This window comes from Sciurus vulgaris (genome assembly GCF_902686455.1).
Source record: "Sciurus vulgaris genome assembly, chromosome: 17".
Classification (NCBI taxonomy): Eukaryota; Metazoa; Chordata; class Mammalia; order Rodentia; family Sciuridae; genus Sciurus; species Sciurus vulgaris.
The window spans coordinates 7331770-7403858 of NC_136478.1; the positions used below are offsets into that span (position 1 = coordinate 7331770).

General features: G+C 45.5%; 2 long non-coding RNA genes across 3 annotated transcripts; one reads left to right on the forward strand and one right to left on the reverse strand.

Moving 5' to 3' along the window:
* Positions 1-21643: 21643 nt before the first annotated feature.
* LOC306648849 lies at positions 21644-27255 on the reverse strand. Of its 2 annotated transcripts, none has more exons than XR_013760507.1 (3): positions 27149-27255; positions 25098-25348; positions 21644-21888 (listed from the first exon to the last, which is right to left on the reverse strand). It is a non-coding gene; the product is annotated as an uncharacterized lncRNA (long non-coding RNA). The 2 variants fall into 2 exon arrangements; XR_013760508.1 differs by lacking the exon at positions 27149-27255 and adding an exon at positions 25873-26008.
* Positions 24704-33885, forward strand: LOC306648851. The gene is made up of 3 exons (XR_013760511.1): positions 24704-24743; positions 31805-32088; positions 32781-33885. It is a non-coding gene; the product is annotated as an uncharacterized lncRNA (long non-coding RNA).
* The last annotated feature ends 38204 nt before the right edge of the window (positions 33886-72089 follow it).

A 72089-nucleotide genomic window follows, 5' to 3' on the forward strand; every position in this document is an offset into this window, starting at 1 on the left:
GAAATGCACAACCGCGAGTCCCACCTCAGACCTGCTGAATCAGAGTCTGCATTTTAACCAGAACCCGGTGGTCCACTCTCCCACTTCACAGCTGGAGAAGACTGTCCTACCCCTTACCAAAACCCTGGAGACGGGACTTAAATTCTGGGCCTGCACATCTGTCAAATGGGCACGATGTGGCAGCTACTCCTCAGCCTCATTGTGATGATAAAATGTGAACAACAGATGTGAAGTGTTTTGCACAGTGTGCTTGGCAGACGGTAAGGGCTTGACAATGATCAGCAGCTGTTATTATCTGTGTCCCTCCGATTGTCCGTGAGACAAGAAAGAAAGAGCAACCTACTGAAGCTCTTGGCAGACTGTGCCCTGGAGTTTCCTCTCTGCACTAGGAGCTGGTGCTGAGGCCAGCTGGCCTCTGGGCTCCTCCTTCCTGCCTGGGCTCCCTCGGAGGGGCACTGCTTACGTGAGCGGCGTGGCCTTCCTCTCAGCTGTCAGACACCAGCCCGGAGCTTCCTGGATCTGAGGACACCAGCCAGACAGAGAGAACCACCCTTTCCCCGGAGCTGAGTCATATTATCTCTATTCAGACAGGATCAGGGCAGGTGGGCAGCTTAGAGGCCAGAAGAGATGCCCCAGGCGAGGGCTTGGGTGACACACTGGAGCTGAGTCACTCTTATTACATAAGGGCAGATCAAAAGTATTCAAATGCCATACAAGTCCAAATCTGTCCCCACAGACAGAGGGGGTGTCGGGAGGAGACCGGCCTGCAGATACGTCCTGGGGTCTCTGTGCCCGTGGGCCAAATCCTCCTTATCAGCCGTAGCAGCAGCAGTGTTGATGTGGTTATGATGTGAAGCAGACATGAAAATTGCTTTGATAGGGCAAAGGAAAAGCTGTGGGTAATTTACTTTAACAAAGAGATGGACACAAATTAGCACCCCAAAACGGGAGATAGGGAAATGCAGTAACTCTTTCCTAAGAACTTCAGGGAAAAAGTATGGAGTCAGATTAAAAAGCAGTTCAACAGAGGAAAGGCATTTATTTAAAGAATATGGAAATAAAGCTTTTATACTGATTGAGTTAACAAAGTTCCTCTTCTGATGTAAATATTTGGGGATCCTGAACTAGGTAGGGACCAAGACACACAGTCCAACCAGCAGGCAGAGCGGCACTCTGGAGGCAAGCTGGCCCTGGAAAGACTGGTGACATGGGACCTTCTAGGTTTGTGCCAACTGCACTCTGGAACCACAAGTGTATTTATGAAGAGAGCCATAATTGCTGAATTATTACTTGTAAAAGGAAAATATAGAGAACACCTGATAAATTCAACTTGGAGGTTTGGTTTGTAAGTGGTAACTCTACTTGTGGTACACCTATTGAAGATCTAGAAATCCTTGGAGCCACAGAAAATGCTATTGATAAAGTGCTGGGTTAAATTCTAAAGCAGAAGCGAGGTTCCTTTTAAAACTTTAGGGTTGAAGCTGTGTTAACAACAACAAAAGGTACCACCGCTTTGAAAAACTAGCAAACTGTAAGACTTGAATGACACATAAACATATTACCAGTGGTTATTGGAATTCAGTGAAGATTTCCCCCTTGGAGATAAAGTTTTTAAACTTGTCCATGTTAGCATTATTTTTATAATATAAATGTGTAAATATACATAATTTAGTCAATATACGTAATTTAGTACATTTACATAATTTAGTACATATACATATAAACATGTAAATATAAGTCGAATCTGGTGGCATATGCCTATAATCCCAACTATTCGGGAGGCTGAGGCAGGAGAATTGCAAGTTTAAGGCTCGCCTGGGCAGTTTAGTGAAACACTCTCTCAAGATAAAATTTTATAAAGGGTTGAGGTAGCTCAGTGGTACAGTGCCCTGCATTCAATTCCTAGTACCATGCACACACACAAAAAAACATGCACACCACAAATATATATATATATATGTGTGTGTGTGTGTGTGTGTGTATGTGTTAATGTGTATGCGTACACATATATATATATACTGTATATACACCACATATATTGCACATACATGTTATAGAATATATAACATAATATGGATACTCTGATATGTATTAAACTGTGAGATTAAATTTGAAAGAGGAGGACTCCAACTAGTACTTTATATTCATATGTCATATTCTCTTTGTATGTGCAAATGGTGATAAGTAAACAAAGACTAACCAGTTTTCATCTTTAGCCCAGTGAACATTAGGAGAAAAATTATATGGGTGTGGATTATGTGCTATGTCAATCCTCATGGACAGGATATTTCTGTGTGGAGAACTCTGATTTATTTCCTCACTGTTGGCTTAGCCAGGCAACAGCTATCTGTGGTAGTTACAGTTACTTTGGCCTTACAGTGGTTACATCAGGTGGCAACAGAATTGGTACCCACTCCCTTTCATCTTTTCCCCCCACACCTTCAATAAATGTCAGTGAACTGGGTTTTTCTGGGCCATAGAATGCACACATCAGGTCCAAGGAACAAACTCTTTGGCATTCCCAATGCCAACACAATTGTGGAATTCTGAGTCTCCCTGAATGTCAATAGGTCTGTGTTCCTACACCCAAAAGTGTAAAAGGGAGCATCCCTGACCTCTTACACAATGTCCAGAAATCCACATCAGGTAAAATGGTGATTGCAGTTAGAAGAAAACAGGCAGAACCAGATGCCAAAATCCCGATACATCAGCCTGGTTCATCTTCTGATCCCGCCAAGCAGCAGGGGCTTCCGAACACACGCGTGGGTCATGAGGCACAGAGCTCTTTCCAAGCCCTGGTTCACCAGGAGAACAATTGCCACATCTGCCTTACAAAGGCCCATCTCTTCTCCTGGTGTCCCCTAGGCAGGGATCAGGGATCAGCAAACTATTATCTATCTATCTATCATCTGTCATCCATCTATCATCTATTTATTTTTGACAAAAGGGTTGGAAGTACTTATATAAATATGTTAGCTGCCTTTTAATCTCAATTTTGCCCAGAATATTTACTCTCTAGCTCTTTAAGGAAGCATTTCCTGGGGGCTGCATTGTTCCTGCCCCAGCCCTGCTATTTCCTGTCTGTAGCTGGTGTGGTTCTTATTGGTACACCTGTTCCACTCCTTCGTCTCCTCCCCACATTTCTTCCTGTACAAGCATCCAGAATTCAACCCAGAGCACAGATTTCCCTGGGTAGCACCTTCCGCTGGTTGCTCACTGCTCTAATGACACTGAAGCGACCCACTGTGCTCTTCGAGCCCAGAGCCCTGCCTGCCTCTGCCCTCATCACCAGCCCTGGCTCTGTTGAGTCCACGCCCTACCTTTCTCTTCTCTCTCACGTGGAGCCTTCAAAGATGGCCCTAGAATACAAGCCTTGTGAGGGCAGGGACCTGGTCTTGGTGACATTCCCCAGGACGTTGCCTGACACTCGATACTTATTGAATAAAAGTAAATGACCTTGAATTTCCACAGCAAACTTGTGAGGTAGGATTTTTTTTTTTTTTCTGTTGTGCAAATAAATAAAAAAGAGGCTCAGCTGACAGGGAATCCAGGAAGTGGTAGAATCGGACTGGAATGACAGCTCAGAACTGTCTGCTATCTTGCTCCAGTGTGCTCTTTATTTCCAACGATAAATTGTCCCTTTGCTACACCACCCACCACCAGTCACTGGACCTTCAAATGCAGGATCTTCTGCAGAGGGAATATCTTGGTCCTTGTGCCAGGGTAGTCTCTGTGTATCCCAACTGCAAGCTGCCTCGTGGTGATAAATGACGAAGGTCTACCTGCAATCTGCCTGTAATCCCTGAAAGCCTGGGTCTGCTTTGAGCCAGAGAACCTGCTTTCCCGCCGCGACCTTCCCACGTAGGAGGCTTCAGACTCCCCTGGTCCATCGCCTCCTCCCCCAGCTGGGGAGCGCGAGGCCACCCTCCGCAAGTCTGGGGAGACACCTCCTCGGGCTGTACCAGGTTCCTTGGTGCGGGGTTGGAATTGGTGGTTTGGCGGCGGGACTGGACACATCGTTTCAGTCTTCCTGTTCATGTGCACCGTGCTCTTCAGTCCGCATTGTCACTCTCGTCTTCCCTGGGCTTTAGTCTTGCTCTTGCTTCCCGAGAGGTTTCCACTCCATTGGTTCTGCTCCTAAAACTATTATGCAATTAGTGTTTTTCTTTAAGTTATTGTACATTTTTTTGCCTTGTTATACAACAGTCTGTGGACACCAGGCCAGACCCTTGGCAGTGCTTAGGGGGTCCACCCCTGGGCCTGGCCTGCGTCTGAGCCCACTCTCACCACCCTCCACATCTCAGGAGGCTGTGGCCCATGGTGAGCTCGGCCTGCTGTGTGTCCTGGGCTGTGCCCACCTCGATTTAATGATCCTTCCCAAGGAGCATGCCCAGAATGAGGAAGCCGCCCCTCTGAGGAGCGAGACAGCCAGTCAGGTGGCTCCTGTGTGAGCCTTCTCCAGGGACAACGCCCTCATCTGAAATGGCCTTCCTCCCTCCAGGTCACCATCCTTCAGCTTCCAGTCCAGGAGGCTGGAGGACACAAACCTTTTGCTCCTTTTCCAAAACACTCAACAAATGGCTTGCACCGGGAGGACCCTATCCATGCCTGTTCCCTGGGTCCGGGAGTCCCATGCCGAAAGTACTATTGTGTTGGCCAGAGGAGAAAAACATTTTAGAAAATGTATTTTTTCACATAGAGACTAAGAGTAGGGAGACATCGGTGTACCTCCAAATCAACAACAGATAAAAGGGCCTGCTTCTTTACTTTTCTAACGTGGTGCAAACTCCGCTTTGTCTGACAACACGGTTGCTTCGCTCCTTTTATTTCCCCCTGGAGGACGTCTCCCCAGGCCACAGAATGAAAAGCCAGCAAGCAGTGAGCCATCGGTAAGCCAGCCTGCCATTCACTACCTCTTCTTATACAACAGCTATTTGTAAACTAATCAATAAACTCTTCTTGTTTTGTTTGCTCCTTTAGAACTCTTAGCAGCTGCCTGCTGAACCATGAAGAAACTTAAAATAGCGATGATCCCCTTCCAGGCTGCCGCCTCTTTCCCCCATAGAACCTGCAAGCCCATTTGTGGTGTTTATACTCAAGGCCCTGTGAAGCTAATCTGTATGGAAATAAAGGATAGAAATATTCAGATTGAGTTTTACTAAGTGAACCTGAGGTTTTTCTGTTCAGCAAAATAGGCCAGGTAAATGCGTTTCTGATACAGAATAAATCACAGGTTGGAAGACCTACATTTCCCTCTCGCCATTTTCTTGGAAGGAAAGAATTCACAGCCTTCTGCAAGGACTGTGGAAAGTGCCAGTCCCTCCCACCCCAAGGTAGTTTCTGTTAGCACCTGAGAAATCTGCTGCCCTGGTAGGGGGCTGGAGCTGGAGGTGCTGTGGTCTTCACAGAGGAAGCAGGGATGTTTGTACACCTTACGAGTCAGGCCCTGAGTCCTCACTCCATGATAGGACCCAGGGCCGCAGAGTAATGTCACAGCACTCTACATGCAAAGATTGACAGGTACAGTTGCGCCAAAGAGACTTTAGGAGACTTTGCAGCAAGGTGGTTCCAGCCTGCCTTCCTGAAGCACTTGGCTCTGGGTTGGGTCTTTTCTTCTGGTTGGTCATTAGGTCAACTGAGAGCTGTGGAAGGCTGTGTCTGTGAGGGGCACGGCAGTGAGCAGGACAGAGGGACTTCTCCTCACACCAAGCATTGGATTTCGGTGGATCTTAAAGCACGGCTGGGCCTTGAGAAGAGGGAAGGGAAGATGAGGAGAGGCTTCTTGGGTGGAGGAAATGGCACAAAGGACCAAATGGGAGTGAGAAGCAGTTTGGTGTTTTCTCCAAGGACACCGGGATTCTTTATGCATCATTGTGACCACTGAGGCTGAAATTGGGGGAAAGGAGGATGGGGAGGGCAGGTCACTTGTTTGTCACTGCGGGAAGTATTAAAAGAATGTCCTCTTTTGAATGTTATCTCATGTACTCTTCTATTTTTCTCAGGCATAGAAGAAATTAATTTTAGGATTCTTAGAGAAGTCCTTCAATGGTGACTCTTGTTTCTACATGGCCCACGTATTTCGGAATGGCTAGGGCATGACGAACATCAGAAGGCAGAGGCGAGGGAATCAAAGTCTGATTGGGACCTCAGGGCAAACCATTGGCCAAGGCCAGCTGGCTCACAGATTTGAAGACAGAGTTTGGACAAGTGTAATCTGGTACAACTGAGCTCATTTAGAGTATCCAGTTGACAGGGATGTTTCTGGTTTATGAATCCCAGGGAAAAGCAGATGGCAGTCATGAATGATTCTTTCCAAACTATCAGAATTCATGCAGGAGTGAACACCACTCCAATTAACTATTACCTATGTGCGGGGCCATAAGAAACTGCCAGAAGCTGACCACTCTTGCTCTATAAAAATGTCAATTTGTGTGCTTTCCCTAATCCATTAGAGGTCCAGCATGCTTTACCTAACCTGTTGCAGGCCCTTGATGTTTGATATCTCAAAATCTCATGTGAGGTGTATCTGAGGTATACACGATTAGGCTCCTCATTCCATGGCTGAGGAAACCGAGACTCAGCAAGGCAGCATCCATTGCTGAAATCCACACAACCAGAGGACCCAGGGCTCAGACTTACATCAGTTTGAGGTCCAAGTCCGGCTATGGAATTGAGGTGCAGGGACCTCTATTCTCCCAGATAGGAGTCTGTAGAGCCACTGGAAGCCCTCTTGGGGAGGCCCAATCCCTCTATGCTCTGAAGCCAGCCTGATCATGGGGTCCAGGGCCCCTAGTTGGCTGGAACTTCAAGGGACTGGAGGACAAAGCACAGGCACTCAGTTGGAGAATTGAGCTCTGATGAAACAGGAGCCAAGCAGAATTCTGGAAGGGTTTCAAGATGACTCAGCCTCTGAAGGGGTTTGTATGGTGCCCGTTTCATCATTTGCCTCCCCCAATCTCCTCACAGATCCTGCTCTGTCAAGAAGTCTTCCATGACTGAATGTTAATGTTGAAGTTTGCAGAAGTGCCAGACCTTCCTCAGATCCTCAGCCCTAACAGGAGGGTAATAGCAGTCAGAATGGGCAATGTTATGCTGTCAAAACAAATATCCCCAACTCTCAGTGGCTCACCCAGTCTAAGTCTCTCTTTCTCACTCTCCCATTCAGTGTCTCATGCTACAGCTCCATCAAGGGTCAGCAGGGGTTTCTGCTCATCACAGGCACACAAGACCCTCCATTGAGGGAGCTTCCTCTCAGCATATGCTTCTATAATCATTTTAGCAGAGAAAAAAGTCAAATTGAATACTGGTTCTTCAATCTTCCACCAAGAAAGGACTCATATTACATGATCACATTTCATTGGCCAAAGAGAGTCACATGACTGTACCTATCTTCAGAGGGCTCATCGGAGTACATTCCCACAGCTGAGTATGGCTATTGAGACAAGAGGCCAGATCCTAGGGATCAAGAGTTTTCTCCATATTTCTAACTCTTCCTTTGTCTGACCCCAGAGACTGGCTGTATTGAATGATTAATGATCAACCTCATAGTCCTCCCATATAAAAGTCAGTGGTAATCTTATGGGGGAACTTGCCAAAATTCCATCCCAAAATCCCAGATCAACATTCATAAATCTTGCTTTGGACGACTGTTCAGTTTTCAGTCAGTGGGATGAGTTGTACACTATATTAATGGCCCTTAATACTAATGTCAATGAAATTAAAACTATTTACACATAGTTAATGTGCCTGTATGTAATAGAAGGCATAAATGTGCTCTTCCAAACTCTGATGTGTCTGATGTGAGTACCGACAGCTTATAGGCAACAGTAGGTGACTAGAAAAGCAAGCTACTTATTTTGCATGTATTGTGATATGACAGTGCTTTCTCTTCATATATTTAAACACCATCTAAATCTGCAAGAGTTAAAGGTAGTGGATAAACAAATTAAATAAAATGTATATGTTCACACGAGTGGAAGCCCTCCTGTGCTTCCTTTCTTATTGAAGCTAAATGATAACATCTAATATGAATGCAAAAAAATAAGAATACTGAGAACATTCTCATTAATATTATTTTTACCAATAATGTCAGTCATTTACTCATAAAGTACGTGTTCAGTGTGTACAAGGTGCTGTGTGGTGAACAGTTAGCAGGATAGACAAGGTCTGTCTGGTTAGAGACAGAGACAGTGAGTGTGTAGACAAATATAGGTAAGATGGAATTTGGGGTGAGGAAATGTCCTTTAAAGAAGAACAAAGCAAGAAATGAGAATGGTGAGTGACATGTGGCTTGGGAGGGTAGTTAGCGATGCTTCCCTGAAGAGGTAATATTTGGATTAAGAAAGGAACAAAGGGAGTGAGTGGGTGAGTCATTGAAAGTTTAAGAGTGGGGGAGTTTCAGGTGGAGAGAGTGGTAAATACGAGGACCCTGGTGTAGGAACGAATCTGGCATGTGAATGAGCAAGTCGGTGTGGGAGATGAATCCAGCTGGGGTGGAGACAAGACCATGAAAAGTAAAGAATCTGGATCGTACTCTATGCGTGATGCAAAAATACTGAAATTTAATGAAAAGGAACATGACATCATCCAATGATCCAATTTCTATATATGTAAACACACTCACACGTGCGTATGTGTTTTAATTTTTGTTTTGTAACCAGTTCACTGGGCTGTGGAGAGTCCTCTGCAGGGGGACCTGTTAAAAGGCTATTTCAGGGGTCTCACTTAGGAATCACTGTGGCTCTAGTTTTGGTCAAGAGAGTCAAACTTATATATTTTAAGGATAAAGCCAACAGAACTTGCTAATGGACTGGATGTGAGGAAGATGAAATGAAATAAAATAAGGCTAACTTCTTAGTTTTGGGATTGGGTCACTGAGTACATGGAAATGCTATTTGCTGGAAAGGAGAAGCAATCAGTTTAAGGCAGGAAATCATGAATTCTATGTTGCATCTCTAATACCTGAGATACTTGTGAGGTCTCCAGTGAAGACTTAAGGATACAAATGGAAATTGGAGTCCGGAGTTCCAGGGAGAAATCAGATCTAGAAATGAAAAGCATCAATTTGGAAGGACTTGACAAGGTGTATTTGCAGCTAAGGGACCTAGAGAATGGGTTGTGGATGTGAAAGAGAAGAGGACTAAGGTCAAAATCTTTAGGTGAAATGACTTCAAAGATTGAGAAAAGACCTAAGAGTTGTATTAGCCTGTGGAAAGGGAGGGAGACCAGGAAAATTTCATGGCTGAAAAACTAAAGGTAGTGAGAGGTCTCAAGAAATGACCTTAGTACGTCAAGTGACACAGAATTGAAGGACGACGCCGTCCCTGATGTGGGAACCGACTGATGAACAATGTCAGGGAGTTTAACCAGAGTTGTTCGTGTGGAGTGATGGAAAGCAACTTTGAATTGTGCTGAAGGACTGGTAAGGAAATTGGTGAGGTCACGTGGGTTTCCTTATTTATAGATGGCGGGTCTTCTGACGTGTTTGAATGCTGGTGAAGAAGATGCAACAGGCTGTTGATACAAGAAAGAAGAGAAATTGTAGGCGTAAAGTCCTGGGGTTGGTGAGCAAGGGTGAGTTCAGGTAGCAGCAGGGATATCTGAGCCATCCTAATGGAAGAGAAGAGGCCACGTCTATGTGTAGAAGTCAAAAAGAGAAAACGCTCTTCTTATTGCTTTGTTTTCTCCTTTAGTAAGAATCCAGGTCATCTATCGAGAGTGAGTGTGGACTGTCGGACAAGTGGAGAGAAGACGTCAGTTGTCACCTGGGTAAGGAGGAGGAGGTTCTGGCTGGGGACTGTGGTTAGCCTTACAAGTGGTGCTGGAGGCCAGGATCTAAAGCGAGGCCAGGAACTGTGGCTGTGGACTTTTCTCCAGTCACAATGCAATGCTCAGCTACAGGTGTGAAGCAAGAAGAGAGATGAGTTTAAAGGGGTGAGATTTACTGCCGCCATGACTGAGGGAAAGGAGCGGGGGCAGAAGGAGTGTTCTTGTAAGGACGGACCATGGAACCCAAACTGGAGAAGGACGGGTGATGGTGCGGAAGGCTGGGGATGTAAGCACTTCTGTTGGGGTTCATAGTTCATTGGGGTTCATAGTGGGAGTGATCTTGTTCTGACCTGAAAAATCTGATGTTTGAAAGCCAGAGAGGGGGTGATGCAGCTATTGATAATATGCAGTCTAGGGTGTAACTTAAGAAAAGGGCAGCTAATATGTGCAGGAGGAAAATCACTAGAAAATCATTGTTGGGTGGGAGATATAACAAGAAAATACTGACATATTATTTTTGGACAATGGCTACTGAAAGAAAGGGATATGGGAATTAATTTCTAATTTGAATAACTTCCTTCTGTGGGCCAGTGAGTCCCACCAAATACATCAACCCTCTTTTGAACTGATACTTTTGTTTTCTGAGCAACTTTGAGATCTGATTATGCCATTTGTTGCTAATAGTGAAGTATTAACATTTGACATAATCCTTTTTTTAAAGGAAAACAGATTTGAAGTTAATCATTATAATAATCTCACATGGTCTAGCTCACATTGCTCATTTATTCTTGAATGTGAGAGAGAAGATGGATTTAGAACAGGGTGGAAAATGCTACAGATTCCACAGCTTCTCTTGATGATAATGCAAAATGTAGTGAGTGACCTTGAACTTATGTGCCATTAATAGCTGTGGTACTTGTGAATTTTTGTGGTATTTTGTACTTCTCATGCAATTCAGGGGTGGTGGTGGTGGCTCATGAACATCTGGCTACCCCATGCATACATGTTAGTCATGTGAATGGCATCCACCATGAGTGTTTATGGAAAAATCCTTGAGGAGGATGCTGTGGACTACTACTCTCCTCGACAGAGTGGGAGCCTGTTATAGAACTGACTCGGCGAATCACCCCTCCCTGGGCACATGTGACTTTGCAGTGTGACTTTACCATTCCTTCCACTGATAATAATAAGTGGAACTTATTTCTCCATCCTATATGAGTCTGAGCTGAACTTGCAACTTGCTCATATTACTAAATGTGGTAGAAGTGCCCTAGTGTGACTTCTGAGCCTATACCTCAGGAGATCTTGCACACTTGCTCCTGCTTTTCTGGAATGTGGCTGCCTCCAGGTTGAGGTCCAGGCTGGTTCTGTGGAGATTGGGAGAGATGGAGAGAGAGGGAGAGGATCAGCAGGCAGCCAGCAGGAGCAGCCAGACCTGTGAATGAGGCCCGCTTGGATCAGTCAGTTCCTGTTTAGTCCCTAGCAGACTGCTGCTATATAAATGACCCCACTAGAGACCAGCAGAAGAATCATCCTGCTGAGCTCAGCCGGAACTTCCCACCCTTGGAGTTGTGGGCTAATGAGTGACCATTGTTTCCAGTTGCTCATTTTGGGGGTGATTTGTTACACAACAATAAATATTTAATGCAGTCATTAAGCATTATTAACAACAAAGACAAGGAGAGAAGCGGTGGTTACTGAGTACCTGCTTTGTGTTGAGCAACCCCCAAGAACATTATCTTGATTTTGCTTGGTTACACCTCTCTTAGGAGGTATCATTTTCTTCACTGGAAGAAAACTGGAGGTCAGAGAAGTTCAGTAACTGACTCAGAGTCACTTATCTAGTGAGTAATAGAGTTAACATAAAACTCAGGATCTGTCCACATGCCTGAATTCCACTCTTTATAATTATTATTATTATTATTAGTAGTAGTAGTAGTAGTAGTATTTTGTGGGGGGTAGCCATATCCCTAGCCCTATTTTGTATTGTATTTAGAGACAGGGTCTCACTGAGTTGCTTAGCACCTCGCTTTTGCTGAGGTTGGCTTTGAACTCACAATCCTCTTGCCTCAACCTCCAAGCCGCTGGGATTACAGACATGCACCACTGTGCCCAGCCTGAATTCCACTCTTTAAATATTTGTTTCCTTACTTTAGAACATCTTCATAAGTTTTGGCAGATCTGTATACTAGGTAAGCTATCATTTATTTTATATTATTTTCTTTAAATTGACTCATTGGAATATGTAACTAAGCAAACACATATATTTAAAAAAGAAATATTATATTACTGTGACTAATAACCAAGTTAGATATCTGTTGGATGCTTTCCCCTGAAGTGAGCATCTCCTGATTGCTTTGCATATGAATGAATTACTTTAACACAATATCTCTTTGGGGTTAGAGCAATCATTATCTTTAGATCTATTTTACAGACGAGGAAAGTGAGGCCTAGGAGGTTAATAGTTGCTCAATATCACCAAGAAGTACAAGGTGGGATATAAAATCTGATCCCAACATTTTCACACGTATTACCTCCGCTAAGGGTGGTAACCAGTGGAAGGTTTGCCAAGGGACCTTTAGTAATACCTGGAGACAACTGCTGTTTGTATAACTGGGAATGTGATACTGGTCTGATCTTGTAGGTAGAGACCAGGAATGCTACTGAATACCTTACAATGCACCGAACACCCCCACCACAAATAACGATCCCCAAATGTTGATGCGCCAAGGCTCAGAGACCATGTTCTAGACTATTCTACCCTTCTAAATGGTAAACAGAAGTAAGTAGTACTTGCAAGCACTAGAAATTCAGCAAAAAGCAATGATAAAGGATCTCTCTAGAAATCATTTCTCGGGGACACTATGAGCCTTGGATCTCTTCTTTAGGAAAAATGATCTGCAAACGTTAAAAGGACAGTGAAAACCAACATAGTGTGGAGACTTTCTCCTAAGCGTCATCAGGGGATGACAGTGCTTACGATCAGAATTAAGTTCCCCTGTGTGGTTTTATGTTGTTTACAGTTTGTCTGTGTTCCTACCAGCTTGTCCCACAACCCCCTGGCATTTATTTCACCCTCTGGGAAATGAGGCACTATATCTAAATGAGAAAACTGCTCTTCCTGGGCCAAATCCATTCCACTACCTGTTCTGCAAATAAAGTTTTATTGGCACACAGTCATGCCCCTTTATCAATATACTGTCTACAGCAGTGTGTGCATGACAACCTGAGTTGCATAGTGACAGCAGGGACCTGATGGCCTGAGAAGCCCCAGATACTCACTCTCTGTTCTATATAGAACATCTTGCCAACTTCCACCTAGAACTAGGCTGCACACAGTCGGCACTCAGCAAATATTTGCTGAATGAATAAAGCCTTCAAAAGACACCTCCTCGGGGTGATGCCTTCTTTCTGCCTGTTTTTCCTGAGTTCCCCCGCCCCCACCAGCCCTCTTCCTCTTGCCCCATCTCTCCCCCCAGATTGTTTGTTTGTTGTTTGTTTATACATTTGCACCTGCCTTAACACGAAGTGACAGTTCCCTTCTTAAAGCAACACTTGTCTGCTATGTCGTTGATCATTGTGAGCTGCTCCGTTTTAGGGCTCAGAGATACAAATGGATCTGCTTGAGAGGGGACGGTGATGGATCACCGTCTTCTCGGGAGCCCGAGTTGTTCCTTTCTCCCCGTGGCTGTTGGCATTCGCTGCAGGCTCTCAGCTCCAGCGCTAAGGGATATATAATAGACACGGGAGGGCCCATAAAAGTAACATCTGAAACTGCCGCAGAGCTGGGTATTGATTTATTCATTACTATAAATTTTTTGTCATTACTATGCAATTGCTCTATCTCGGGAAGAATTGATAGATGCGGCAGAAGCTGCAGCCCACTGTGCAAAACTTTTCCCCTTCTATAATTTCCTGCAACTCTTCTAAAGAATCATTATTCCTTATTACATAGCACTGGCATGCCACCTATTTAGATAAATGCATGAACAAGTGTGCAGTAAATATTCGTAGTGGCCCATGTGTCAACGATATATGTCACTAATTAGATAATTTAGTGGTTCAAATAAATAAATAAGAAAATAGAAGCACACCCAGGAAAATAGTGAAATAAAACACAGACTTCCTCCAGGGAGCCTCGGCAGATAGGGCAGTTTTTCAGGCTTCTAGGGTTATCTGGTGTCCGGGCAGCTTATGGCAGGGTTACAGGACAGTTTAAGGGGACAGCTCCCACATGGAAAGACCAGGCCCACAGCACATGACATCTGTTTGCGCCTTCCCAGCAAGCCATACACTGTTGCCTAAGCAAGTCCGCTGAGTGGTCTTAGGGGATTTGAGCCCCCCACCCCCATTTTTTGGTGCTAGGAACTGAACACAGAGGCATTTTACCACTGAGCCACATCCCGGCCCTTCTAAGTTGCTAAGGGCCTTGCTAAATTGCTGAGGCTGGCCTTGAACTTGGGATCCTCCTGCCTCAGCCTCCCAAGTCACTGGGATTACGGTATGCACCACTGCACCTGGCTTGAGGGTCTTTTTAAAAAAACTCCTCTGTCCTCTTTGTTTTGTTGAATCTTCTATTTACATTGTGTCAATGCAAAGAGGGCTGAGTCAGAGTCTGGTGTGATGGGTTCAAGTCCTGACTCTGACATGCAGTGAAAAATTCCTTATCTAACTTAGGCCTCAGTGTTTCTATCTACAGAGTGGGAATGATTATTATTTTGAGGAAATTGGGAAATGAGCAGAAATGAGGCGTAACCTGGAAGCCTTGTAGTTTAGAGTTCTAGACAGACATTGCAAGAGTTTTATTTCAAGTAAATGGAAACTAGGAGCTAGTCATGGAGAGCAGCTCTTCAGAGAACTAAGAAATTAGAAGCTACTATTTGCTGGGTGCCTCCTTTATCTACTAGGTGAGATTTCCTATGCTGGGACCCAGCTAGAGGAAGTAAAGTCTGCTTTTCTCATTTTACAGATAGAGAAACTGAGGACTAGGAATACCCAGGTGACTTGCCCAAGATGGCAGACCTAATAAGAGAGAGGCTGTCTGACTTCACACCTCACCCCACATTTCCTACACACTGTGTTTCCTCTAGGTTTAAACAGAAAGGACTTATTTTGTCTTTTAAGAAATGAAAAGTTTTCCATTTGAGTTTTCCAGATAGCTTGGTGGTATTGATCAGATGCACAGAATGATCCACCCCATTTGACATGGGTTACAAGAACAAATCAGAGTCCTGTCTACACACACGTAGTCAGATGTATTCAGTTTGATTAAGGGTCTCCATGGTGACCTCATCAAGTGTTGTTCCACAAAAATAATTGAATCTCCCAAATCCTGAGATCCAACTGATTAGTTCCTAAAGTATGAATCTGGCTGTGGCCTCCCAGTGGTGTGTTGGAACCTGAGGGAAATAGGTTCCCTTGCCAGATAGTTACAGCTGTGTCTCCACACATGTCTGGTCTAGTCATGGCCCCATATGGGCATGTTAATTTCTCAAATTTAGATGGCATGGATGCTGCACATTGCCATTAAGCAATCACATAAAAGCGAACTCCCTCCTATCAGTCAAATTATCTGATTGAGGCGCTACCTTTCAAGTTCAGGTTTATCAAGTCATAATGAAGAACACTCATTAATTTATTTAGCAAATATTTAATTTACACTTGCTATGTGTCAGTAGCAGAGGAAGATACTCAGAATTCAGGCATGAATCACATTTAAATGATTTTTATCTACCCATGAAATTCTAGTTAAGAGCTCCTACTATAACTGTTGAACGAGGAAAATACAGACAGGTGGAGGGGTGGATAAAATATGAGTGTGTGGGTAGGTGAATTGGTGGATGAATGAATGGATGGATGGATAGATGGATAGATGACTGGAGGGACTTAATCATGTAGCACCTTTCCAAGCTTCCTTCGATCCAAAGGAAGTCCCAGACCTATTAGTTAATATCTTCTATGGCTAAATTTGGTACCTGAATGAATCTCCTTGGGTTTCATATTGATGCAACCCTATTTCAAATTTTGTTCCTTCTTATCGATAGTTGGAGTTCTGAATTAGTCTTGTGCCTGGGTTTTGTACTTTTAGCAAAGTCTTACAACTGGCACTTTGGTTGCTTATTCTACATGGGTACTCTACCCTTAAATCAGGGTCCATGTCCATGTGTCTCTCCCACCCAACCTGGGATCCACCTAGTACTCAACCCAGTGCCCACGGGAGGGGAATTGTACGTGGTGGACAAATGAGTAGATGCTGATTTATGACAGGTTGGCAGGTGGATGGGGAAACGGGTAGCTATGTTGTTTATCCTTGTTCCTCCAACATCAGCAACAGGGCCTGGCTCACCATAGGTGCTTAGAGATCGAGTGGATAGGTGGATGGATGACTGAGTAAGAGAGCAATTAGGTGACAGTGCAGCAATGGTGGGTGACTGAGTCAGTGATGAACGGATGGAAGCATGTAAGGATGGATGAATGGATAAACTACTGGAGTTGATAAGTGGATGAATGATTAAAAGGGAGTTTATGGGTAGATTCCTGCATCAGTAGACAAACGAATGGGTCAATAGATGAACAGATGCACAGGATGGGAGGAGGTGACTACAGGGACATACGGCTGCCTGGGTAAAGCTTGGGAGGACCTAAGGGGGAGTGAACGAAAGAATGGATGTTGGGTCGAATGTCTGGATTCTAGCCCCACAGCCTGTTGGGCATGGGCAGAGGATAGGCTGAGACCTCAACTCTGCCCTGATTACGGCCAAAGTAAACAGCTCTTTGGGTTTAGAGAAACGATGGCTGCTGACTTTGGGAAGTTTAAGGGCATCACACACAGGGGCATGGAAAGTCTGACTGGCTGGCCAGAAACGTGGTAATGACACGTGGTTTCCAAGCACTGTTTATAAAACAATCAAAGAGATAATGAGTGTGTTTCTTGGGTTCCTTGAGGGCACAGCGAGGACTCTAACCTAGCAGGGGCAGCCTTGTACAAAGGCCACAGCACGGAGTCAGGGCACCTGGAGCCGGAAGGCCTGCTAGTGACCTGGTGGACTCGGCTGTTGTTTGCCTCTATTATCTGTCTCTCTCCAACTTTCTCTATCAGTCTTTCTCTCAACTTCTCTCAGTCTCTCTTCTCTCCCTCTCTTCTTTCTTTCCCCATTTTCTTCTCACTACCAGGCAGAGATGACCCACATCCAGAGAGCAGGGCTTCTGGGAACAGACCCACACTGTGCCATGAAATGTGGAACTTGACCTGGGAGGTCAGTTTAGGCCTCCAGTTGAGCTGGCCAGAGGATTCCCCATGCAGGGTCACCTGGCTCAGTGGCCTCTGTGCTCTGGTTAACTCTAAGGCGCTGTGACGTGGCGCAGCGACTGAGGGGCTTGGAGCCAAGCGGACGTTACTGTTGGGTGACCTTGGAAATTCTCTTAGGCTCTCCAAAGTCTGCTTTATCTGCCAACATTGATGGAATTGAGTATGGGAAACTAAAAACACCTGCTCTCCTGGTTACTATGAGAATGAATGGAGATAATGTGAAAACGTCAGTACTCAATCAGCACGTACTAGGCAGCAGGCGCAACAGACGTTCTTTTTTGTTAATTGCTTAATTCTCTTCCGGTCAGGGAATGGTCAACCCATCTGACTGCTGGGCATCCACTGAAGACTATACCCAGGAACTGCAAGACGAGGGCTCTGGAATACCCACACCCATGTGCTTAGACAGCCTGGCTTGGCTGGTTAATGCCACAATGTATGTGAGTCATTCTGTCGCAGGTTGGGAAGGGAGGGACGATCAATATGAGTTAGCTTTCCCGCATGTTTCTAGTGGTGTTCTTATTTTACCATTAACTCCTTTGAGCTCAATGAGATAGGCTAGTTGTTTATTTTCTGTGCCTTAGACCATCTGGGCCCATTGAAGGCTGGGACTTTCTGGGTCTGGATGAGATCACCCTCATCAGATGTGCCCTGAGCTCTTACTCTATAGCACTTTCATGTTGTACAGTTGATTGCTTGTACAGTGTCTCTCTTCCACTAGACCCAGAAAGCCCTGAGGAAACAGGCAGTATCAATTTGATTATTGCTGGATCCTAGCAACACACATATGGTACAACCTCCAAATAAAATGTCTATTAAAAAATGAATAGCTAAACTTTGGTCTTATTTAAAGTATCAAAAGGGCTTTGTTCATCATTGAATCCCCATCTGCTAGTACAACATTTGGAAGAGGAGCAGAATTCAGAGTTCTTTGAATGTAAGCAAGAGACATGAACTCCAGTGAACTCACGCTTCAGATGGGGGTGTGTCCAGGGCTCTTGGGAAGCCTCGGAAGTGTCCGGGAAGTGTCAGGCTGTCAAGAGGTGGGAAGGCTAGGAGCCGAGGATTTCCAACCAGTCTCTTAGGCCAGAGACGTTGGAAATGGTTCAGCTGCCGTCACTTTTTGACTAGGTCCTTCCACTCAAGCTTCAAATTGTCAAGTGAGAGTGATTGGCCTAAACTCTTAATGGGAGGGAAGTGGATTTTAGACAGAAGACAGCAGTGGGCCCCCAGTAATGAGAAAGAGGTCGTGTTGAGCAGGAACATTTACTGTTCCCGGATACTTAGGAGCATTGAATAAGTGCCTGCATCAGACTGGAAGCCACAGAACAGAGTTAGGACTCTTCTGCCTGAAGGTCGCATGGCGTACGTGGAGAACCCGCGCTCCGCCGGAATCCTGTTACAGAACACGAAGCACTAGAGACTCAATTTATGGGTACTCTGAGGACAAAATTTCAGACTTTGCTCTGGCTTTTGTCAGCTTAAGACTCTTAAGGTAGTTTACACAAAGATTTGTGTGTCTGAATTTTCCCCGGCAGGTTCTCATTATGGCCCAGATAAACAAACCCCGAATAGTTGTGGTTAGCAACAATAAGGAATTTCGAAGTTGTCTGACATCTTCTGTCCACATGGATCACCCACCTAGGATCAATATTCAGCCCTGAGACAAAGGAAGAGCGAAGGATGATGGGGGCATCTCCGTGGTTTCTGTGGTGTCTGAGTTCACACTCCTGCTCTGGTGCCTTCTGTCTGTCTGTCTCTCACACACATGCCCCACAGCTTCCTGCTCTCCAAATGAGAGGAAGAAGAGTCGTGCAAAGGAAAATGCTGGTATACCACTTCAAGGCCTCATCACCTGGCAAAGGCATCGCCACCAAAACAAACCAGAACAGCCTGCTGCCTCCAGCCCTGGAGAAGGGGCAGGCGCGTGTGAACGCCAGGGTGCACAGTGCCCTTCCTTCTCTGTTTCCCGGTCACGGGCTGCACCCTTGGCTTCTGGATCTTCCAAAGTTAAGCCGAAGAATGACACCACGCTGGGTAAACAGAAGACTGTTTACATAAAAAAATATAGATTTCCTTTAAGCACTTGGCTTAAGTCTTCCCTGAGTCGTATTTACATTATTATTGTTTATGTTCCCAGAAGCGGGCAGACCGAGCTGCTGTTCCTGCGGTTCCATGATTCACCCTTGATGAGGCAGCGATGGTGCAGGGCGGGTGTGCAGCCGGGAGGAGCCAGAGAAGCACGGGGACGATCCTAGCAGCGCGCTTGTGGAACCCGCAGCCGTCGTGCAAGTGCGGCCAAGGGCCTGAGGATTTCTGAGTCAGGCTCTCAGATTCCCAGACGTGTTTATCAGTTTTGAGTTTCCAAGCTGGCCCACCCAGGGCAAACCCCTCTTGCACCTAATGGCTCGCTCTGGCTGTGTGCTGGGGGTTCTCAGATAGAAACCCCTTCCCCAGCTGTCGGTGTGACAATGCTCAGGGGCTCTGCAGGTTGCAGAGTCCTGAGAATGCGCCCCCCACCTGTCTCCCTCCCCTCCTTCTTCATGCAGTGGCCTGTGTGGAGGTGCCCTGGGCTTGGAAGGCTTTGCTGGGAAAGGGGGGCTGATCCTCGGCACCACGCTTTCCTGGCTTCCAATTTGGCCAGCCATACCCTGCTCGGGATCACATTATACAGTTACGAGCCAGGTTTCAAAGACCCAAAGGGGTCAAATAAGAGGATGCATGTGTTCTCTTTTAAGAGGCCTTGAGACAGAATGGATAAAACCCCACATTTTGGAGACATTCTGAGTTTTTTCAACCTACTTATTTCTTTCTTTCCTTCCTTTTCTTTCTCTCTCTTTCTCCTCCCTCCCTCCCTCCCTCCCTCCCTCCCTCCCTCCCTCCCTCCCTCCCTCCCTCCCTCCCTCCCTCCCTCCCTCCCTCCCTTCCTTCCTTCCTTCCTTCCTTCCTTCCTTCCTTCCTTCCTTCCTTCCTTCCTTCCTTCCTTTTCTTTTCTTTTAAGACAGGTTCTGCTACTTATTAACTCCTGGCTCTGGGCAAATTTCTTAACTGATCTGTGCCTTCATTACACATCTGTAATTGGGAGATACTTTGTATCTCATAAGTTACCGGGAGGATTAAATGAGATAATCAATCTAAAACATTTGGCATTGTACCTGATAAATGATAAGCTCCAAAAACCTGGTAGCAAGACATAAGATATTTTTATCACATAAAGGTAGCAAGCAGGAAATGAGAGGTGTCTAAAGTGGACAGCAAGGCGGGAGTGATGGACTAGGTCATGTTTAGAGGCCCGTGGGGCACTTGCGTGTGTGCTGCTGGTGACTCTGGAGTGGCGCTGGGGTATGTAAAGAAGCCCCAGGTTGCAGATTCCCTTGGAAGTGGTCTGGGGGCTACTTCCTTTAGCGCACAGGTCTATTTAGGGGCTCCTGGTCCTCTGAGACCTTCACAAAACCATTGTCTCTTGATGCTTCTGGGCAGCACCTGCCCTGGACACTTGATCTTTTAACTTATATGCCTTCTTGATAAAAGCTCTGATCAGATAGGCCACTGGCGCGATGGTGTTTGGAACCGTGTCTATTATCAGAGTCTCTCACCTGGACAACCAGTCTTCTGCCTGAAGTCAGCCCGTTAATTCTCACTCCTATCTTCAACAAGTGTTTATTGGGTACCTACTATGTGCCGGCATCTGTCCTCTCTTCTGGGAGTATTACTGTGAGCAAAATACATGAGAATATATTGATATTGAGCATGGAGTAGCAGAGGGACAATCATAAGTTATCATGCAATAACTAAATAGAATAACTTACAAATTATTAGAAGTGCTATGAAGGAAAAGTACAAGTTCCTGTGAGCACATAAAGGAGGCCTTCTGAGAAGCTGAGCCAGGTTTTCAGAAAGGGGGCTAAAGAATAAGAAGGAATTAGGGAAATGAGAGGGGTATGAAAGATGGTGGAATGAGACAGACATCGTCACCCTATGGGCATGTATGATTACACCAATGGTATGAATCTACATGGTACACAACCATAGAAATGAAACGGTGCACCCCGTTTGTGTGCAATGAATCAAAATGCAGTCTGTAAAAAAGTTAAATTAATTAATTTAAAAAGACACAATGGACTGTAGGTAGATAGAGAAGAGTCATAGTGTGTTCTGCTGCTGTGACAAAATATCCCAAAACCCAGAGGCAAAAAACAAATTGATGAAAACATCTCCCAGATCTGAATGACTGCACTCAGCTGGGCCAATTTTGCCTGTAGTTTCAATCTGCTGTTGACCAGACTGGAGACCTGAATCTAGATACTTGAAGGCTTGGCCGGACTGACAACCAAAGTGTCTTTCTCACGTAACTGGAAGTGCTGCTGCTGGTGGGATGGGGGCCAGGTTGGACCTGTTGGGTGTGGAATATTCGTGTGCCATCTCAGAGAAACTTGGACTTCTCATAGTTCAGCAGCTGGCTTCTGAAGGGGAGAATCTCATGAAGGTGTTTCAAGAGTCTCAGGCAGAAGCTGCAAATTTTTGTGACCTAGCCTCAGTAATCCCAGAATGTCACTTCTTCCCCCACGAGATTCCACTTCCTAAGTCTTCCCTCCTTCCAAGAGTACTCTCTGGGGGCCTGAGCCTTTAGCAAGGGGCCTTTGGTTTAGCACCCACACTAGAGCAGTATTTCAAGTTCATTTTTACTTCATGTGGTAGATGACCGCTGGACCATCGGAACTTGCCCAAGTTTCTCCAGTCTAGAACCCGGAGATACTAGGTTCTAAGGTAGTTCTGTTTCTCTTGAGAGCCCACAGATTCTGGGCAATAACCTAAGATGGAAGGAGAAAGAAATCAGGAGGAGTCTAAATGTCCAGACCTAAACTCAGAAGGATGGATTTCCCCGAGGCGTTGAATCAGCTTACGTCGGCCCCCGAGGACCAGAGGGCCGACTCTATTACAAGTCAGAGATCTGATTCCGCCTCAATTCCAACTAATTGACCAGGAGTCAGGGGGCATGAAAGGGCCGAGACAGGCCTGCTGGATGCCAGGGCGGGAGGCAAAGGCAGGCAGGACTGGGGACACTCTCGTCACCCCCGACGGAACCATGAGCACAGGGTGCTGGTGACCGCAGGTGAGGGAGGGGAGTGGTTGGGGGTTGTCAGGATCCACGTGGGTTCTCGTGGAGAGAAAAGGAGGCTGCTCTTCTGAGATTTTTCAAGTCGACCTCACCAAGGTTGCAGCTGCGATCAGGACGCGGGATGCCTCTCCCCAGAGTCCTTCGCCCTCTCCGTGTAACCTAGCACTTAGCCCTTGGTCAACACACTGTGCATACGTCACACTGGGTCTCCTGGCTGTCACGTTCATTCTCCAGTCCTGGGCTCTCTGCCCTCACCTGTGCCAAGCAGGGTGATTTCAACGTCGTTCTGCACCTGAGGGTCTGTGTTGTGAGCTATTTTCCCCTTTACCTTTGTTCCACATGGGGAAAACGTAAATACATTGTTTAAGGAGATGGCTGTAAAAACTTTCCTTAAGTCAGACCATCTGTGTCATGGAAAATTTCGATTTTTGTCTGGAAGTAGAATTTTTTCCCTTTTTATTTTGTTTTGTTTTATTTTCGAGTTCTTCGGAAAATCCAGGGAGCAACAGGACAATAACAAAAATCTCCAAAGAAAAAGAAAAAACAGTGAGAGAAATTAAGATGCCTAACAGATATTTCAGGAAAATGTGAATAATCTGGCATTTCCCTGAAGGAATGTATAAATAAAGAGAACACTCACATTACCAAGGAGTTTGCCCTGGTCCCGGAGAGCCAGGGAGCATGTTGCTCACTTCTTCCCTGACACGTGCGTCTTATGGCCAGAGTCAGTTTCCCAGAAGAAACAATAGACGGGTTTGAAAGTCAAAAACAAAGATGGCGGTGGAAGGCCAGAATTCCTCTTCATGGAAATGGGAGTTCTTCGTCTCTCTTTGAACCTCTTTGTTCACCAAGGTAACTGTGACCTCCACCCACCCTGCACCTCCTGGAAGTTGCTCAGAGCCTTCAACTCCAGTTCCCCCCACCGCCACCCCATTTCCTTCCCTGGCTCATTTCTGCTACCATCTCTGACACCCGGCTTCACGCTACGAATGGCGAATGCGTGAATCAGAAATGAACTGAAGAGGCGACAGGCGTCCCAGCAGCTGGACCAACATGCCAATGGCCCAGGAGACTCCACTGCATGCTCTAGCTTTTTCTTTTTCTTTCTTTCTTTTTTTTATTTTCAGTGCTGAGGCTCAAACCCAGGGCCTTGTGCATGCTAGGCAAGTGCTTTGCCACTGAGCTACATTCCGGCTAATCTCAGTTTAATGCATATTAATTATGCAGAATAACGGATTTCATGGTGGCGTATTCAGAGGTGTTTTTAAAATGCACTTTGGTCCCCCTTCTCCTGCCGCCTCCCCTTCTCTAGAGCTCGTCCTTCTTCCATGGCATCCTTTATTGTTATTTTCTGTCTTCACTTATAAGGGAAAACACACAATATGTGTTCTTCCGAGTCTGATGTTTTTAGCTTAACATGATGCTCTTCCAGTCCACCATTTTCCTGCAGATGACAAGATTGGATTCTTCTTCATGGTTGAATAATAATCCATCATGTGTGTATACCACTTTTTCTTATCCATTCATGCATTGATGGGCACCTCGGCTGATTCCACAACTTGGCTGTTGTGAATTGCACTGTGACAAACATGGGTGTGCAGCTACCTCCATGGTATGCTGACTTTTATCCCTTTGGGGCAGCTCGGTACTCATGGTGATATTATTGTAACCAGGCAAAGGACAGCAGCATTTCCAGTAACGTCACATCAAAACTCCTCTAGTCAAGTAAGGCTTCCTGAAGTGATTTGTAAAAGCACTTGGAAAGCCTCAGTCTTAAGTCAAGGGCAGAAATGAATTTTATCAAGACTGGTGAGAAAGAGACTTTAAAACAGGTGAGGTTGGTGAAAGCTGTCCCCTCCACTTACTTAAGTCTGTTCCTATTTTTGGTCCAGTAAGTGACACCAGCTCAGGAAGCCGAGCCTCCTGATCCTGGAAAGGCTGTCCTTCCACCAGTTTGCTCTGTGACTGGGGGGAGTTGCCTGACTCCCCTGAGCCTGTTTTCTCAGATATAGAGGAAGAGTTCAGTGGTTTTCAAGTGTACCTCTGAGGGGTCCTGGGTTGTAAACTGCTCATCCCGACTCCAGCCAGATCATCTGTTCTTATCTGCTGGAAGCCTGGGTAAGATTTTATTTGTTGAAAGAGTTGTTCTGTTGTTTAGACACGGACAACTTGATGATCTCCAGTTTAGTGACTCTTAAACTCTAATGTGCATAGGAATTCACCCGGGGTCTTACGAAAATGCAGATTGCGATTGAGGAGGCCTGGGGTGCGGCCCGAAGGTGCCCGTTCCTATTGCCCTGTGTGTCAGAGGCCTAGACTGCTAGGCCCGGTCTTTTATGTAAAATGTATTGACCTGGGTTCTGTTTGCAGGGCAAAGTGACCAGAGAGAAGACTCACCCTCGAGAACTGGAGTAGCGAACAGTTCCAGGATCATTTTATTTGGGCGGCAGACTCTTGGGGCCCATGGGGCACAACTGCAAAGCTTTCCTTGGCAGGTGGGATCTGAGGGTGAACTGGCAGCAGCTTCCTCAGGACTCAGGATGGGAAGTGAAGTCAGTGGCACCCCTTCACGTGGGCTCCTGTCCTTTCCCCAGCCAGCCGACAATGGCCGTGGTGGTGACTTCTCCCTGGCTCTGGGGAATGGGATTGAGGTCCAGTTCCAGCAACAGGAAGAAGAACACCCAGGGTGGAATGCAGGAGAACAGGCTGCAGCCACAGCCTGCTCCAGCCTCCGAGGGGCGGCATTCAGTTGACCTGCCTGGGAATCAGAGGCAACAACCAGAGCAATGGTCATGCCATGGAAAGTTCTGGAAAGATTGATATTGAGGAGAAGCCGTGATCCTCCTGACTCAACAGATTCCATCCCCAGTCGGACTCCAGCTGGGAGGTGGGAGAACTTACCAAGTGCTTCCTCCAGTGGCTTTGCTCCTGGGTCTGAGATGAGACTGTTAGAAAGTACAGAAGGGGCGTGGTGGGGAGTCGGGTGTGCCGCTTGATTACTAAACGATCCACCACACTCCGTTCCCAGCTGGCAGCACGCTCGGTTTCATTATGAGACCTTGTCTTGTCACTATTTTAATCCATATCAGCAACTTCAAAATGCAACCTGACTCAGAGAACGGTGGTCCACGGGGCACTTTCTAAAATCCCTGCTAATGAGACAAGATGAGACACCGTCTTTGCTCTGTATCATCAGAAATAAAACTTAAAAGTGACAAATCGTGATCTAAGGGGAATAAGAATAGAGTCAGAGGGAGACAAAATAGAGACACAGAAGGTAGATTGGCCCCCAGAACCAGAGGCCAAAGGAGGAAGGCCAGCGACCAAGAAGCCTCCCCAAAGAAAGAGCGAGCAGGGCCTTCAGCCTCGTGTTTAGCCTCTGGTATGACCTTCTTGTGCAGCCCAATGCTGCCAGATAGGCTGAGGATCAACTTTAAAAAGTGAACTTTAAATGAAAAAGGGCAGGGAGAAATGGCCACAAAGAGTTTGTGAGAAATTAGAGATGCTGGAGGTAATAGGAGAGAAACAGCTCAAATAAAAGAGAAGGTTTTAGCTCTGTATGTGTGTGTGTCTGTGTGTGTGTGTGCGTGTGTGTGTGTGTGCGTGCGTGTGTGTGTGTTTAAAAATGCCAGGAGGGAATTAGGAAACAGGAGAGGAAAGGCTCTCATTTACTTACATTAATTTTCAAGTGCCAGTTTCAACCATGGGCAAGATATGATAAAGCCGCTTCATGGAGGAGACCATCAAGGCTGCAGAAATCACAGCCACGATCTGGGTCACGGGGAGCTCATGACCCACTGGAGACTTGATACACGATCCACAGATTGGCCTCCAGGGCCCTCGTTGGAAACAAAGAGTGCTGCGCCCCACCCCGGGCCACCTGAATTAGAATGTTCCTTGTAGGTGGTCCCAGGCCATTTGGAAGCAGGAGCTGGCCCAGGCGGTGGACGGACTGTGTGCAGAAGCTGAGCCGCCTCAGCTCACTCGGGGAGAGCCAGCAGCTGGAGGAGCCCCGGGGAGGAAGTCCTCAGAGCCGGAAGCACAGAACACTCAGTGGTTTTGCCTCCCTGCCTCTCGCCAGCTGCAGGGCCTCCCCAGCCTCGGTTTCCTTATCTGTAAAGGCGGCTAATACTGCCAGTCCTCACTGCACAAGGTCAGGGATAGCAGTCTCGGTCTGTGAAATACTTAGTAGGGCCTTGACCCCTGAGTTTCTCGGTGAACGAGAAGTTTCCTACATGCAGCTGCTCTGAGGCTTTCTTGTGAGGGACACACTGCCCCCTGGAGGGATGGCAGCTGGGGTAAAGCTGGGCGGCAGTTGGGACTGAATGCAAATCCCAGAGAAGCTCTTTTAAAACCTAAAAGTTATTGCCTTAATTGTCCATATTTATGGGGTGCAATATGATAATTCTGCACATGTATACAGGGTGTACTGAATAAATTAGTTCCATCTCCTTATCCTATCTTTTTATTAGGAGTCTCCTCGCTCCTCTCTTCTGGTTATAATTATCTCAAGAATCACCCCTTTTAAAGCCATTTACTTTTACATTTTTATTAGTATGAATAATGTCACCTCTAATCACATAATTAATCATAGATAATAGCAGTAATGATAAAAACCAATGTTTGTTGAACAGCTATTACATGCCAGGCACCGTGTAAAACCCTTTTACAAGCATTATCTCAATTTAACTCTCTCAACGTCCCTATGAGAATCTGAATAATTTTCCTCCTATTTTCACAAACAGGGAAATGGAGGCCCAGTAGTAGATAAGAATCCAGCTGCTGGCAGGAGGAAGGCCAGGGAAGAGGCAGCAGGAGGCTTCCACTCCTGCCCACTCCTGGCTCCGATGCCCAGGGCCCTAGCCTAATGTCTCTGTGGCAGAGAGAACCCCAGTGATAACCCCCTAGGATTCCCATCCCCTGAATATTTAATATGACCTTAAAGCACTTACTGCTTTGAGTGGATTTCTCAGATGTCACTGAAGTCCCAAGACAGGATGGAGGTGATCCAGTTGGGTAGGATAGGATCCAATCAGGTGAGTCCTGGTGGTGGCAGAGGATAGGATCCAATCAGGTGAGTCCTGGTGGTGGCAGAGGACCGTCAGGGAGACTAAGGACAGAGACTCCATGTGCCATTTCTGGCTTTGAAGATGGAGATGGCCATGTGATGAGGACTGAAGGGGGATCTCTCTGCGCTGAGAGTGGCCCCAGCTGGCAGTCTGGAGGGAGCAGCCCTCAGTACTCTGGCAGCAAGGAGCCATATCCAGCGAACACCCCCTGAAACTTGGAAGCATGTTCCTCACCAGGACTGTGAGCTAAGAGCCCAGCTGGCAGCACCTTGATCTTGGCCTTGCAAGGCCCTGAGCAGAGAGCCTGGCCAGCCACCCAGAAGCTGTGGACAATAGCTGTGTGTCCTTTAAAGCCACTCAGTTTGTGGTGACTTGTTACCCAGTCATGCAGCCTCTATTCAGGGACCTTTATGAACACCCCTGATTCAAATGTTGCACTGTATCTTTTCCATGAAATCTAAGGATCTGCTTTTCCCTCAAACAAGTAGACACGAAAGGTGATCAAAATATGTCTCCTGAGAGAAAGAACAGATAAGGTGCAGAGTTTTCTGCTTTCAACCACAGTGTCTGGCACAAGGCTTCCCTGATTCAAAGTCCAATTTCCTCCCTTAGGACTTGTTTGGATCTAGTTTTTTTTTTTTTTTTTCCTATCAGTCTCTCTGGGCCTCAGTGTCTATGTCCATAAAATTGGTATAATAACAGGGTTGTTGGGAAGATTAAATGATATAATACTCATAAAGTCTTTGCTTCCTAGCCCAGCACAGTGATATCAGTCAGTGCTATCTGCACGTGTGATCTCTACCGAAGTGGTTTAATGAATGAATAAACTCCTGCAAGAGGAGACAGGACCATTCGCACAGCGCTCAGGTTTTGCAACTCAGGCCATGTTTCATATTGGGTCAGATTGGCACATATTCCTGCATCTGGAACCCTGGAGGATGATTCCCACGCAGGGCCCTGGGATGCAGGATCAGATCTGAAAGGAAATATTTGGACAACCAGCTGCGGACTCTGCTCAGAGGCCAGAGTGGCCACGTGGCTCACTCTGAGATGCCCCTGCAGATGTTGGGACCTCTGCCAATAATTTGGTCTTTCAAACTACTAACTCTGGAAGTGGATCCCTCTCAGAGGGTCCCAAACAACAGGACTGTGGGTTCAATCAGAACGGTTTAGCCAGCAGCCCCAGGTAGACAAAGCCAGACTTCAACCACTGCCTCCTGCACAGTTGTTTATTTCAAATCTAGCCAAAGAGTCCAGGGTAGAATCTACAAACCTGCTCCTGTCTTAACTGAGTGTGTGTTACTCCCTTCTTTTAAAAATCTTTAAAAGACACTGGGACAACATGTTTATGGCTTACTATTTTTTTTTTTTTTTTTTAATTCTGTTGTGCTTCTTCAGAGAAAACAGTTTTGTCATTTGACAAAAAATGAGGAGATTTTTAAGGTAAGAGAGCAGCCTGGTGCATGACAGCAACTGAAGTTTTAAATTAGAGCTGGGTGCAACCTGATGTCATAAAACTCACTATTACAGGGAGGGAAGGAGAGGTTCCACCCACACCCAGATGATAATTGAGTCTCCCTTGCAATCTGACTACCAACTCTGGGGTGTCCTGCACCCCTTAACATTTGCAGAACCGTAGGGCAAGCCCTGATTTCTACAGCCCCGGCCCCATGCCTAGTCTTAATTTTAGCAAGTTAGAAAACATCATGGCCTGCTGCGGAGGAGGGAAATGGAATATTTGAAAAATAACCGGTGAATGCAAAGATCCATTTCACTTGAGGGGAGAAGAAAGAGTACAGAGTGGCGCACGGTCCCTGCACGGGGGACACCCCAAGTCTGGTGCGCAGAGGAAGGAGCACAAGCCGAGAGGGCTGGCGGAACAATGGGCTGTCACAAGTGCCGCGTTATGTAACTGGGTTATTTGAATTCACAATTGTGAAGGCGACGATTGTAGGAGAAGGCCTGTCCTCTGCTCCCTGGTGGAGCAAGCCCCCAGCTGCCCTGGAAGCAGGCCGTCCCTCCTGGTGACGCCAGCAGCTGGCATTCAGGAGAGAAGAACTGGATTATTGCTGACACCGAGAAGGTGCTCCTGCATTTTCAAATGTTTTTAAAATAATAATGATCATAACAAAAGGCAGCGAGAAAAATCAGGCCTTTCTCCCCTGTAGCAATCGGCCATTCGCAAATGACCTGGCTCTTGGCATTGTTCTGCAGGCCCTGGGCTGCGGGGTGTTCTCTGAGGCTTCTCTGCAGTTCATAGGTTCCATTCGCAGCTGGGTCAAGGCACGTGCAGAAGGGCCTCAGGAGGACTCGGGGGAAAGCTTCTTGCATTTGGAGGATAAGGTGACCAGGGTTGTGGTGAAGGCACCCTGGGCAGTGCTGAAGGTCACTTTCCCTTCACCTGCAACTCCATAAACCTGAGCATGAGGAGTGAAAGGACAGGAGTCTCCTGGCCAGCCCTCCCAGTTTCATGATGAGCCGCAGCACTGTGCGAGCCCCGAGCCTCAGCCACTCCCAGGAACTTGCCCTGGACTCTGCACGTGCTACTCCCTGCACCAGGGACACCTCCCAGACCTCACCCTTGAAGATCCAATTTGTCAAACCCAGCTAGAATCTCGCTCTCTGTAAAGCCTTCCTTGCGCACGCTCCCTCCCCATTGGGTACCAGTGACTCCACTGGGTTTCACTGCAAGTGACCCCCACCCCGCCACCATGGGCTGTTTGCAAATGAGCCTCCCTCACTTGAATGTGCCCCCGCTGAGGACTGAGGCCGGGTCTTCTTGCTTCTGAATTTTTCACGTTCAGCTATGAAGGTGACCTCAGAGTGTTTGGGTAGTAGGGGGTTGTCCCCCAAACCCTGGGTGCTTGTACAGAAGCTGTGGAACTGGTAAGCTAAGTGACAAGGCCAAGGCCAAGTCTCTTTTCCTTTGGAGAGTGGTTGTGTCGCTGCGTGTTTATGCTGGGTATCTGGATAGAAGTGTGGCCCAGTCTTCAGGAGTTCCCCGTCTGGGCCGTTTGCAGTTCCCATTGGTCACCATCTGCACAAGGAGGAGCTTTCCAGGTAGGAAGGGGCACTGGGACAAATGGCCGGGAATCTTGCTCTCCCCTGGCATTGGCAGGGGAAGTAGATGGACAATGAGGCTGGTGACAGTGACAATGACGACAAAACTTGAGTCTTGGGTGAGCGCCTTGCAGAGCCAAGCACTTTCTGCTCTTTTTCTTGTTCAGCCTGAGTACAGAGGGTGAGGATGGCCGTCATTCTCATTTAATGACTTGCCCACTGTCACAGCTTAGGAGAGTCCACCCTGGAGCCCACGCGGCTGAGCGCCGGAGCCCACAACTGCGGATTCCTCAACTGCGCCCCCCGCCGCTGCTCGTGGGAGCACTGCACGCCCGAGTTTACAGGCACAAGTGTGCAGATGTGCTCCTGGTGTGGCTGTGTCACGTGCTTGTGTGCATGTGGGGCGGGGTGAGCTCAGGCGTGTCTGGCGTTGCTTGACATGTTAGCATGTGTGTGTCTGTGCGCCTACTGACTTGGGAAAAGATCAGGGTCTGAACAGAGCCCAGGTCATCATGGCCGAGGATTCCTTCAGGTGGCGAGCACCCCGCCCCAGCTTTCATTAGGTCTTTGTCCACTTGGACTCTTGCACATTGCCTCGTCTGCATTTGGTTGGGTGGGGACCCTGGCCTTACCGCAGGCAGTGCAGACGATGGGCGGTAAACTTGCACTAGTGAAGACTTGCTCTTCAACAGCAAATTTGCATTTAAATGTACCCTGTCATTTTTAATCTCAGGCACTTGGCACAATTAGCTCCCAGGGAGCAGGCTTTATTTACAAGGCCTGCTGCAAGCCAGGAGGACCCAGGCTGCAGCAAGCCCAGTGCAGACTCTAGGGCCTGTGGCATGGATGGGTGTGGATGGAGAAGCCTGGTGATGTATGCAAATTATACTGTCAGGGGCAACTCAGATGCGTCCTGAGGAGAGTGCCAAGAGGCATTTTGTGTTACCAGGCCATGGGCGGTGTCCCCTGAGACAGGAATCCTGCAGGTCAGAAGTGGGACGGCAGAGTGGCTTGTTCAATCCTATTAAAGGTGAGAAGGGCTTGAAGGCTGCTGACAGGGTGGAAGAGCTGCTGTCTTCTAAAGGGGACAGTTGACAGTCAAAGAAAGAAGCAAGCCCTCCTGCCATCTCTGTCCTGCTCTCAAGTCCCCTACTTAGGATTAAGGCACAGGAATCTGCTGGATCCGCTTTCCTTTTCTTTTTATTATTATCAGGAAGTAAACCATTTGCTTCTGGGTTTTGTTTTGCTTTTCTTTGCTTCATTTCTATTTGACTTCCTTTCATATTGTTTGACTTCATTTGGGTTTTCAGGTTGAAGATGACTGGCAGTGCTCTCGGTGAGGTAGGAAGAAGGTCTCTACCAGGTGGCTTTGGCTTTACCCCTTGTGCCTACTTGAGACATCCTGTCTGAATCTGCATAAAAGCTTTGTGTTTTTCAAAAGTCCCTATCTGAATTAAAAGTGCACAACTTCTTTTATAGCATCAAGCACTCCAAAAGAAGTTTTTAAATGTTTGCTGTGGGTCTGGAGCCATGAAAAGCCTTATTGTTTTACCCAAGAAGACACTGAACTGAGGGTCTGGCGATGTGCCTGAGGCCACTCAGGGAGTGAGGGCAGCAGACCAGAGAACCCAAATGTGATGCAAAAAATATCCAATAAAAGTTTCCACTCATAAACTTTGGCAGACCACAGGACGATATGAAATGAACACCATTATGAAGAATCAATTAAGAGAGGAGAGGGCCAGAAGCGAGATGAACATCAGGTATGGAAAAGACTATGGCAAAGGGAAAGCTGGCTATTGATCTTTGAAATTCTGAAACAATGCTTTTTCATTATAGAAAATCTGGAGGTAAAATAGTCAGAATGCATAACAATGGGATTTCTAAGCATTCTTGGTCCACCCCATAGATACAGCCTGGATTCCTTCTTGGCTTTTTTCTACTCATCTGAGAGTGTTGATGGCGGAGTTGGAGGAGGGCCGGGTCCTCAGCTGGCTGGGTGGTGAGAGGCAGGGGAAGGCACGGTCCTGAGTGCTGGATGGTGGACACCTGAACACCTCCCTTTTACAAGGGCATTGATCCCATCTCACTGCAGCTTACGTTTCGACATAGGAATATTGGGGAAGGGGGACCCAGGAATTCAGGCTACAGCAATGCCTGAACACCAGGGGATCTGGAAAAACTCAAAACCTTTGTTCATAATGTCACATCTTGCTTGTGACAGAGGGCCTAAGCCCTGCCTGTACTAGGGCTCCATGTCTTCTTCTTGAGATAGTGCAGGTCGGCTCTGTTAGACCCTTAGGGACTTGGAAATGTACCTTGATGATGCTTTTTCTTATCGTATTCAATAAAAAAGGGAAGATGTCTTAGAAATGCCTTTAAAAGAAATACAATGTAACAACAACGTGGGATGTGAAAAATGTTTGAATCTGTGTTTTAAATGTTCTCCTTAAAGCTGTGGTTGCCACACCTGCCTGTGACCTCTTCATTGCACCCCAAACTAATAAATCACCACTTCTGCAGGGGGGCCCAGGCACATGTCATTTTTGATGACCCTGAAGTGAGTCCAGTGGCAGTCAGGATGAAGGAACTTTGACACAAGTCACTGGTAAGAGTTTCTGCCATCTTAGGTGTGCTGTCGGTAGACAGGCCTCTCGGACCCTCCAGTCCTGCCATGTGTCACAGAATGATGAGGAGGTAATGAACATCCGCTCACCTTTCACCTGTGGAAATTGAGACTCAGAGAGATGAGTTCTCTTGCTCAAACTCACACCATCAGTAAGAAGTGAAGTTAGAATCTGAACCTCAGAGTCTCTCGAGGAGAGGAGGGTCCCTGTTGTTCCACTGAGCCTTCTCATGATGGCTTAGGCATCTGGCCGGGAGCATTTGTGCTGCCTTGCTGCCCCTGGAGTGAGCCCAGCCACGCATGTCTTGGAGGCAAGATGGTGTTTTCAGATCTCACCTGGGAGCTCCTTGTTTTGGTCATGGAGGAGGCAGCAGAGATGGTTCACATAGAAATGTTCTGCATTTGATAGAAGAGGTACATGGAACCATGGAAACCAGGTCCTCAAAGTCAACGTGGATTACAGAAGGAAATCCTCTGGGCTGTGGCTGTATTGAAGGAACCAGCCTGTGAACCACACTCTCCACACACAGACCAACTCCACCACCCCACGTGAACTCTCTGACAATTCCAACTCTGAACCTGCCACCTCCTCACCTGAATTTCCCTCACTGATACTTTTCCCTTGAACAATCCCTACCTTCCCTCTAGCAGTTCAAGGTTCAGGTTCTGCAGGCAGATGGTGGTTCCTCCTCCTCGTTGCTTCTGTGGCTGCCTGTCTTCACAGGATGTCTCCTTCACTCTGTGACCCAGCATCGTTCCCATGAGACCTCAGCTTCTGCAGGGCTGGGCCTAGGTTGCATTCACCTCGGGATCCCAGGCTCTGGACTTAAGGATAACGTCTGACATGTAGCAGTTCCAGGACTTAGAAAAATAAATAAATGAGGAATTGATAGAATGCCTAAGTCTTCTGAACCAGAGCAAGGGAGCTCATGTAACAAGGAATCCCTGCTAATTCTCCGACTGTATTAAAAATAAAAACACCAGTGAGACATATTGGGCCATTTGCTGTCAGCCTGTGGTTCATTTTATCATGAGAAAGTCACATGAGCCTGGAGCCTGAGCCCCCGCTGTTCAGAGCATGTCCTCAGCCCCATTAAGAGGATTCCCCCCAGTAATTGCAGGGTAAATGACTTGTTAAATCCGGAGCCCCAACCATACATCTCTCGACATGCGGTTCAGACTCCTTGGGCAGTTCATCGCACTTTCGGGTAGTACATATTTTATAGAGGAGGGAGAGCTCTCCAATTAATAGTAATTGTGATCGAAGCAGTAATGCTTGTCTCCAGCCTCGTTCCGCAGGAGGAGACTGGAAGGCCCATGTTAATTGCCACAAAGAGCTCTGTCTATCTGCAGTGGTATATGAATAATAAATCAGAGGCAGAGAGCACACAGCAACTGTTATGGTCTTTGAAGAGGTACGGATATTTACGTGGTGCTGATTGCTAAAAAATCTTCTCTGAGTAATTATTAGTAAATGTGGAATGTCTACATTTGCAAGGGAATTTTAATTAAAGGGAAGGTGACTCTCATTATGGGGAAGAAGGAGCGTTTGGGGATTAACATGCGGGTCCAGGACCAAAGCGCTGGGTCTGATTGGCTTTCCCTGTTGCTACTTGGACACCAGCAGGAAGCCCAATTCCTCTGGGTTCAATTTGCCCTGGTTTCGAAGCCAGGGAAGATAAGGCATTTGTAAGTGCCTGAAGTTGTGTTGGATAAGAAGTCCTGCGGGTGGAGTCTTCTTATCTGGTTCACCTCAGGGTTGTCCAGCAGGCCTGGGTCGGACATCCTCCTCGTGAGCCTCGGCGTCTTCATGAATAATTCTCACCACTTTCATGTTGGCTTAATATGGAGCAAAGGAGAACAGGTATGCAGAAGTCAAGGAACCATTTCTGGCGTGTTGCGGACTTGTAATGATATTATGAGAGCGACTTCTGGTCTATTGGGTTAGTTTTCTTTGGTGAACTGATTGGGCTCTTGTGATGCAGGGAAAAGGGGGACATTGCTCTTGACTCTAAGCCACTCACCGCATGCAGCTGAACAAGACATCCAATGAGACGCTTTCAGTTCACGGGCACTCTTTCCCACAAGATCCCTTTCCATTTTGTGATGACGATTCTTAACATTTGTGTTTATTTAGAGATGGGATATGGATTCCTTTACAGGGTTGTTACCAGCTATTCGATCTCTTCCATAAAATTACACATATTTTGTGAATCCCTGTGTTGACATAAATATACCTTTCCTTTAGGACCCAGGGTCTAGAGGGCTAAAAAATAATGAGACTTCCAGAGCTAGGAGAAGGAAAGGGAGACACAAATGGCCCCAAGTGACTTAGGAGGCCTGGGCATTATGGGGAGGTTGCCTCTTCTCCTGCAGGAAGACAAGGTAATCTCAGACCCAACCCCGTCTTCTTGCCAACATACCCAAGAGGAAGCACTTGTTTTCCGGATATGCCTCCATCAACAGATGGTCAGGGGTTCTCAAATGGCCTGTGGGAAACACTATTGAGTCTCATCTCCCAACTATCTTAATTACACATGGATCCGGCTAATCAAGGGAATCTGGTCCTTGGAAAGGAGGGGTAAAAATTGAAGCAGAAGAGGTGGTATACGCGGAAACAGACTTAATAGAAATGGGGAAGTTTAGTGAATCTAGTGTCTCTCGAATGATTAAGTGGACTATAACATTAATATAAGGACAACTCTACTGTTAAAATTTTGAGTTCTGGGAGGAAAAGCCCTTCAGTTAGTGAAAGGAATAACTAGAAAAAATAACAGAATAAAAGATTAAATTGATAAACTGGATCAGAGTGGTGAGCTTCAAGAACTGTAAATTAAATATTTTTGGCTCTGTGGGTCATAGGCCTCTGTCACAATCATTGGGCAGGTCTGCTGTTTGTCCTGAAGGCGGCCACAGACAACACATGAACTGAAATTTGAATTTTATGTAACTTTTTCATGTTACAAAATATTAGTGTCCTTTGACATTTTTCCTAGCCATTTAAAAAGTGAAAGTTATGATTAGCTCATGAAATGGATAAAAATGGGTTGTGGGCTTGGTTGGATCTGTGGCTATGGTTTATTATTCCTTGACTTAAAAGCTGGACTGAATATTTTTTTAAATCCACCTGAAATAAAGTATGGAAATTATGAAAAAAGCGTGAGAAAAACTGAAGACAGATTTAGGTGAGTTTTTTCTCACTGAAATTTAAAAAGTATACTACTCCATTTTTTATTTCATTCATTCTGACAGGAATTAAGTGGGGAGTGAAGAGAGAATCTACATTTGACTGCCTACTGTGTGCTAATAGATACATTATTGTTCTATCCTGACCCTCGTAAAAGATAAGCATCATTTCAGTTTGGTACTGGAGCTTGACCCCTGGGGCGCTGTACCACTCAGTGACATCCCTGGTTCTTTTAAGTTCTTATTTTGAAACAGGGTCCTGCTAAGTTGCCCAGGCTGGCCTCAAACTTGCTATCCTCCTGCCTCGGCCTCCAGAGTCCTTGGGATCACCTTGGGGCACCACGTGCCCAGCTGCTATTTCAGTTTTAAAGATGAGGAGCCTGCGGTAGCATGGACAAAGCCACCCAGAGCCACAAGGACTGCAGGGAGGGCTGGCAGCCGGAGCCGAGTGTGTGGACTTCCAAAACCCGTTTCTCACTTCCGCTGTGTGAGCATCCTAATGGCCTGGACTCACGGCTGCCCTCCGTGTTTTATAAATGGTATCTCATGTCTCACCCCCGAGTAATGAGAGAAGGAAAGATTAAGAGGAGAGCTCCATCCTATGCTGCTGGTGAATGGCAGAGCCAGGAGTCCGTGGGATGAATGGAAACATACAAAGGCCGAAACCCACTCCCGGAGCTTAGGAGGTTAGTGACTTAATGACTCAGTTTTCCATCCACAGAAGTTCAACTTGCAAGGCTGTGCAGATATGAAGGATGCCTTTAAATGAAAGCAACAGTAGCTGCCACGTTTCAAACCTCCCCTGGGCAGAGGGGGAGCCCTCACGACAGTCCCAGTTCTGCAGAGAGGAAACCAAGGCTCAGAGGGAAAGTGACTTCCACTCAGGACCCACTGCTTCTCCTGTGTTTTATGGTCGTCTCTCCTTTCGGATGTACGCTTCCCAGGGAAGGGTTTTCATCTAAGTCTTTTCTGTGTACCCTGAGTTGAGAACAGAGCCTGGTGCATGAGTAGATAATTAAAACACTTGCACGTTGACCGAGTGGATGAAGGAATGAATCAATAGACAGGCCAGTGGGTGGACTTGTGCACTGTGGTGCGGCCCGTGAGTGCCAGGTGTCTAGCCAGGGGTCCGCACCTCCTGAGCACCAGCCACTCTGAGAAACTTACACAAAGTGTGAGGAATGACCTAAAGCCAGAGTGGAGTGAGCAAGGAAGAGGGTGGCAGCACCTCTGGATGTGCAGGATGCTCCGTGGAAACCGGTGTTTCCCAAACCCGGCCTCCAGTCTCAGGGACATGCCCGATCCCCAAAACCAAGGACTTCGGCTATCATAAGCAAAACTGCTCACGCAGGAAGAGCTTCGTACAACATCTGCAGCTGTTGGGGGCAGTGTCACCAGGAGCCAGGTGGTAAGTTGCTGTGCCCGAAGAGGACAGTAAAGCTGCCCACGGCCTCACATGGGGGTGCCTCATATCTGCATTCAGAGGGTGATCAAAGGAGAAGGAGAAAAGAAGGGGGGGAAGAGGGGGAGGGGGAAGAGGGGGAGGGAAGAGGGAGAGGGAAGCGGATTGTTGCTGGGGGCCGGTGGGCAGGTAGACCAACAGAGCACAGCTGGGCCCAGTCTGCTCCATCATGCTCCTCCTCCACGGACACTCCTGTAAGATCGGTGTGCAATGTACATGGAAGGTGCAGGGGAAGGAAAAAGTTGGGGCAGACTGATGGGAGGTGAAGCCATGTCCCCTGGGACCGGGAATTTACTAGGTCACATCATGAATCAGAGTTCATCACAGTCACCAAAGCCACCTTGGTCAGCAGACCCTTCCTGGGGTCCTGCCAGAACCCTGGGATTCAGCCGTCGGGCCGTCACAGAGGGAACTATCGGCCTGCAGGCTAACAGGCCCCGCAGATGGTTCACCAACCTTAAGAGAACCAGCGCCGATCCCTCGATGTGTGAGTACACATGATCACAGGTGCGTGCACACCAACACATGCTCACATGTTCAAACAACCAGGGAACCCCCTTCACACACTCCCTTGCACACTCAGATACACAGATGCAGATCCACACACCCAGTCGACACTCACACATGCACGCGCACAGATACGGTCCCCACACTCTCACATGATCACCCTCCTGTGCACCTCCACTGCACACTCTCACACGCACGTACACTCACACACTCCCCCGTTCCAACATGCTTACAGTTACATGTGCAAATACACACACACACCCTCACCTGCAGAGTCACAATGCATGCATGCACACCCATGCGCTCAGATGCCCAGAAGCTCAGGCACACTCATGTGCCCTCTCACACACTCACACTCACACGCTTGCACACGCTCAGGCATTCATCTGAAAGTGTTGCCTCTTGTGGAACCGCTGAATGCACCTTCATCTCCGTGCAGAACTCACAGGAGGACTGCATAAGCACTCTCCTCCCAGAAAAATTCCTCTCAGCTGAAGGAGCCTTCTGACTCTGGGCTACCTGCCTGCTCCGGGGGTCACCTCCCGCCAGAAAACTCTTGAAGCACAGGCCAGGCAAGCGCATGGAGTGCTGCAGCGGGCTGGGGGCAGGGCCCTCCAGTGGGTCCACAGCACAGCCATTTGTGCAGCGGCTATTATTCCCTGCCTTTGTGTTATTCAGAAATCCATACATTGTGTTTGTCTTTTGTGTCCAGCTTCCAACAAGCCTCCCTTTGTCCCCGTCACAAAGGCCAATAAACTCTGTGTGGCAAATAAGTTTCAGGGCCTGCTGGACATTATGACTAATTGTAATGCAGTCTATATCCTGAGCCTATGAACTGATATCAGGAGACAATGGCAGAGAGAGAGTCCATTGAGTGGAGAGAGCCCCCTAGTAACCCCACGGGGGCCGAGATGGGCAACAAGGAGGCCATTGACGATGGTAGCCCCAGCACGGAGCTGGGCGAGGGGGAGCGGGCGGCATGACCACATTGCTGGGCTCCAATGCCGCTTTTGTTTGCCCAGCAGTGAAAACTGGCACATTACAATTCGTTCTGTTTATTTTTTCAGCTTTGTGGAGGTAGGGGTACAAGAAAGATCGTCTTCTGCAAAGGTGTGCCACATGGCGACTTGACATTAGTACACGCTGCAGAATGACCTCCATCTTAATGCCATCCACAGGTACCATTTGTGCATATGTGTGTGTGTCTGGGTGGGGGGGGGGCACTTAAAATCTGCTCCCCTATGACATTTCAAGCAAAAATACAGTATGATTAACTATGGTTGCCATGCTGTACGTACATCAGAACTTACTCAACTTGAGACACGGTTTGAATTCTCTGACCCACATCTCTCCATGTTCCTGACCCTAGAATTATTTCTGCATAGATTGCTCAGAAACTTGGAGAAGATTAAAAAAAAAAAAATCCAGAGAGAGGCCTTCCCAGCCCTTTCCCAGCCCCTGTGTGCTACCCACGCCTGCTCTGCAGAGGCTCCTTGGGTGCAGAGCCACAGAGTCACGCAAACAGTAATGGATATTAGAGCCACACAGGAGGGAACTGATCGACGCCCATCTCACTTCCTAAAACGTATGGCTTCCACCTGGGGACACCTGTCCACCCAGGGTGAGCAGGGTCTGGACCTGCCTGGATCTCCAACACTGAATTCCTGGTGAGGGCAGAACATTCTTCCAGAGGCAAACAGTCCTTGCTTTTTCACTCAGCAAGTATTTATCACTTGTTTTCTGGACGCCGAGGGAGAGCAAGGTAATAGAAGAAGAGCAAAGAGTGAAACTGACAAAATCCTGCATTTTTTTCAAGTAAGAGAATTTATTTGATCTGTTTTCATTTTGAAAAAAAAAAAAAAAGTCGTCATTAAGATGACTTTTTCTTCCTGCCACAAGCATCACTGAGCAGCTAGCCAGCACACAGTGTTCCTTTGTGCCCTGTTAGGAAAGACCTGGATTTCTGAATGCAAACCAAATATTGGATTATATTCATTCGATGCTATCTGCCATTAAAGTGGGACTCCAACAAAATGATGGCGAATGTACCAGATTTCTGTAGAATATGCGTCGTTCCATGTTTCTGTCCTGATTGCTCATCAGTGTCTCCTCACCCCTTGGAGTCTCATTTCTACTCAGCACTTGAGAATAGGCTGCACCTCAGCTTCCTGTCCTATTCTTCTGCTGGAGGCTGAGGAAGCGAAGTCGGCAGTGGACTTAGAACATCATAAAATGTCAGAGACTGCTGCATCTGAAGCACTGTTGACCAAGGCGAAGTATTTCCCCAATGAAACACCAAAACTTCACCAAAATCCTTAAAGTCTATCTATTGTAAACAAATACCATCAATAGTCTTACCAGTTATAGAATTACAATTGTGCTTTTTAAGATCAGTGTAAGTTTTCTCTTCTAAAAATGAAATTTCCCAGACAGCGCGTGGCACATGCCTGTAACCTCAGAGGCTTGGTGGGAGGCTGAGACAGGAGGATCCTGAGTTCAAAGCCAGCCTTAGCAACTTAGTGAGGCCCTAAGCAACTCAGTGAGACCCTGTCTCTAAATAACATATATATTTTAAAACGGGGGACTGGGGATGTGGTTCAGTGGTTAAATCACACACACACACACACACACACACACACACGAAATTCCCCTGTGGTCTCGGGGTGGGCATTCTGTGAGGAGCCAGTACCTGAGGACAGGTGATTCCAGGATTCTAGCATGTGAAGGAGTGGAGAACGGGGTCAGGATGGCTTACCCCAGGGGAACCTGGGAGGCAGACTTAAGGAGCATCCCACTCTGTGCAGCTTGTGTCTGGGGACAGCACTGGAGCCGGGGAGGACTCTGAGCCAGGTGAGGTCGACTGCTTCAGGAGTGAAAAGTGAGTGTGGAGGTGAGCTGCAGGACTGGGGTCTAGACCAGAGGGATGGCTGTCCCTCTGGGCTCTGAGTGACCAGTGTACCTGTCTGTGTTCCAGCTCCACCATGGACGATCTGTTGCTGGGTGGTGCTGGTGGGCTGCTCCAGCTCCTGACCCTAATGTGGATAAGTGATGGATGCCTTGTGATGGGGCTGATGACAGGGTCTCTTGAGGTCCCAGCACAGTTCCTGGCATCAGGCTAATATGAAAAGCGTGTGCTGTTGTCTGGTCACTATTGCTGTACTGCTCATAGTAAATAAGGTGACAGTGTGGCCTGGACCCCAAATTCCTCTCAAATCAGGAAAAATGTTAAGTAGGGCAGACATCTATGGGGTCGGGGTAGACTTCCTAAGTGCCCACTATTTCCCAGGCCTTTGGCATTGCTATAAAGAGATATGGAAAGACTAAAGGAGGTCCAGGTTTATGGGACAAGTAGGTAAAATGTCAACGATTTTAATAGAGTGTGACAGGTATGCTCCAGGTGCTGGAGAGTACCAAGGAAGCATCAACCTGGTCAGAAGAGGAAGAGGACGCTCCCTGAAGCAGGCGATGGTTGGCCGGGGCAGCTGCCTCCAATGACTGTGAATCAGGAAGAGCAGAGCAGGGATCTTGCAGCTCCATGTCCAGCATGTTCGGAGACCTGAAGTTGTGTGCCCTTGGCGTTCCCAGGAACTTGCTGGTCAGCTGGTACATGGGCAGAGGTGGGGTGCTGACCAGAAATCGGGCAGAAGGGAACACAACCGCAGAGCTTCTCTGTGAAGCCAGACTGCAGAGTGAAGCCTTGGAAGACGGTCTCCGTGGCCCTTACCCGTCCCAGGGCTCCGTTCTGTGAAATAATAGACTGCCCTTTGCACTCAGCCCCGCTGGAATTTTGGTTTTTGTCATCTCCCAGCTAAAGCATCCCTGCATGTGCCAGAGGACATGGAAGGCTTTGCAGAGCACCACGGCTTCCCAAAGCTCACGTGTGACCCACTCGGGGCCCCAGATCCCTCGGCTGGCACTCTAAGAAATCATCAACCAGCTAATCCAATTTTCAAAAATTAATTACACTGAATAATCCGTCAAAGAGATAGGCATGGGGTGTGCTTCTTTCTTTCTGGCCTTTAAAAATTGTATCACGTATCTCTCTCCCGGATGGCTGTAATTTGTCACCAGTCTCCAGGGCCTTAAGTCTTGCCCACCTGTCTCCCTGTCCCTGCTTCCACACTTTAGCCAAATGAATGTTCCAATACACTAATCAGATCACACGTCTCTTTCCTCCCCCAAATGATCTCAGGAGAAAAGTGCAAGGGTCTTATGGGTCATGAGGCACCCCGGCCTTGATTGTCTTCAATGCTGCTCTCTGGTGGTAATTCCCCCAGGACCCCCAGTCTCCCTGGAATCATTCCAGCTTCTGGAACATGCCAGAGGTTCACTTCCAGATCCTCAAATACTGCAGCAACTACAAGAAGCCACCTTTCTGAAACTCGTCCTTCCTCAGCACCTCCTTTGCCTGGGGAAGGCTCATTCACCCTCAAGTCTCTTTGTACCACTTCCTCTGGGGAATCTGGAGTAGAAGTCCTTTCCCTGGATACCCGAAATGTCATGCCTTTTCCTGACTCTGTGGCAAAGTTGCAGAACGGCCACCCAAACCATGTCCTCTTTTCCTGGGAACACAGCTAGCTAAAATTTCCCAGCCTCCTTAGCAAGTTGGTGGGTCCTGGCATGGAGTTCTGGCCAATGGGAAGGTTATTAGGAATATAGAAGAAAAGAACATACACCCTGTCATCACCCTCTTCGATTCTTGTAAGGGAAGATCGTCGACCTATAAGAAATTAAGCAAATTAATCTCAGGTAATAATGTAAGTTATGAGGAAGTAGAGTAATGGGCTGTATGTCAACAGGGAGGCAGAAAGGATGGGGAAACCCTGAGCAGAGGGAACTGAGAAACTTCCATTTCTGGAAGGTTGGCAGGTGTTCTGAGTGAATGATAGGAAGGGAACACCCACACGTAATTCATTCCAATATGTGGGGAGCTGTCAGATGCACACCCTTGGTCCATTCCCACACATTGTCTGGGTTAATAGATCCAGGTTGAGTCCCAGGCCTTTTACATTTAATTATTCATTGATTCTAATGTATGGTTAAAATTTACCTTACACGGACCTAGGGGACCAGCTTTCCTAACATAAACATGCCAGAGGTCAGAGACCAGCAAGGCAAAGTCACAGTAGGTCAATTCAAGAATCTGAGTCTCTTTCTGATTGCCATGGGCAGTCACTGGAACAGCATCTTGGATAACAGGATCTGAGTCCTGTACAGGAGGGAAGGGGTGAAAGAAGAAGTTATAGTTGTTGGGAATCCAGGAGAGAGGAAGGGAGACATTGCAAAGATTAGATTCCAGACATAGTCTGGGTATAGAATCATGGCTGGGAGGTGAAAGTAGAAACAGGGATTAGGAGTGACTTTTAGCATTTGGAGTCTGGGCAAGGGCTGGATGGAACGGAACTAGCACGGTTGGAAGAAGGTGCAGAAGAACGGTTTGTGGCTGGGGGAGGTTCAGAGTTCTATTTTGGGCACATGAGGCTTGAGATTTTGTGTAGATAACTGAGTGAAGAGGTCAAGGAGTTGTTAGGGTGACCAGAAGAGAAGTTGGAGATACAAATGAGAGGAGTTTTGATATGTGAACGGCCTTTAAAAGATCGGGTGCTCTGGGAAGTGAGCAGTCAACGATGTCAAATAAAGCTGAGCCGCTGGCTGAAAGTTGCTCAGGCTAAGCGACCTCTGGGCTTGGCAAGACGGAGGTCTTCAGTGACCTTAGTAAAAGCTACGCAGGTGGTGAATGGACGCTGAGGAAGTGAAGGGTACGGTTGTGGACGACTCTGGAGGAGTTTTAAGGTCCAAAGGGGCAGAGAAAGTGGCTGTAGCTGCAGGGCATTGTGGGAGGTCTTCTGTCATGGTGATTGGGCATAAATGAATGAACGTGCCTAGGGATGATGGATGGACGGATGAGTGAAGGAACGAAGGGCAGCGCTTGATACAAGCAGCCCTCTGACCTTGCAGCCTGGGAGAGCGAGTTGTTTGGCATTGGCTTATCAAAGAGTCAGTTCATTTCTCCAGTGCCCCCATGGAAAAACAGCTATAAATTTTCCTTTCAGGATTGGAGATATTTCCAGGTGTTTCCTGGATGATCCAGGTGGACTTATGAAGCCACTTCCCAGGGAGGCTGGGTACTTTCCTTGTCCATCAGGACAAGAAAAGGTCCTGAGAAAGCCTGTCATGCTTATCAGGCCTGAGGTCCCAGTTTTGAGTTTATTGATAACATACAGAGGCTCTCTGAGATAGATTTTAGGAGAAAAATTAAACTGGGTTTTCCAATCTGTCTGCCTTCATATTTCTTCCCAATATGCCTGCCTTATTTTTTCCCATAATGTTCTGTTTCTTGTTTCTTTTTGCTTAACAAAGAAACCTAAGAAATAAAAATATGCAATCCCTGTTTTATTTCCCGTATTAGCCCAAAGCAAACCACATCACATCAGTTGTCATATTCTACAATCTATTATTTTGGTGAGGGTCTGAGCTTTTCATTTCCCTGTGCCTGAATAATGTTCTTCTGAGCCTGCCTCATCAATAAACCACCCTGATGAAGTTTCACAGGCTCAGATTAATGAATAACAATTAGGTGCATTTAAAAAGTAATATTTTTTCCTGCAATTTGGAAATTGATTTATGAATTTGGGGATCCTCCAATTTCATCAAATAAGTGGTTTCTTCAATTTACTTCTTTGGCCAATCTGAGTAAAGCCCCCTGAAGGCTGGCAGGTTTGTGGAGCTTCCTTGCCAGTGTATTGATTTCAACAGAAAAGGAACTTCTGACATTTAGCAAAAAGTGACCACGTGTACGCGTCAAGTCCAGAGTCATTCTCACCTGGGTAATTGCTACATGGAAATAATTTCTTGAGCAGCTTGGACTTCATAGCACCTTAATCCAGTTCTCAAGAGTATTTTCTGAGGAATTTGAACTGAATTTTTATCGTGTATATCTTGAAAATTTGGAAAAGAAGGTTCCAAGTGCATTTTCTCATTACCGGAAAGCCGTAGATGATGGAGAGATAGATATGACAGTATGGGAGGATATGATACTGTATGATATGGTACGATATGATATGACTTGACATGACAAGGTCTTGGAAGAAAACATCACATTTTGGGATCTATGATTCTCGGCTTAAGAAGTAAAAATTACATTGACGTTCTCTTTCTACCATCAATACTTACCTCTGCTTGTTCATCTTTCTTAGATGTTTTGTATCTCTTGGCTGCAAGTGAATACGGAGCCTCATGCATCCTCCTACAAGGTCAAGTACTTTAGGAAGGATTAGAGATGGGGTCAGATTCTGCTTCTCGTCACCTTTCTCTAATGGAGTCAAAATGCCACCTCTGGAAGATGTTCTTGATTGATTTTGAGTCATTTCTTCAATGGACAAGCTCTGTGATGATTCGGCCTAGAAAGAGAATTTATCTAACATAATTTTGTTGAACATGTCCAATGCTCTAAGAAGTGACATAGGCCTCAGGATACAGAGATGGACACGCTGTTTCCCCAGCCCGTAGAATTTTCAACTTAGGTGCTAGAGTCACAACATAACTGAGAGAAGGAAAACATGAAATAAAATGAACAGTGGTGACCTGGCTCCTGTCCTTTGCACTTGCTAGTCTCACGGGACAGGGGTGAATTTGTTGAGGATCATGTATAATAAACATGGTGTTTTTTTCTTTCCTTTGGCCTAGAGGCTTCTTCCCTGATATATCCACATAATGCTTCTTAATTGGCTTGACTCTTGAATCAATGATGTTAAACCACAAGGTCCACATGACGTCTCAAGCATTTTATAGAGAATGGGAAGTGCCAAGCAGCGAATTCCAGGGCTGAGCTAATCGCTTGCTCTTCAATGGATTGAGCTCTCACCTAGAGTCACTGGCCTACTTACCGTACGTATCAATGAAGGCCAAGGGACTGATCTTCATGCGTTGGGCAAGATCCTAGCTATAATGTCCAAATGCTCTCTGAGGACTGTTTTCTCACAGAGAAGCAAAATCTTCCACAATCTAAAAGTCAATCGTGTTCCTTACAATTCTCCACCTCTGTATTCATTCCCTGGGTTAACTCTTAAGGACTCATTCTCGGCTTGAATATTTCTGGTATTTATCTCGAGGTCCACCCTCGGTCTGATGCATAGATCTGGGTATGAGGATATATGTCCTCAACAGCTCCAACTGGATATTCTGTCAACATTCAAAGAGTATAGGTCCCAAAAAGGAGCTTCTCTGGCAGATGGAGTCAGGCACACCTGGGATCCACCTTTCTGGCCTGGGGGTTTATAGCCACAATGCATATGAAAACACCTGCATTTAATTAGTCTGGGCTGAGGCTGCTGTTTCTTTGCATGTTTCCTAGGTGATTCTAGCACACTGGATCTCAGCCTTGCTTGTCTTAAATATCCGACGCTTTAGCCTGTACCCTTCTTTGACTGCATGAGAACCCCTGAGAGTTGGTCCCAAGTACCTGCAAATTTTAAAGTTCCCAATGATTCCGAAGTACAATCAAATAGACAGCACCTTACCCCTAATACTGACTAGCCGTGTAACTTTGGCAAGAAATTTAATTTCTCTGAGCCTCAGTGTCCTGATCTTTAAACTAGAAATAATCATCATGCCTGTCTGGGGCAGAGTTTAAGGTTGATATGAGATATTTTAAAAATTTTTTATTTGTTCATTTTAGTTGTACATGACAGTAGGATGTATTTTGATATGGGATACATACATGGAGTATAACTTCCCATTTTTGTGGTTGTACGTGATGTGGAGTTACACTGGTCGTGTGTTCATTTATGAGCAAAGGAAAGTTATGTCCAATTCAGTCTTCCGTCTGTCCTATTCCTGTCTTCCTTCCTTCCCTTTGTTCTCCTTTGTCTAGTCCAGTGACTCTATTCTCCCACTGTCCTTATTGTGAGTTACCATCCACATATCAGAGAGAACATTCAGCCTTTGGTGTTTTGGGATTGGCTTATTTCACTTAGCAAAATATTCTCTAGTTGGCCATCCATTTACCAGCAAATGCCACAGTTTCATTCTTCTTTAAGGCTAATATTCCACTGTGGACATACCACATTTTCTATATCCATTCATCTATTGAAGGGCACCTTAGTTGGTTCCACAGCCTAGCTATTGTGAATTGAGCTGCTATAAACGTTGATGTGGCTGTGTCACTGAAGTATGTTGATTTTAAGTCCTTTGGGAATAAACTGAGGAGTGGGATAACTGAATCAAATCGTGATTCCATTCCAAGTTTTCTGAAGAATCTCCATACTGCTTTCCAGAATGTTTACGCCAACTTGTAATCCCACCAGAAGTGTATGAGTGTAACTTTTTCCCCACATCCTCACCAACATTTGTTGTTACTTACAGTCTTGATAATTGCCATTCTGACTGGAGTACGATAAAATCTCAGTGTAGTCTTAATTTGCATTTCTCTAATTGCTATAGATGTTGAACACTTTTTCATATTTTTTATTATCATAATTTTTTTATTTACTTAGGCAAGGGGATGTGGGGGTGGGAAGGATGGTGGAATGAGATGAACATTATTACCCTATACACATGTGTACTTACACTACTGGTGTGACCCTGCCTCATGTATAGCCATAGGAGGGAGAAGTTGTGTACCATTTGTGTTTGATGTGTCAAAATGCATTCCACTGTCATGTATAACTAATTAGACCAAATTAAATAAATATTAAAAATTATGATATGAGATATTATATGGAATATTCAGTGTTTACACATAATAAATAATGAAACTATCATTATCTTAGCTTAACTGTCATGTAAAATACACAGACTAAATAGCTTAACAACAAATATTTATTTTCTTAAAGTCTTGAAGGCTAGAAGTCTGAGGATGCCGGCATAGTTGGGTTGTAGCGAGGACTCTTCCTAGTGTGCAGATGGCTGCCTTCTTGCTGTGTGCCTACATGATAGAGAGAGGTACAGTCCTTTTCTTATAAGGCTGCGATTCCCTCAGATTGGGACTCAAACATCATGCCCTTATTTAACCTTATGACCCCGCTAATGGCCTACCTCCAGATACAGTCACATTGAGGGTTATGGTTTCAACATACAAATTTGAGGAGGGCATAATTCAGTCCATGAAAATGGTCATTATCACTATTATCATTTCCTAAATTCTGTTAGCGTGGTTAACTGTCTGGATTTGCCAGAATATACCTGGTTTCAGCATTTAAAGTCCTGCATCCCTGGAAACTCCTATTATAGTTTAAACCACACCCATCCTCCCAACTTGATCTCCTGAATTAGCCTGAAGTCTTCCCTCATCTACTTTCTGAATTTGATCAATCATTAAACTCAAGCAATTCTAACTTTTAAAAATATAGTAGTCTTGCACCCCTCCCTCCATCTGACTGCTACCTCCTTTGATTATTTCCTCCTTATCTACCATCTAGATGATTACAGCACTCTCTAAATTAGTTTTCTTTCACTATAAACCAAACTTGGGCATGAATCAGAATCCCCTGAAGACCTGTTCAAACACAGATTGCTGCTTCTCTGCCTTTCCTGTTTTCTGACAAGGCCTGTCAGGAGAGGGCCTGAGAGTCTTCATTTCTACCAGGGGAGGCTGATGGTTCTGGGTCTGGGTGGTTTCCACATCAGAACCAATGGGGAGATGGAGCCCGCTGGAGATTCCAGAAGCATGTGGGTCATGCAGCAATGACACGTTGCCACCCAGGCCCCTTTTGTGAACTGCAGAGTTCTGTATCAGCAGGAAAGCCCTGGCACCAGACTAGCTCATTGTCAAGTGACCTGCTCAGCTGTGAGCTCTTTGTTTCTCAACCTAGTTCCCATCCACAACAGTCACTCCTAATACAAAATGCTGAGTTTGTGACTCTGAACAGATGATTTGGGTTGGGGCAGCCCTGACTTGTGATTTGGGCTGTGGCATCATCCATCATGCTCAAGATCTCAGTGAGTTCCAGACTGTCCATCAGCTCATGCAGAATGAATGTCTCCAAGCAACTGGAAACTTGCTCCTCCAAAGAACTGTCATTTCATCTACATCTATTAGTATCGTTGTTCAGCTTTGATCAGTTCTGAATTCCCTTCACTCACTCATTTGTTGGTTTGCTCATTGGTTGGCTGGTTCAAGCAGGACGTATTTATCATCCCTTCTCTGTCTCAGGCACCCAGGAAATAGTGATGAAGATATCCAGAACTTTTTCCAAATTCCATGTGGTTTAGAGCTTACAGAAGTTCCTTGACATCTGAAAATTGAGCAAAATTCACCTGCCCTGGTTCTGGCTTTCTCTGCTATAGAAGAGGCAGAACACTTACTCCTATGCTCAGGGACCTCAGCATCAACAATCTGACAAACTCCTGAATTTTCCACCAGTTGCCATGTTCTTAAGGTTTGGACATATTCTCACATATGCATCTGTCTTTCAGAGCACATATTGATTAATTCAGTGAGGTTTCCATTCACTTATTTTATTAGTTATCACTGCTGCATAACAAATTGCCCAACACCTCTCAACTTAGGCTGTCATTTCACAGTTTCTTTGGAATAGGAGTCAGAGTACTGCTTGAGATGGGTCCTTTGTTTCATGGTCCTTTGTTTTATGAGGTTGACAGCAAGGTGTCCTCTGAGAGACTGCATTCTCATCTGAAGGTTCGACTGGGGAAGGAGCTGATCAGAAGCCTCTGGATGATTGTTGGTAGCAATTCCTCAGGGGTGGCTGCACTGAAGACTTCAGTTCTCCTCACAGCTGAGCAGGTCACTTAACAATGAGCTAGTCTGGTGCCAGGACTTTCCTGCTGATGCAGAACTCTGCAGTTCACAAAGGGGCATGGATGGTAGCATGTCACTGCTGCATGACCCACATGCTTTTGGAGCTCACTGAATATTTGAAATCCTGCTAATTGGCATCACATTCCAACCACTTAATTCTACCATAAGTAATTCTTTATGTAGTTTAGCTGCACACATAGTTATAGGTAGACTCTTCTAAAATTCCAGATGAAATAAAGTGCATAAGCCTAGTCCATCAGTCACCTCACATGAAAGGTGGCATACCTATGAGAAGACAGTAATTCCATCTGTGTCTGAAGGTCACCCTTTGCCTTTTGTTCTACAGACTTCTGCTACAGCAGCTTTCTTTATCACGCATGTGAGGCAAGACAGCAGTAGAGAGAGTCTGTCACAAGATGGAAGTCACAGTCATTTGTAGACTCGTCACAGGGATGGCATCCCACCACCGCCTTTGCCTTATTTCATTGGTTTGAAGCACGTCATGAAGTCTGATCCAGACTGCAGAGGAAGGAGGCATGAAAATCACAAGTGGGAGGTCATTGAGGGCCGTCTTGGAAGTCCATCTGCTGAGTTCACTAGCTGAGGACCTCTCTTGTAGACTCTCGTGGTACTCCATACCCAATAGTGATAAGCCCTGTGGTGGTTGGTTGTATGCTTCTTAGTGAGGCCATGTGCCCAGATATTTGGGCAAACACTAATCTTAATGTCAATTGAAGGTATTTTTTAGGTGAGATTAACATTTAAATCAGTAAGCTTTGAGTAAAGCAGATTATCTTCTATAAGGTGATGGGCCTCACCCAGTCGGTTGAAGACCTTAAGAGAAAAGACTCAGGTCTCCCAAAGAGGAGGGACTCTTCCTCCAGGATTCAGGCATGAGCTATAGCTCTTCCCTATGTCTGGAGTCATTTCTGCAGATTTCATAATCACCAGCCTCCAAGTTATAAGAACCAATTCTTTAAAAATCTCTCTCTCTTTCTCACTCTCTCCCCTATGGGTTCTGTCCCTCTAGAGAACCCTATCTAATACAAGGCCCTATTCTTATTGTATCATTCAATTTTTATATTACATTTGTTTTTCCCATAAACCTCTATTTTCTCTGAACTTAGTACTGGTTCCATCTTGCCAGTGCTTTATTTTCTTTGGCCAGTAGTGGATCTAACACTGACAATATACCCAATGAAATCTGTGGAATTCACACATGCATTCACTAAATAGGTGAGATCTTACTAATTGATGTTTTCTTTGCACCAATTAATTCTACTATCAGCTGTGATTTATATAGTTTAGCCACATATGTAGCTATAGATAAAATCTTCTAAAATTCCAGAAGAAGTGAATCTAATAAGCATCATCAGCAATGATGCCACAGGAAAGTTGTCATACCTGTGAAAAGACGGGTATTCTATCTATTATAATAAGAACTGAGCCCATAATTGTCACTTTTCTGAAAATCCAAGGCTGGAGAGTTGATTCTCCATATATTAGATGCATTTAAAGTTTTCTTTCTTTCTAAGAGGGGAACATAAAAATCCAGTATAATCAACTAGGAGGATGCAGTTTGGGTGAGAGCTGGCTCATGGACGTGGTGGCTCCCGAGCTGTCCTGATGAATCAGCAGACTGTTGGTGACTCAGCACATCAATCATGAGGGTTCCATTTTCCAAGTAAAACCCTTTCTCAGTTATATTCTCTCAAAGTTTTCTCCATGACAAGGAATCATAATGTATAATGGGATCAGAGAAGGAGAGTCCAAAACAGGAGGGTACAGAAACATTTATCTCCCATGATATTTTAACACTGGCATGTGTGAAATTTGCAGCACCAAGCCCAATGCAGATGTTAGGGCTGGGGATGAATCTCTGGAACATGGTAATGACACATGAAGCAGGGTTATAGTGGCTTACTTAGCGTGATAACATCAACTGGTGAACACTTCCCAGGATCCATTCCCACTGATAAGAACTTATCAGTGCACATATTGATTGGAGATTTATCTGTACCATCTGTGGCTCTGGAAACTAATGATTTGGGGCTATTTCCTCCAAAGGTGAAAGAAATACTAAGAAGAACCATGTGGGTATGTAGTGAGCTTGCCTGATAACGTCTTGTACTCAGGCCAGAATTGCAAAATGTTTTGTAGGGTAATTTCTGGTCTGTTGGCCTGGACTAAGGATGTGCAGGGACTTCATGTCCCAGAAGCAGAAAAGGTGACCTCTCAGCCCAGAGATTCACATGGTCTAGAGAGCTGGCAGAATTCCATAGGAGGTGGGGCCCACAGCTTCAGCCCCAAAGAGCACAGTGTGAGTACTTAGCCACGTGTTTTGGTCAGAGGTCTATTTATGGCCTGAGAAAATTTCTGGGGCAAACATCTAGAGAGGGAGGCTCTAACGTTCCACAAGAACTGTTTCTGTGTCCCATGCAAACACGCCATTAACTGAGGAGACAGGGGTTCTTTCGATGACTGAGTGAGGCCCTGCACAGGTGAGGTGAATTGGCATATTTGATGAGGGCTCAGTTTTCCAGAGCACTATGAGGGACGGATGGAGAAATGGGACCCTCATACTGATGGGATATACTTTTAGGCATCCCGGGTTATAGCTTGGTACTTCTGACAAAGGGTCAAAGCAATGAGCCACATGGTAGACACAAATGCCAATTCTAACACAACACCAGAAATGCACACAATTTATCGAGAACCAATTATGAGATCCTGGGCTCCCTACTTACATCTCTACCACTTATCCAAATCAGCATAATGGCAATTAAATATCAGAATTCCCATTTTAAAGACAAGCAAGCCAAATCTCAGGTTAAGAAAACATAACAGAAGTAAACAGCTAGTAAGTGTTTCAAAGCTGAGGTGGATTCAGTTATGTTTGATGCCAAAGTTTAAGGGTAAGGATACTTCTGAGACATAGAATATTCTAGAAAAAGTGATACTGTTCTTCAGTAGATATTCCTAAATCTCATTTCGTTCAAGGAATTACTAGCTTTCAATGGCAGGAACAGAATACCTACTACTCTCAAGATAGCCCTATTTACTGTGGGTCATGAGGACATATTTTAAAGTTCTTATTTTACTCTTTGTGTGTGTGTGTGTGTGTATGTGTGCATGCATGCATGTGTGTGTGCACATGTGTGTGGGTGTATGTGCTCATACCTTTAGAAGTCCATAAAACTGTTTTGTGAAAATGCTTCAGAGGGACTTTGAGAGATCCCTGCTTAAGAATTTCTTTATACCAGCAGGTTGGCAAACTATGGCCAGCAGCAGCTTCCAAATCTAGTTATTTTTCTTTCTTTTCTCTCTCGTTTTGAATCTGTTTTCGTAAATAAAGATTTACTGGCATACAGCCATGCCTACTTATTTATGTATTATCTATGGTTTCTTTCTAGCTACAATGGTCAGAGTGGAGCAGTATTGAAAGACACCGTCTGGCCCACAAAACCAAAAATACTTACTCTCTGGACCTCTACAGAATAAATCTGCTGCCCTCTGCTCTAAAACGTGAGTGTTCATAAATAAAACCTAGATGGTGAAAGATGTCTGTTTGAGATTGGAGGCCCTGCTGAAGCCTGTGACCAACAGTGAGGATACTTGTGGAGTATCACAAGATGTTCAAGGCAGGAAAGAAAATGGCTCATGTAGTGGACAGAAAGGGGTCAGGGACAAGCAGAGAGGACAAAGACAGGCTAGAGCCAGGAGCTCAGGACCTGTCATGCTGCACTGGCAAGTTTCAGATGTCCAGGTTCTATTCTGTCTATTGAAAGAGTGAAGGTTTAAGGGAAGGACGTACTGTGAACACATCCATGATTTAAAGGGTCATACAAAAATGCCATAGGGAGAGCACATCAGTGAGGAGCAGGAGAGGTCACAGGATGCCCGTGGACACTTCTCTGTCTCTTGGTCGAAGAGCAATGGTGACTTGGACTAGGCTACCCTGCCCTGTATGACTTGGAAAGAGGTTTAGCTGGAACTGATGGAAGAAATGGAGAAATGTGAGCTCCTGCCAGCAAGGAAAATCCTCTCAGAATAAGAGGGAATTGAGAAGGGCCTTCAGACCACTTCCAAAAATGGAATGTAGGAGGAGAGCAAGAAACCATTCGATGGCTGATGTGGAGATCCAAGAAAAATCAAATGGTTCCTTGCTCTCCTCTTACATTCCATTTTGGGAGGTGGTCTGAAGGAACATAGCAAGTAGGCAATAATTCTTTATACAAACTCTTGAATTGGTATTTTTTTTTTCTTGGCCAAACACTATATCAGTTACACTTACATGTATCAACAGTCTTTCTCCAGCCCAATGAATTTGCTTTAGGTGAGTGCCATTTTAAATGTCTCCTATTCATCTCTTTCCAATATAATCACAAGTGGAATGTTTACCTGACACTATCTGACAACATTTATAGTTATTCTGGTTGATTAATATTTGTTCTTTTTATTTATAACCTATATTAGAAAATACTAACTCAAAACTTGAATATTGTTGTTTATTCTAATGTCTGGTAGGCTCCATACTGTGGACCACTAGTGTATACATGTAAAGGATATGGATGCACAGACATACATGTTGGGAGAAGAGATGTTTTTTCTGATTAAAATCAAAATACTAATCTGTATATCAACTCAACCCAAATAAATTATGACAGTAAGTGCTATTGCTGATCCTTCCAGGGTTGAACTCTTTGTACTAGGAACATGGGGTCAGTTATGACTAAAGTGAACGCAGACCTGTCGGTGACTCTAAGTTCGATGCTCTCTCTTCTTCTTGTCTAGGATAAACAACACCACCTTTAGTGGGCTAATCACATAGTTTTAAATGATTGGCCCAGTAGGATGCATTAATGTCTTATGGGAAGGAAATGTAGTCTATGACATGGTATGGGTCCCATGGGTGATGTAGTTCATGACAGCTGAGAGATCTCTTACAGAACAGTTATTGATGTTTCATATTAACAAAATTTGGAAAAGCTTGGTATTCACCACAGAGAACTCAAGGGTATCCCATGCCGAAGGAAGAGGAATTAAAAAGTAGGGACGGGGGATGAGGCTGGTTTATGGATGTGACGGCTTGGCTTGGCTCTTGGGGGTCTTGGTTGAATATGCTCCCTGCTGTGGAATGGGTGGAGGCGGCTCAGAACCCCACTTGGCAGCCATGGTGAGAAAGGAAAAGAAGGTTGAGGAAGGCCACGTGGGAAGGTACTCATCCCAGTGAGAACATGGTAACTGGAAACAGCTTTCGTCCTGGCCAGAGGATGCACAAAAAGACATTGGGCAAATGTCATAATTATGGCCAGGAAACATCTGGCTGGATCAGGAAACGGATGGGATTTGGACATAGGCACATCTGCGGGGACAGAAGGGTGGGATCCAAGACTATGAAGACATTTCAACTTTGGGGGGAGGAGATGAAATTTTAAAAAATAAGAAAGAAAAATGTCTAATAACTTGTGTTCTTTTATTTAAAAAACTCAAGGTACTAATTTTTGTTTTATTTATTTTCTTTACTTGGAGAGGATTTTTATCAGGTACACTATAAATGCCGAGATAGAAGACTCCAGAGAATAAATTTCCTGGAAAAGACCAAAGAAAAAAAGCCAACCAAAGTCTTCTGGAAGAGATATCTCAAATTTACTTTTTCTGCAAAACTATTATCAGGACCCACTTGGGAAATGGCAGATTAGATGCTTAATTAGCATACGGCTTAGTAGTTACACTCAATGGCTACTCTCCAGTAGAAAAGAAAACATCTTTAAAATATTTTAAAGATTGCTGAGTCAGACAAGAGACTTTCAGAAAGGATTAAAGAATTCTAAGTCGGAAGAAGCAAAATGGAGATTAGCGATGGGTGATTTGGATGCTTTCAAAACATAGGAAGCAGAGCGACCAGGCAGGCATCAGAGGCTTGAGTCCCCACTAATTTGATTCATTCCTGACTGCACTTCTCTTCCCTTTCCCCGTCCCTCATCTCGACCCTATTGGTCCTCGTGCATTTGTTTAGGGGTAGCTGAGGGGTACAGAAGAAAAACGAAGCAGGAATCCACAAAGGTACTTAAGAGAAAATTTCAAATATGTAGAAATAGGAATATCTTCATAGTTGCATCTTTTGAAAGTTTCAAATTTCAGATTTTGCCCATGTTTGGGGCCAGGAAGGACCAGAGTGTCCACCATTAGATGGAAACAACTCATATCACCAGTGGAGCCAAGGAAGTGAAGTGGGGAAACGGAGACAGTGAAATGGGAGGATGGAGTGGAGAGTGGAGGTCCATGGTCTGCTCTGGGAAGTATCAGGCAGGCAGGGTTCAGAGCATGCCCTGGAAGCCAGCGGTCCCTGTAGCAGCGTGGAAAGTGGGGCCTGGGTTCTGGATGGGCATGGACGATGTCATGGGAAAGCACAGTCCGGGAGGACTGAACGTGCCCTTTAAATCGCAGACTCCTTGAAGCAGGGTCTCTGCCTCTGACCTAAATCTCCATAGCTCCAGGACTGAATTGGCTGCCAGAAAATCTCCAAGTGCTCAATAAATGTACTCTTCACTCAGTATCCACGGGGATTGGTTCTAGGACAACACCCGCCCCCCCAATCCAAGGATGTGCCAGTCCCTAATATGAAACGATGTGACATTGGCATACAAAATACATAGTTCTCCTGTTAATTTTAAATCATCTCTAAATTGCACATAATACCTAATACAATGTAAAAGCCATGAAAACAGTTGTAAGGAAAGAATGACAGGGAAAAAAGAAGTCTGTCTATGCTCAGGATAGACACAGTATTTTTCCTGAATATTTTTGTCCCATGGTTGCAGATTCAGCAGGCCGATGGTGTTTGTTGGGATGACCATCCTTGGTGAAGCCTCACACACAGCCCAAGATATTCCTTCACATGGACATCTATAGAGCCAACACAAAGGAGAATGGCCTGGAACTGTCACGATCTTCTCTTTGTCTTAGTTTCTTTGGCAAAATGAAAGTCCATATGTCCCCAGTAAGACTGGGGAGCAGCGAGACCCTGGTGAGCTCTAACCGAGGTGGGCGACGCAGCAATGGCTTCTGGGGCTTCCCTTTTTGCCCTCCCTCTGTTCAGACAGGGACTGTTAGAAAAGCTGAAGGATTTTCTGGTGCAGAATCAGCATGATTTGGGTGAGAAAAGCTTAACGTGAGACGTAAGGTGAGGTCCACAGTCAAATCCATGTGTCCCTCTGCACCGAGGCTGCATCCTGTGGGTAGGGCGGCCCACAGAGCTGGGGAGGATGCTAGGGGGACAGGTGCCAAAGGGGCGGCTATCAGGCGGCTGAGGGACACAATGGGGCCCGAGGGTGTGGTTCCAGCAGTGGGCCCCTGCACAGCAGTGACAGCCACGGCTTGTTCCTGCAGGGCTCTCCAAGCCCTAGGTCCCCCTTCCAAATTTGTGTTTTCTTTGGTTCTGTTGCTTCGTTGGTAAAATAGGATATAGGGACACCTGGTGAAGGCAGCGCTCTGAGAGGAGCCTGCTTTTAACTGGGCTTTCTGTTGGGGCATTGAAATAACCAGACCAGTGGCACCCAACCAGTTCAAGCCAGTGTGGCTCAGTGTTTACCAGGCAGCTTCAGAATCAGGCTGCTGGTCAATATCTCCTGTCTTCCCCTTTGAGGTGGAGTGTCCAGGACAGCCCAGGAGAGCCAGTCACGACCAGTTTCAGGGAGCCAGGAATGGGATATGTTTCTCTACCAAATACAGTCCAGTGTCCATTTCTCTCTCCTCCCCTAGACAGGCTTTGAGATGTCACACTGGCTTTGAAGCCTGGCTTCTGCACTTACTTGCTGAGTGACCTTGGGAAAAATCCTTTAATCTCTCTAGGTCTCACTTTTCTCAAAGGAAACTAATATCACCTGTTGGAGAATTAAGTAAGATAAAGTGTATCAAGTGTACCTAGAAGGATATCTGTGACAAGGTGAGCTTTCGGTGTATGATGGCTATTACCATTGTTCACTCAGTCAGGAACGTCTTCCTCTTGTGGACATATGGATTGGTCCCTCACTTTTTTGGGGACTTTGCTCAAATCTGCTTTGACTTAAGTCTTCCATGGTCATTTATAAAACTATGGATTTCACCTGTCCCTCACCACTCACTACCCCACTCCTTCCTCTTATTTTTATCTATCTATATTTTTTATTTTTTTTACAAAGTTTAGACTATCCATCCACCCATCCATCCATCCATCCATCCATCCATCCATCCATCCATCCATCCGTCCATCTACCCACTCCCCCACCCATCTCCATTCATCTTGCTGTTTAGCAATTCTTCCATCCATTATCCAGCCAGCCAGCTGGATCTATTTTGTCTCCATCTTCTCACTAGAATGTAAGTTGAAAGAAGGGAGGCGTTTTCATTTCCTCTTTTTTCCTGTGCTGTACCAACAGCACTTAGAACAGTGCCTGGCACTTAGTAGACACTCAGTAAATAGTGAATGGATCATGTATGTTATTATTATAGTTCTTCAAATTGTAGCTTTGTGATATAGGACTTAGTTCAGAGTCATTAAATTCACATGCTAACCCTAGAGCTAGTTATAATAATTTCCATCCATTAATGTCTGGGTTCTTAAATGATTATATACATTTTCTGCACTGGGTTGGTGGGAAAGGTCCTTTAGCATCAAAGTATTAAGACTGTCATCCTCCAGCTACAGGACCATGGCTCTTATGAAATTGCCCTTGGATTATGAAGGAGTCCAAGGTCATACCTTTCTCCCAAGGGCAGTGCATGCCTAATGACTGGTAAATAAATAGCATGGAATAAATGCCTGGCCCAGTTGTTCCAGCTCAGGACAATGCTGACCAGCAATCCTCGATCTCCAAGAAGTTGGCTGAGGCCTCTGCATCTGCTGCTTCACCCACCTGACTTCTCATTCTGCCTAGTCCTGCTTCTTTTACTGCCGTACAGGTGTGGATACTGAGAACATTCCTGGGTAAAGTTTCTGTGTCTATATCTCTTTCTCAGAATCCGCTTCCCACGGAGCTGCTACAGTGACTTTTATTTTCACCTTTGATTTTTGGAAACTTGTTATTCTTTGCCTATGTAAATGCCCAAATTTGCATAGTGGCCCCATCTGCCATCTTCCAAAGCTGTGCTTCTTTCCAGGGTGATGCCTATGAGTTCCCCGCAGAAACCAGCACTACATGGCTCACACCAAGGTCTGCCACCATCTTGAATAGTAACCAAGCCTCCTGAGGCCCTTGCTGCAGCAGCCTCTGAGGGTCTGGGTGATTGAGCATGTTGAAAAAACTTCCTAGGCCCTAGGTGCCCCGCTGGTCTCTTCTCAAGAGAATTTTGACGTTTACTCCCTTGAGCTTGAGATGGGAGTGGTCTTGCCAGCTCCTGAGATGCCCTCAGCTGTCTTTCTTATTGTCTCTAGGCAAAATCTTTAGATTCCTTTAGTGAAGTTCAGGTCTTTAACAAGTGCGAAATGCTTAGTCCTGTTTTATTCTTGTCTTTCAAGTCCACGTTTTAAAAATCTTTCTGCTCTGTTTTCTGCTCCTCCAACTTTTATTCCATCCTGTTGGGCCATCTTAGGGAGGGTCTCCACTTCAGTTCACATTCCAGTCATTCCCAGACTCACCCTCATTGACACACCCAGACACCTCTTAATCATTGGCATTTCTTAATCCAATCAAGTTGACAATTCCAATTAGCCATTATACTGTTTTAAATGGTTACATTACAACTGAGTGGAGAACCATAGAACCAGACTCAGGAAACCCCTGGTGGTGAGCATTCAAGCAGGCAGTATAGCAGGTGCCCATGACCTAATGCTGCAGTAACTGTGACTCCTTCAATGACCAGAGGAAAGTTGGCATGCTGTGGTCACGAGGAAGCATGCTCTGTTTGGATATGACTCAGGTGTGTCCCCCTGGGGTTCACTGGTTGTGTGCAATACTAGGGCCTGGGGTGAACCTTTCAAAGGCAGGGCCTAGTGGGAAGTCTGTAGGCCAGGTCATTGGGGGAATTAAAGTGGTTTTCCAAAAGCAAGCTGTTGTAAGAGAGAGCCCAACCCCTGAATCTCGCACTGTTCTGAGATGTGTTCTTTCTTCCTACAAGGCACCACTGTCATCCACCATGAGGTGACACAGTCAAATGGGGGCTTTCACCAAAGCTCGTGCCATGCTGTTTGAACTTTTCTCTTTTTTTGGTGGTGCTGGAGATTGAACCCAGGGCCTTTCTGCATGCTAGGCAAGCACTCTACCAACTGAAGTGCTGTTTGAACTTTGAGCATTCAAAACTTTGCACTACATAAACTTTTTTCCTTATAAAGTTTGTCTTTCTCAGGTATTTCATCATAGAAATGCAAAGGAGAAACACACAGCAAATATCTACTTTTTGAAGGGGCTGGTCTGAGCTACCTTCTAAACTCTCATAGTAATCTCTCACAAGGTTTGCTATCCTTAAGAAATAAATGCTGATGTCATTATTCAATATAAATATTTACTAATCATTATTCTGCTCAAAAGTCAACAAAGTAAGCATGGTTGATATAATATCCACCTTCATTAAACTTATGGCCAACGAAAGAGTCAGAAATGATTCTGCCAATCATTTGCTGATCTGAGTCCCACCAAGGCAGAGAATGGTCATTCTCCAGGATATCTGTCATATAAGCAGGAACTTACTGGTTTTTGAATTTACTTTCAATACATGCTTGATTCCCATTATTCACACTAATACATCATTTGTTAGAGTCTGTCACTGGAAGTTCCCATTAAAGGCATCCTCAGAAAAGTATTTTTCTTTCTTACTTCTCTGAATCTATGCTCTAAGGATGCCAATGACCACTTGGTATTTAAAAATTCTCATTGAGCACAGCACATTCCTCATCTGTCTGTCCAGTGTTTTAGGGTCTTCTTTCAATTCTTATTTTAAACCTTTGCTCTTAGCTTTATTATAACTTTTGAGCTTTTCCATCGAAAACGTTTTAGGAATGTATCTCTCTTCCACTTTCCCCCCAATTCTATTGTCTTTGGGGTCATTGCTCCTTGGAATATCATTGTGTTGTCTGGCACTGTTGTCTGCCCAAGTGGAAAGAATAAGCTTACTCAACAGGGTCAGTGGATGGGATGGAAACAGTGGGGCCTGGGAGTCAGGGCATTCTAAGTTTAAAATCTCTTGTGTTAACTAGGCATGTGGCTTTGGGCAAAGTGCAAACGTTGTCTGAGCTTTACTTTTCTGATTTGCATTATTGGTCTCAGGGTCAGGAACAGGGTGTGGTGAATGGGGTGCTCAATTCAGGGGTGAAATTTAAAGACTGTCAAAAAGCACAATCATCAAGATAAATAATAATGCAGCATTAATTAAAATTTGAAATAAGTACACAAAATTCTCAATGAACAAAATATGAAAATTTTAAGGAAAGACAGGGTCTGACTGGACCAGAATTAGGATGAAATGAGAGAGGCCAAGTTGTTCAAATGTAGGGTGCCCCCTTAACTGCTGCACTGGAGGCTAGTGGCTTAGTCACCCCCTTACCCCAGTCCTGGCCCTCGGGAGCCTAAGAACACTACCTGATTCATCTGTCAGGAAAATGCGTTCTGCTAATCCAGATAGTCTCACGCAGTAACTTGCACACATGTAGGGTATTTCTCTCCTCCCCTTCCCATCTCTCCTTCCTCATCTGCCTGCCCCAGATGATGCAAGATGGGGACAGATCAAAGTGAGCATTGACTCACCCAGTACTTATCCGGGCTATGCACAACTCATCAGCTCTTCCAAGCCTAGAACATTGGTCTAGCCGGCTGACAGATGCTTCTAAGTGCTTTTTTTTTTTCATATGGATCTCTCCCTCTCAATACAATGTTGGCAGCACATTTATTTACTCTCTGCAACAAAACCACTGCAGTCCTGGGTCGGGACACTCTCTGGCTCCATGAGACTTAGCCAGACATCGTCTAGATCTATGACTTGAAACTCTTCCCATCAGCCTCCCTCCCTTGCACAACCGAGGCACGGTGCACACTCATCAGCTCGCATCTTGTGCCAAGTTCTTGCTTTATGTGCGCAATTTCAGATCCATCGGGCGTTGGGCAAGGGGCCTAATATGAAATCCTGAGTATCTTCTTGGCTCCCATTCACTACTTGGTGCTATTGCCAACTTCTTCCTCCCCAGTGTTCTCCAAACCCACTAGTGCAGAAGACAAGGGTTTTCTAAGCTTCCAAGAAAGGACTCTCACTCCATTACCATCACACGGCATCTCCAAAACCACTGAGTCCTCTGCAAGCCTCCCTCCAACTGAAGTGAAATGACCTCAACCTGGAGGTTCAGAGGGCTGGTCAAACATTTCCATGGAGATGGGGGAGCACCAGGCCAACATGGAGGTGTTCCAAGGAGGGGTGTTTCTAAGGGACATTTTGGTAATGGAACTGAGGAACGTGGAAGAGAGTTATAAAGTAAAATCTTTGTTAATAGAACAGCTCAAAAATGTTATGACCAAGAGCTAGAGTTAAAATAAGAATTAAATGGCAGCCATCAAGAATGCAGAGAGTAATAAATCCTGGACAGGATGTGAAGAAATAGGAACGCTTTTACCCAGTTGGTGGGATTGTAAATTAGTACAACCACTGTGGAAATCAGTATGGAGTCTCCTTAAAGGACTAGGCATGGACCCACTATAGAACCCAGTTATACCACTGCTTGGTATTTATCCTAAAGAACTGAAGTTGGCATACTATGTACATACATGTTTATAGAAGCATAATTCACAATAGCCAAATTGTGGAACCTGCCTAGGCATCCATAAATGGATGAATGGACAAGGAAAATGTGGTATATATATATGCATGGAGATCATTTAAAAAACGAAATTGTCACTTGTAGGAAAATGAATGGAACTTGAAAACATTGTGTTAAGGGAACTAAGCTGAACTCAGAAGGTCCAGGATTTTATGTCTTCTCCCATATGCAGAAATAGAGAAAAAGAAAAGAAAAGTGAGGGGGGCATCTCATGAAACTCAAAGGGAGATGAGTAGAATAGAGGAAAGTGAACAGGGGAGAGAAGAGGGGAGGAAAAGAAGTAGTGGGGAGTGATATTGGCCAAATTATATTGTTATATTGTGTGCATGTACGAATATGTAACAACAGATCTCACCATTATATGCAACTGTAATGCACCAATAAAAACATGGAGGAAAAAAGAACAATTGAAAGAAGACCCTATGAGCTGGAAGGACAGCTGAGGAATTTCTGAGTACCAAGTGGACATTGGCATCCTGAGAGAATCTCTTTCTGGAACAAACTCAGGGAAGTAGGAAAGGAGAACACTTCATTTAGGATGTGACCATGGTATGAATGGGAAATTCCAGAGACATTATCTAACAAATGTTGTGTAAGGGTGATTAACAGGAGTTTAGAATGTGGTTCAGGCGGGTGTAGTGGTGCACGCCTATAATCCCAGCAACTCAGGAGGCTGAGGCAGGAGGATGGTGAGTTCAAAGCCAGCCTCAGCAAAAGTGAGATGCTAAGCAACTCAGAGAGACCCTGTCTCTAAATAAAATACAAAATAGGGCTGGGGATGTGGCTCAATCCCAGGTTTCCCCCCGCAAAAAGAATGTGGTTCAAAGACCAGCGAACTCAGGTGGTTGACATTTATTTATTTTTTACCTGGATCCAGGCTATTGACATAACAATTGGTTCCTTTCTGTACTCCAAGGAATGTGTTCTGAGTCATGGAGCTAAATTTGTGTCTAATCTGGAGCCATCAAGAGTTCCTCAGAGCTCTGGATGGGAGCGTGCTACCAGGAACAGAGCGGGAGGACAGAGACCATGAATTTGGAGTGTGTCCTACCTCATTCCAAGTCTGTCTTTCATTCATTGGGCATCTTTATGCAAACTCCTCCACGCTGCTGAACTTCAGGGTTTGGGTATGTCAATATCTCCTCTGCTACTCAGGTCTGGGCCAGAGCTCTGCTCTAACCTTCAACAAGCCCAGAAATTCACTGGTCTAAAGAAGACATCTGACTTGAGAGCCTGTAATGACACAGGCATGGTGCCTGCCTTCCAGAGGTTCACAGGGCAGTAGGGAAGACAGACAAACGGGCCAAGATTAAGAGGGGCAGGGGTGAGTATGAGCAGAGTATGCACGGCTCCTGCAGAAACTGGGGAACTTCGTCTAGGAGATGGGTGGGTAAGAGAAGGTCCTAGGAGAAGGTGCCATCTGAGCTGGGTAAGAGATCTGTGGTTGTCAGAAGAGAATTGAAAGTGAAGGACAAAGATACAGATTCAAAGTCATTTTCTTCCTGTTGCCAATGGAGGCTGACCATTGGCGTTTGCTGTTCCTTGACGACCTTCAGTCTGCCTCCTTCCCTGCTCCTTTGCTTGCTGAGTGGTAGCTCGGCTTTATCCGGCATGCCTTGTCTTTCTGGGGAGGGCACCTAGCAGAGCAACACACACCTGGAAGGCCTTGCCCTAGGCGGAGGAATCTGAGCTGTGGGAGTCACGAACACAGCAGGAAGACGGTCCGGTAATATCTAGTTCAGGAGCATGCGCCAACCCTTGACTGAGAACATTGCCGATAGCTTGGAGATCACAGATCCGGAAGGGAGATTAGCCCTTTGTGCCCCGATGTTCACTTCTCTAATGACAACACCAGCTCAACAGGAGCAATGGTGCACTTTCCTTAGTAGCGAATGTCAATCCCAGCTGGCAATAGAATCACTTGGGGCAGGGTAGAGGGGGGTGCTTTAATTTTTAGATGAATAATCAATAGTCACTTATTTATTTGTTTCATGTTTTTATTGGTGCATGATTATGCATAATGGTGAGATCCCACTGTAACAGAATAATCTGGCCAATGCTCCCCAGCATTAGAGGGGAATATTTTAAAAATACTGACTGCTGCAGTGTTGTAATGTTTTGGTTTCCTGTCTATACTTCCACCAGATAAGAAGGGGCTTCCTGAAGCCAACTATGTGGACTATGCCATTAGTGATCAGCTTGGAGATATGACAATCATTTATACCACAAAGAATGACCTACCTGCGTCACAGTTGTCTGGGGCTTCATCTTACAAAGGCTATGTGCGGACTAGATATAAATGGAGATTTATTATGAGGAATTGGCTCATATAATTATGGAGGCTGAGAAATCACTGAAATTAATCCTGCATCTATTAAACTTGAACCTCCAGGAGTTGGAGGGGACCATAGCCTGCATTTTCTTAAGTTGCTAAGTCATTTTAACACTTAGCTAAGAGGACCCAGGTGGCAGGGACTCAACAATGGAGGGCAGATGGGCAGTCAAGGAAATCAAGGAAATCAGTCAAGGAAAGCCCCTCCTGTCTTCTCAGAGCTCTGGAGGGCTGGAGACCCATCAGAGGCCTGGTGAGCAGAGTGGGAGGAGCAGCCCTTGGACAGAACACAGCACAGGAGCAGGAAAGAGACTGTCACCCAGACTTGTCGACCAGCGAACCACGAGAGTGAGGGAGTTGTGGAGGGTTGGATCAGATCAGCCCTGTAACTGACATCCCTGGGTGTCTCTCAGTACCAAGGTTGATGCCCCACTGAAACTTCAGTGGAGTCATAAACCAGCCCTCAGGATTCAACCTCCTTTATCTTGGTCTTTGTGCTTGGGACTCTAACTGCACATCAGTCTCCACGTTAGTCCTTACGAAGGCAAGTGCCCACTGAGCAGCAGCTAAATCAATCCCTTGAACAACTGCAGAGTAAGTAGTTTGGGGATATGGAAGGATGGAACAAAGCCACCATTCCCCCAATCAAAACAAAAACCAAAACAACACCTGGGAATATGTGGAACTCAGTCTCAGTTGAGTATGACAAAAAAATCAAGGATTTTTACATGGAAGTGCTCAGAGTCTGGTTTCTCAGGTGTCACAGGCTGGTTTTGAATCCCATTGAAGCCATAATCTCTGTACAATTATGAGACTAACAGCAGCAGCATCAACCTCCAAGGATTATAAGGATCAACTGAGAAAGTTCCTCCGTGTATAGACTGGCCCATTGCAAGTGCCAGTAAGTGTTAGGGTCACAGTTTTCCAGGATTATTCAATGGTTCTGAGTCAGTCCAGCAAGATTTCCCCATAAGCCTATCCAACCATGTCAATGTCTTAAGAAGCTCAAGAGTCTCTTTGTGCTAGTTAAGAAAGAGTAAGCTAGAGTGCATAAAATTCTGGTTGCTTAACCTAATAGAAGTCTGTTTATTGCTTAGGCAAAGTCACTATGGATCTAGCAACTCTCTAGGACAACGTTCCTCTGGGTGGTCACTCAGTATTCATGGTTTTGCCTTCTTAATAGGAAGCACTGTTGGTCTTCAGAGCAAAGAGAGAGAGAAGAATCAGAATAGGAACACGATCGGAGGTAGAGACCGAGATAGGGACAGCATGGGGGGGGTAGGAATAGAGATAAAGGAGGGAAAGAGAGAAGGGGAGGGCGTCTGAGAGAGGATGTTGAGTGCCAACCTGTTATCAGCGTGGGAGAGACTCCTTCATACCTACCCACAGCCTTTGGCCAGAGCTGGTAACAGGGCTGCCCTTAAATGCCAGGGTGCAGAAATGAGGGCGAATGGATGGAAAGAGAAGTGGTCACTCCTCTGTTGGTCACACTCTCCTTCACCACCAGGATCCACACAGGATCTCTCTGCTTCTCCGGCACCATCTCACCAGCTGTCTCATATCCCACCAGTTCCCATCTTCCATTTGAAATATTGGCAATTCCCTCGGCACGTCAAGAGTGGCACACCTCTGTGCCTTTGCCAAGCTCTTCCTTCCACCTGGATGCCATCCCTCTGCTTGTTCCCCTGATGAGCTTCCCAGGCTCCGTGGACTCAGTCCCTTGCAGGGTTCTCTTTTAGGGAAACTGAGTTTTTGCAGCAAAGCACTATGGGAGATCCCATCAGTTTTATGCAATTGCTCACCTCCATCTGTCATTCCCACAGGTGGTGTGGAAGCCCCAAGTCTCCATCATCATTAGTCTTCAGCCATACTTCATGGTGACCTTAATAAAAATTTAAAGACCATATAACATACATTATCCTGTAGGTGTGTTAATTAGTCTTCCATATGACATCATCTGTGCTCCTGGGATAGTTTATGACCGCCATATATCTCGAGGAAAAGGACTTAGCCATTCCCTACATGACTATTACAATTCTATTTGGTTTGCCAGGCACAAAGAGAAGGGACTCAAACCTTGAAGACATCCCTATATCTAGAAGAAAAAAAAGATGGATAGAACACTATTTATAGAATAGTCTCCTTTGAACAAACATGTGAACTAAAATATTATTTTTTCATAATCAAAACTAATGTGTAATTGATTTTGGTCAGGTGTCATTGTATGATTTTAGAATATTTTAATATTTTGTAGTCTTTTTTAAGATTTATGAGTATGTACAACAGTAAGCATACAAATAATAGTGTCTCTTTTGACTTTTAACTCATTATGCCAGACCTCTGAAAAAGTATGGCCGTCTTCCTGATGTTCATTTGGGGTGTGTGTGTGTGTGTGTGTGTGTGTGTGTGTGTGTGTACATAGCCATTTTTTTTAGTTCTTTCTGAGCATTTTGGTTCTTTATAACCACTTTACCTTAATTTTCAAACACAAAATGAATTGTATCAAAAAGGAGGTAAAGCCATTGACCTGAGAGATTCAGAATTATTTTTGAAAATCAAGGAAGTGTTATTTCAGAGAGTCCAGAGTATCACTAGAAATGTGTGCATTTAATAATTAGGGATTTAGTGTGTACTAGAGCCAAGGTGTAGGTCATATTATATTCAAAGGTATATCATATTTTCATCTGTTTCATATCAGCTTGACTTGTTTTTTTGTTTTCGTTCTAAATTCCTCCAAACAAAGAAGGAACGGTCCCTACCATGGGTGTGAACCCTCTTGTAGTACCTTGAGCTTATGAAACATAATGACTTCCTGAGCACATGCAGAAAAGTTAACCAACAAAACAAATGTAGTCCTTTTGCTTCCCGCCGAAAATTTAAACATGTGGTCCTTATTACCTATCCCAAGAGGTGATACAAATGGAACCTGTAAGTTTACTCTGAAAGGTTCGGGAGAGTGGATAAAAGCCAGGGAGAGTCAAGTACCCTCCTCAGTGGCCCCATCAGTGACAAGGGGGAGAGATCTATGGCATCTTCCTTTCCATCCTCACAAGGGTGAGGTTCTTGATGGCAAAGAATGTGATGCTTGGCATCCACTCATTCATTCCACATTTTTGGAGTGCCTACTGGATGCTTAGCACTGATCTAAGTAAGCATGCCTAAATGAGCATCCCCCTTCCTATCAGCCCTTTAGAGGAGTCTAAGTAGCTTCTCTTTAGAAGGACTGCTTTTTAAAAACCTTGGTCTACTTTCACCTCATTCCAACTTTACAGGCAGGACCCCAAATAGAAAGACCTGGGATGAGGACCGTACCCACCCTGGTGAATCAGAAACCAGGTAACCAGGCCAGTGGTGCAGCAGGAAATAACCCTGGTGGGTAGCATCTTGCCTTAGCCCATCAAAACTCATCATCTATAAATACTATTCAGAATGCATTTCTACCAAACTGACATTGTCAACTGAACCAATGAAAAGGCATAGATCGATGTCAAGGTGACCTCGTGTCTCCATGCCAATGCTGTCCTTCCCAAGTGTATAAGATCCTTCAAAGATATGTCTTCGTGGTAAGGTAAAGACTTGCACAGTGACTTTTTATGAAGTATCTGGCAGCCACTGGGCACAGAATACCAGGAAGTGGATATGTTGAGCTCGGTTGAGTGTTCCGAGGAAAATAGACTTATATAGGATGTGTAGCTGTTGCTGGGGAAGGAAATCAGTGCATTTCCTGTTGCTGGGAAGAAATTGCCAAGCAGTGGAAACCAGGCACTAGAACTTGTTAATGAATTAAACTCTATCGATTGGTGGGCAAAAAAGGTTTAGTTTTGAAGACTAGTAGAGAAGCCCCAAAATGTAGAAAGCCTGCAATAATTAGTTTGAACAGTTTTTGTTTGCGTTTTAGGTATCAAATCAATAAAGCCATTAATAATTAAAGACTAGGATAAATATACCAATTCCAGATTAGAGCTTTAAGCATTAAATTGCTTGTGCCAAAGGCTTTTTTAATAGGTTCTAATCTTCCCAGATGTACTGAAGGGCTATAATGAGGCTCCTTAAGCTTCGGATTTGGTGAGAAATATGAGGTCCTTCTGTACGGAGGCAGTTGAGGGGTCCCAGGATAGGTGCCCAGGGGCTGTCATGGGAAGGGACCGGTATGGCTCATTTAGAAGAGCTGTATTTCTTTCGCCCTTCCTTGGATTTGGGGGCTCACAAACTGTAGGTAGGAGCAGCACTTTCTGCCCATCCGCAGCTAGCTGGAATTCTGCATGAGAGGCCAAGGCTTGGGAAAGGGAGAAAGAAAGATCGGATGGAGATGTGATCAGGAAGGATGCCGCTGGAGTCCAGACTCTGGGAGTGGGCTGGGCAGAGATTGGAGAGGCAAGCAAAGGGCAAAGCCCACAAAGGATGAGCCGTGGCCAGCCAGGTCAGCGTCAGGAAGCAGTGTCGGGCTGGGGAAAAGGAGTGCTAGGGATCTGGCCTGCTCCTACTGAGTCCAGTCCAAGATGGAGGGCCAGTTCCAGTTTACCAGAAGCCACAGCCAGAGAGCCAGAAGCATGGTGTTCTCGCCAGGACTTTCTCGCTCTCAAGAGCCAGCCCTGTCTGAATCCACATTTCCTGTGAAGCCCCCTGGCTGGATTTCCTGAGGGGCTCTTCCCATCCGAAGGAAGTCGACTATGTCCGCATTGGCCTGGTCTCAGGCCAGGTACATCTCATGCTTAAAATAAAAGCCACATCCCACACCCACCACTAATTCATGTTCTTCCTATTCGTTTTTGGCCCTCACTGGGTTGTTATTCTCTTATTGTCCTTTCTTTCTCTTTTTCTATTAGCAAAGAATAGTATTGCCTACTTCTGTTTCTTGTACCCACAATTGCATGCAGTTCTCATCACATAATTGGTCAGAAACATCGCTACAAGATGAGGCAGATGCACTTATTCTCCTCATTCATTTTATCTCTTTAAGTTAGTGGTCCCTTTTTTGCTATGAGGCCTGTCCTCTTGGTTTTTCTACGCACTTTATTGAACATGACTATAACCAGGACCATGAGTGTGGTTCTCTTATATGTATTCATGGAATCCCCAAGCTGAAATAATTGGGGGATCAAGCACACCAAGTCCTCTAGAGATCATTTTCTCACACATTCCTCCCTACCCCGGCATGATTTGCATCTTTAGAAAGACTCCTCAAAAGGGGTGCATATTAAAATCCCCATGCAGATTCTCAGAACTAAAGGTTCTCCAACATGTCTAACTCTGTTTAATTTCATGTTTCCTCAAACTTACTGGACCAGGAATTGCTCTCTCTTTGTTCTTTCTCTACTAACTATTAGTATCCTGTATCAGTATTTTCAGAAGCATGATGGGTAAGGGCCTTATTCAACATCCTTGTTGAATGACATCATCCCTCTTCAACATTTCTGATAGATTGTCATCCATATCAAATTCCACTTTGATGTACCCAATGTCGCAGAGCTCACTACTCTCAAGAAAAGCTCATTCCATTGTGAGAACAATTAATTACAATATTGCAACTTAGATCTTTTTGCCACAACTGCTACCTATGATTTTAATTCTGTGCTTACAAACAGACACACAACATCTCAAGAGTGCTCATGTCTGTCCTCAGCTTTTATTCTTTCAATTTGCTCTCTTTTCTACTGGGTATCATTCTCTCCACCAGACCTACTTGTTCCCCTTAAGATACATGAACATTTTCATTCTCTCTATACATTTTTTTAAGCATGTTCAAACACTCCAGAAAAATTTAATGGAAGCAGGGTTTTACCTTTACAATCCTTGTTAATCACCCCTCTTCCTGAGATGTCCTGAGCTCAAACACAGGGTTTTCTCATTTCTTACCATACTTTTACATCTTGAAGAAATTAATTTTGACCATATTAATTGAATTTGTCAACAAGGGAAGCCTCTCCTTCCTCTATATGTCACACGCTCTGATTTTACTTGAATATTCAAGCTCATTTTAAAAATTGTAATTTGGACTGTTTCTGTATCTATTAAGTTATGTCTTCTTCCAAGCTATCTATCTCGTTCTCCATAATCGGCTTAATAATGCATCGTCTTTATTTCTCCTTTAAACCCTTGTACAATTCCTACTGGGGGGAAAACAAACTCCTCACGCTACCCCTTTTTATTTCATACAAGGAATCCACCTTGCTCTTACGAAATCGCTCAGTTAAGTGTCCATTTCTAGGACCTCCACGTTCAAGGACTGAATCCTCGTCCCCGACATTTTATATACCCGTACGTGCCCTTCTCTGCTCGGTCTTCTTTCTTCGTAGGGATCTGACCCTGACACTGCTGCATCCTGACTGTGACAATCACCTGTCACTGATGTTGGTAGGACGCCACCAGGGGCCAGGCCCTGAGCTAGGGTCTCACATGAGGCGCCTGCCTTCCCATCGTAGCAACGAGGACAGGAGTTTAAAGTTAGGGAAACTGAGGCTTATGGAGGCTGGAGAAGGTCGTCTCTCAGAGCATCAGGGGTAGTCAGAATTGGGCCAATGGGACTCCACGGTGCAAAACGCCGACCTCTTAAATTACGCTCTAGTTGTTGGGACTGTATTTGTGGTTTTCTGTTTGAGTCTTTTATCTGGAGACTTAATCCTATTTATAGTGGACCCTTTCCCTTCTTATCTCCCTCCTTCCCAGCCTCCCATTTTCCTTCTTTCTTTTCCAACTTTCCTCCAGTTTCTTCCTCTTTTCCTCCCTATTTCATCTACTATTATCTATCATCTATCTATAATCTATCAATAATCTATCATCTATCATATATAAATCATCTATCAAAACCTATCAATCATCTATCTATAACCTATTATCTATCTACATACATATCTGATCTGTCCTCTGTCTCCTCTCTTGGTGTCTAATGAAGGGGACTGAGAACGGAGCCTCAGGACACCTGGGTTCTTTTCTCAGTTCTGTCAGCTGACCCCTGGCCCTGGGTTCTGAACCCCCATCCTGTCTTCCTGGCAGGAGTTCAACAGGCCACAGCCATTTGTCATGTCCCCAGCACTGGGGATAGAGAAGATTAAAACGTGGCTGCTCTGTCTTGAGCTACACATGTTCTTCAAACTCTGCACCAACCATTCTAC